We start from the raw sequence: 72,089 nt of genomic DNA, 5'->3' as shown, positions 1-72,089 counted from the left end.
CCATGGCGACTCATCGCATATCTCAACACTCATCAAAGACTCGTGTGGGAAGTTGTCATTTATGGAATCCCAACGCGCGTCCACGATGTCTCCATGCTCTAACCGAGATAGATGGTCAGCCGCTACATTCAATGCACCCTTTTTATCTTGTATCTCGATATCAAACTCCTGCAGCAACAAGATCCACCTGATCAGACGTGGCTTAGCGTCCTGCTTGCTGAAGAGATATCGGATGGCAGCGTGATCAGTATACACAATGGTTTTAGAAAGCACCAAGTACGATCTAAATTTGTCAAATGCGAAAACGACCGCCAAGAGCTCTTTTTCAGTCGTGGTATAATGCTCTTGAGCGTCGTGAAGAGTTTTGCTCGCATAATAGATCGGGTGAAAGTGCTTTTCTCTCTTTTGACCAAGAACGGCCCCTATAGCGTAATCACTCGCGTCGCACATAATCTCAAACGGTAAACTCCAGTCCGGTGCAACTAAAATAGGGGCCTCAATCAACTTTTGCTTGAGAAGGTCAAAGGCTCTCAAGCAATCATCTCCGAATATGAACGGAGCGTCTTTCTCCAACAGACGGGTCATGGGTCTGGCGATTTTTGAAAAATCTTTAATGAATCGCCGATAGAACCCGGCATGACCGAGAAAGCTCCGTATCGCTCTAACAGAGGTGGGAGGCGGAAGTCGTGAAATGATATCCACTTTGGCTGGATCGACCTCCATACCAGCATGCGAAATCTTGTGTCCCAGAACTATGCCCTCCTTCACCATGAAGTGGCATTTCTCCCAGTTCAGGACCAGATTCGTATCCTCGCACCTCTTCAACATTTTCCTCAAATTTTCCAAACAGTGATCGAAGGAATCCCCAAATACCGAAAAATCATCCATGAAAACCTCCATGGAATCCTCGATCATGTCATGGAAAATCGCAACCATGCATCTCTGGAAGGTCGCTGGTGCATTACACAACCCAAAAGGCATCCGCCGGTAGGCGAATGTGCCGAAGGGGCATGTAAAGGTAGTCTTCTCCTGGTCCTCAGGAGCGATAGGAATCTGAAAGTACCCAGAGAATCCGTCAAGGAAACAGTAATACAACTTCCCCGACAGACGTTCCAACATCTGGTCGATGAATGGAAGCGGGAAGTGATCCTTGCGAGTAGCATCATTGAGCTTGCGGTAGTCAATGCAAACTCGCCACCCAGTGACGGTACGGGTAGGAATTAGCTCATTCCTATCATTCGAAACTACAGTCATACCACCTTTCTTAGGTACAACCTGCACCGGACTCACCCACACAGAGTCAGAAATAGGATAAATCATGCCGGCATCCAACAATTTAATCACCTCCTTCTTCACCACGTCCTGCATATTTGGATTTAAACGCCTCTGATGCTGTGCACATGGTTTGTACTCGTCTTCCATCAGAATCTTGTGAGTACAAAAAGAAGGATTGATGCCCTTGATATCCATGATTTTCCATGCAATGGCTCTCTTATGAAGTCTCAGAACCTCGAGAAGCCGAATTTTCTCATCCTTTTCCAACGATGCCGAAATTATGACCGGTAGGCGACGCTCCTCGTCTAGAAATGCGTACTCGAGATGTGGCGGGAGTTCCTTTAACTCCAAAGGCGTCGGATCATCAACCGAAGGCTCTGTTTCCCCCTTTTTCACATGGTCAATTTCAAGAAATCTCTCCGGACTCTGGGAACCATCGTCACCAATCTGATAGACTGGCTGCTCGAAATCGTGGCCCTCCTGCGTAATGCCAATCAGGTCCCCACACGACAAACGTGTGTCCGAATCAATCTCGTCAATAGTACCTTGAAAATGAGAGCAAACACATGCATCGACAATGTCGACGTAATAAAGCTTGTCATCGTGACACTGCGGATGCTGCATCGATCTTTTGATATCGAATGTCACGTGCTCATCATTCACTCGGAGCGTGATTTGGCCAGCTGCCACATCAACAATCGTCCTCGCTGTATTGAGGAAAGGACGTCCAAGTATCAAAGGTACCCTTGAATCTTCATCCATGTCAAGGATAACAAAGTCCACGGGGAAAACAAATTTATCGATTTTTACAAGCATGTTTTCCACAAATCCGCGCGGATACTTTATTGAGCGATCTGCCAACCGAATGCTCATCCTAGTGGGTGATGGCTCACCCAGATCCAGTTTAGTAAAAACCTTATATGGCATAAGGTTAATACTCGCTCCCAAATCAGCCAATGCATGGCTAACAGACATGTTTCCAATCAAACACGGGAGCGTGAAACTACCAGGATCTCCCATTTTCGTGGGCAGACGGTTTTGCAGAACGGCGGAACAAGTTTCATTCATCACCACACACGATATATCCTCGAGCTTTTGTTTATTCGAGAGGATATCTTTAAGGAATTTCGCATACTTTGGCATCTGGGCCAAGGCTTCAACAAACGGTATATTGATGTGTAGTTGCTTAAACAACTCAAGGAACTTACCGTATTGTTCTTCATTCTTCTGCTTCTTCAGCCTGCCTGGATAAGGTACTGGAGGAGTGTAATCTTTGACCGGCTCCTGGACTTGTGCTGTACTTGCTGGGCGCAGCCTGGCTTGCACCTCGTCCGGTGTGTCAGTCGGGACCGCTTCAGTGATCGGTACTGAGTCCGATATGACGGGTCCGGTAGTTTTTCCACTCCTGGTCATCACAGCATTTACATCCCTCTGTCCGCCCGGGTTTGGTTCTGTATTACCCGGAAGACCGCCTGGGGGCCTTTTGGACATCATCTGTGCCAGCTGACCAACCTGATTCTCGATATTCTGAATCGAGGCCTTCTGACTCCTCATTTCTCCCTCGTTAGCCAGAAAACGATCCTCGCTTTGTTGGTATCGTTTTTCGGAGCTAGAGAGAAGCTGAGCCATCATATCCTCCAGCTTGGAATTGGACTGAGGGGCCTGTTGCTGGGAGCTACTCCCAGTGCCCTGATTCTGGTACGAATATGGACGCTGCTGGTAGGGTTGATTGTACTGCTGGTACTGCTGACCCTGCTGAGGCGCTGGAGCACGCTGAGTGAACCCCAATGGGTTCTGATTTCCTGCATTCGCTCGCCACCCAAAATTTGGGTGATTTCTCCATCCGGGATTATAGGTGTTGCTGTACGGGTTGTTCTGCGGCCTTACTTGATTACTCACAAAATCTACCTCTTCCTGGCCCTCATATACGACTCCCTGAAAACATGCCCCAGGCTCGTGTGACACTCCGCACTGGTCACATCCCGAGCCAGCATGCGCAATCATCTGGAACTTGTCGAATCTCGATGTAAGAGCCGAGAGTTGTGCAGTAATGGCCGTGTAATCGTCTACAGCATGAACTCCTGAGCGAGATGATGATGATGTTGCCCGACCTCTATCTCCATCCCGACGAGAACTGGATTTCAACGCAGCTTTCTCGATAATATCATACGCTTCAGTCGGCGTGTTAGTTCCAAGATCGCCGCCCGCGTTCACGTCTAATCGCTCCTGCGTGTTATAGTTGAGCCCCTGATAGAACGTCAAAACCAGCTGTCGCTTGGAGAAGCCGTGATGTGGCACATCAATCAATAAATCCTTGAATCTCTCCCAAGCTGCATGCAACGACTCGCCCTCGTCTTGGCGAAAGGAAACAATTCGGTTCCGTAGTTTGTTCGTTTTCTCAGGTGGAAAATATTTCTGCATAAACTGCTCCGCCAACTGATTCCAGGTCCTGATGGACCCGGCAGGAAGTGACATAAGCCAAGCTCTAGCTTTGTCACGTAACGAAAACGGAAACAATCTCAACCGAATTGCGTCCTCTGAAACACCAGTCATCCTAAATGTCGAACAAATAGCAAGAAAAGCAGCGATATGCCTCCCGGGATCCTCATGCTCACGTCCGTCGAACTGCACCGAATTCTGCAACATGTTAATAACACTAGATTTAATTTCAAAATTAGGTGCATCTATAGTGGGCTGAAGGATACTCGGCTCCAGGCCTGCCCTTCCGGGCTGATTTGTTTCATTCAATGGTCGGTCGTCGTCCGCCATGACGACTCTCTCCTCGTCCTCTAAGCTTTCGTCTTCAGAGATAATCACCGGCTCGTCAATTGCATTTGCAATGCGTTGTGCAACGACGAGTGACCTTTCGCGCAGCCTCCTACTTCTTCTAAGATTATGCGCTGGTTCGTCAGTCGGCTCAGCAATAGCGGGCGCGGGAGTTGAGGACATCAACCTGCAAACGAAAGACTGACACAATGAATATTTTATTAATAAAATAATGTTTTTTTTTTTTTTTGCTGAATAAAAGCAGAATATGTATAATTATAGGCTGTAAAATTTATAAAAATCCGAAAATGGGCCGAAATTTTTATAAAAATTAAAGCAATGGAAATAATCGAATCGGCTAGTTTAAAAACGATTTTTAAGAGCCGAAAACTCAAAGAATAAATGAATCAATAAATCCGGATTTGAACAAATAAATAGAATAAAAAATTTACAAATGTACAAAACAATCACAAAAATGAATAAATTCAATTAAAAACAAGAAATATTAACAGATAAATCAACGAATAAATAATCACGAAGGTATACACAAATATTAACAAGTATATACACCGATAACACAATGACTCGGGTCGTTCCTAAAACTCGCCACTTCCCCGGCAACGGCGCCAAAAACTTGGTACGTGCGCGACTATACATATTTTTACAATGAAATTACACACGAATTGGTTTTAAATTTATAAAAGTGATTATTACTTTTACATCAAAACACACACGAAAGGGCAAGTGTACCCCGTCATATATGTAGTAAAGTATCGGTAAGAACCAAGTATCGATCCACGGAAATGGGCGGAGAAATAATACTAGACCTTTGCCACTAAATTACCGGTAAAAACATAAATGGTATTGGTTTTAATTAAACTAAAGTAAGCATAAATAAATACTTATAAAACATAGTAAATTAGATATAAATAGCCTTGCTTAATACACAACCAAAACATGTCAACTAAGTCAGTTTTGGCACTAGAAGCATTCGGTCAATTTTCCATTTTAAGACAATTAGTATCCCTTTCGGGAATCCTAACATGACAATCATTCGGAAAGTTAAAACGATAGACACACTTTAACCACCTAAAATTGTTCTTTAACGTGCAATTGATAAATGTCTACAAAAATCTCCTAAAAATAAGTTAGTCATCCGTTAGGAGTTTTCTAACCTCACTTAATCAAGGAAAGCAACACCGATAAACACAATGCAACCACCGAGACAAGCATAAACTAGATTAAATCACAACCGAGTTCATTTTACAAATCTTGCACATAAATTCACCAAGATAGCAATTTTGGCCGAAACTACTAACTAAGCTAACAAATCATGGCAAGAATTCGTAACAACACCATCTAACCCGTTAGAGTCCTTCCGTGAAGGCAAGCTTTCTTGATTAACAATAATTACATTTTATTAAACCACTAACCCGTTAGAGTATCATGGTGCCCACATTTTAACCAAGTTAAACTAGTTAACCAAATTAAAAGTTTACTAATACATGATTAAATAAGCTTCATTTTTCAACTATCTTACCTAACCAAGCACCAATCATCCAACATAATTACTTATAATCAAGAAATCAATATCAATAACAAGGTTGCAAACTAATCATCAAAGATAATCATAGAAAACACTTCAAAATGTCATTACAAACATAGATTAACATACTAATGGTTATAATCAAGCAAGGGATTGTTGTGTTTTTGCCCAAAGGCTTACATTAATACATAATAATCAGTCTAAATGCTTGAAACATAACAAAATTATGGAAAGATTTGAGAAACCAAACCATAAACAAGCATAAGAATGAGAATCTGGATAGTAAATGAGCAAAACCGGGCAATGTGGCTTGAATCCGAGTGAAAGCAGAAGCCTTCGGAGCCTCAAAATCGCCTGCAGAGCTCCCAAAATGTCCAGAGTTACTAATAAAATGGTGCTGTTCTGTTTAAATGCTTTTTCGAAGTTGCACGGCCGTTCTTCCGATCGCACGACCGTGCACTTTAAGCATTATTGGTGGTGGGCCACCATACTGCATGACGTCACAGATCGTTGACTGGTCTTCGGACACGCACGGCCGTTCTTCAATTGGCACGGGCGTGCATATCCGGGATCGGGGCTGGTCATCGAATCCGCATGGGGGTGCAACCATTTGAAAGTGACGTATTATTTGCAGATTAGATTGGTCAATTAAAAATTTTAAATTTATGTTATTTGATTATTGAAACCTTTGTCTTGTTAATCGTTGAAGGTGTTGCAATCGGTGTTGTACACCGGTACGTGTGGTCGCGGTTGGTGCTATAATCAGCAACGACCATGTTGGTCAAGCCGGCAAAGATGAATGTGGTGGTTACAATCAAAGAAGATGATATTAGTGTACCAATATGATTTGAGATCGTTATATACATATGTGTACATGAACATATACATATATATACATTGCTTGATTTTAGTTGTTTTTTTGTAGAGCTCGTTATATACATATGTGTACAGGAACACGAATATGTGCATATGTACATTGATTAATTTTAGTTGTTTTTTTTTTGTAATGATATATGAATATACATATATGTACATACCAATTATGAACTCTGTTTGTTACAATACATATGTGTTTATAACTGTTTTGATTATATGATTATGTATATATATATATATATATATATATACATACTAGGTTAGTTACCCGTGTGATACACGGGGCTAAACTAATAAATTTTGTAAATGTTTTAAATACAACTAAATGGAATGTTGAATAAAATAAAAAAAATATATAGTTAGAATTAACACACAAATTGAACAAAATATTATGATTCATATCTTTAAAATAACTTAAATTATATAATTCATATCTTTAAAATACACAAAATTACATGTTACCAATGTCTGCAACATTTAGTTATTTCTTCAATGGGTTCAATACCTTCGACCCTACCACCAACATTTTCATTATTTATCAACATTTTTGTTGTTTTAGGAAGATGTTTTTGAAATACCAAGTGCCCCGCGAACAACCTCATAGATGCATTATGCAGTAAAGCCAGTTTTCAACATTGAATTAAATAAATACGCATTGCATTAATTGAATATCAATATCGAACAAAGAAAATCTAACCATGGCGAAAAGCTCTTTACCAATTATGACAACTATATAACTAATATCTTTGTACATATATGTTTTAATGAAATTACATAACATCACTATTCATCCAGTATAAACATCATAACAACAATTGGATTGCTCTATGAAAGTGTCTATATCTTTAGGAGATTTGAGATTGTTTTCTTTGTCAACTTGAATGTTTCTAAAATTTGCTAGCTTTTTCCAAATGCATCTTCCAGAATCGCCCGCTGCCCATTATGTTGCCCGAGGGGCTCCAAGTTAACCACCTCGCCTCCCCCATTCAATCATCGAAGTACTGTTGGACAATTACGAAAAAGAAGAATGATGGCTAGTAGCCCAACACATAATCATCCTAAATTGCATCCACCAATTCCCTTTTGATCATGAGAAAACATCAACAAAATAGATTATTAGTTGCAATTACATGATCTTTTTAAACATGTTTATAAAGCATTAACTATTTATACAATACAATAGCAAAGAAAATGTATGCCGGTCAACCTCGACTGACTTGTTTGACCTGTGGAAAAACATGTTTCAACCTAATCGTTTTGACCCGCTACCAACCCGCCCTAACTGTTACCTGCGTATCACCATATATCTTAATTGATTTTTTTCAAGAACATGAATTGCTGATTCAACTCTTTGATCTTTTATAGTAGTAGTTTTGATCCAAACCACTGCTTGAGGACCAACCCCAGTAATATTTGCATCTTCAACCGTGGACTTCTGACACAAGTAATTCACTTCTTAGTCAGATATATAGTTTATCGTTCAAATCGCTGTTTTAGGAGTGACCCAAGTAAAATACTCTTCTTCCACCCATGGATCACCTATTCAATCACAAATTCATTCATCAACCAACACATAACCTTTTAATAAAAACATGTTTAGATAAACAATAATCAATTAATAAATTCCATTTAGAATTGGTTACAAAATAACATGCCTAATAACTTCCAACATTGGCACTTGCTTTCGGATGAATGCCGAAATGAAAAATTCACTGCAAAAATATAACCACAGACGTCAATACATAAATCTTGTGTATGGTATATCATTAAAGCATACAACGATAATATGATGCTTTATACTTCAAAAAGCATATAAGTTTAACAATTCAGTTCAATTAATCGCAAATATTCTTAAAGCGTACGACCGAACCAGACCACATTTCCTGGTTAACTTTTTTTTATCGATTTGGTTTGGCATTCCTTAGCATGTATCACTCTTGTTTAGTTGAAAAGAAAGAAGTTAAAAAATAAATAAACAATATATGTCATATCACATACCATACCTGCAGGCTGCAACCATTATTTTTTTTCTTCTAGAAGAAGTTTAGGGTGTCATCTTCACATTTTCTTCTTTTGAACCACCCTAGCATTCTTAAATATTACTCTCTGTCTCCTATACCCATCTACTTAATGTAACACCTCGAAAATTCACGTCCTATAATGTATTGACACGTGTCATAAGTTTGAACGTGTGAAAGTATACTCTAGAGGGACTAAAGTTGACAAACATGGAAAGCATGGGAATATATAAGGGTTCAGAATGTCAACAAGGGATAAATATACTTTACAGTAACCCTACAGGATGCTCATACCTTCAAACGAATAAATCATGGATCATACGAAGCTAAATATGAAAGAAAGTGAGAGATTACAAACTGCAGGGGTTAAATGTGTCAACATGTTTAAAGTATACATCTGAATGACCTTTTAGCAAACCCGAAGCTTTGTAACGATTAACTATGCTCACTAGAATGCACGATAAAAATCTCATAAAGTTTCGTTATCGTATGAGAAAGTTATGATCAAATTCGTATACGAGGGGTTAAAGCGTCAACGTTGAAAATTATGACTTTTCGGGTAACATGAAGTGACCAAGAACTTAACAAAGTGGGTATAAGTCATGAACCCCTTATAAGTCAATAAGAGGGGCTCAAAATGCAAGAAACAAAGTGTGGTTGACCTTTCGAAGAACCAAGAGCCAAGGGTGCAAACTGAAAACCTTGTGTAACCTGACCACCACCCTCAAGCGGGCCGCGTAAGCCCAGGGAGACACTTACGCGGGCCGCCTGGCATGCCCAGATGCAGAAAATCATTTCAGTTGGCTGTTCAGCCCTGTAAGCGACATGTAATGCCCTTTAACACTTCCAAGAGTTGCCTAAACAAATTCTTAGGCCTTAGGGACACTTGTTAATCATCAGGGATCATGTATAGCATGATTTGTCATGATCTTAAGCATTCAAGAACACTATATAAAGCCCCAATGTTTGCAAACTTTGATCATTCCTTCTCAATCATCTTCTGGTCATTTCTGGACCTCAAGAGCTCTGCCCAGGGATCACTAATCATGCATAGGACCTTGGTAAGTATGCTTAGCCTTTCCAAATTGAGTTTTCTTAGTTTATAGCTTAGAAGTCAAACTGTCGTAATTAACGGTTGACTTAACGATTAATCATTTATGGTCCAGTGATTAGTCGAATCAAAGGTAGTTATAAGTTGGTAATCATGTGGGCTTTAAACCCTTAAAAGGGCACCCTCTGATTCCCACTCTAACTAGATCAAATGTCGGGTCAAAGTTGTTTAGAAAAAGTCAACAGAATGCTAATTTTTGAATTAACGCATAATTAGCAATGATGAAGGTGTGTAACCTATTTTACCACTCATATAACTTAGTAAGAAGTGTAAGAACATGTCTAAACATGTTCGACCCGGCAATTTTCTGTTTAGACCCGGTTCGGAACTGAAAGTCGCAAAACTTTGACTTTTGCTTTGACTTCAGTTCTGACCCGATTTAGTATGATTTAGATATGCCTTAGAGCTTCATTAGGACCAAGTTACATAATGGTTTAACCCTCTGTGATTGGTTCGTTGATTGTCCGATTAAATTATACGTTTCCGTTAAATGCTTAAATGTTGACCATAATGCCCTTTTGACCATAAAACGAGAATTTTGGAAATGTGATAGAGCAAAAATCTTTGTTACTAGTTTATAAACATGTCCCTAAAGTTTCATAACAGTTCGAGGTCCAGAATAGGAGTTATGCTAAATAGCGCAATTAAGAAGCTTTTGTTAATTAAACGGCGCACTTAGCATAAAGTCTATCTAAACCCAACTTTTGGCACCAACCCTTTTACCCACTGATGTAATATAATATTCTGAGATTTTTAAAGATTTTTAATTATTTTTAACCTGCTCATAACCTAAGGTTATGGCCTTGACTCGGTAAATACCGATTATACCCTTTTCAGGCATAAAATGAGTTCTGCATAGTATTTTGACACCAATCCAATTGCTACTGATTTTATATAATAAATAAAGTGTTTTGAAATTTATAACCTGATCAGAAAACTCAGATTTCTTGTATAACCTGGAAATCGCTTAAAATGGCTTTTAAGCGTATTAAACGCATAGTTTGGGTTTAAAACCATTTTGTCATAAAAGACTTATAACCAACTGATATAACCTATAAAATTAAGTTGTTTTACTGATTATTTCAGACCCGAGTCTCAGAATTAAAATTAATCTCTTTTATAATCTTATAAATGACCAAAATACCCCTACGGGGCTTAAATTGAGATTAAACTCGTTTTGGGCATAATGGAAGGTGTCTTACTGATATCACAACATATTTAAAGCATATTAACTTAGGAAATCTGTTCATGACTCATTCGGTTACCCGTTATGCGTTATTCGCGTTCGGTTCGGTTTATGTAACTGGTTTGCATAAATTAGCCGAAACGGGTCAAACCTTATCGTTTTTATCTCAAAATCCAGAAGGTGTTTAGTTCACCCATATTATACAAGTCTTTAAACTTGTCGGGACTAAAACACATTCTATTCCGGTCTTCGCTATCGTGCGTTTGAACCGTATCTTCCTTTTGAAAATTGACTGGTCTAAGTCAAGACTTAATTAAAAACCCGTTAGGATTCTAATAGGTTATTAAAAACCTTCATTCCAGATTAGGAGCCCAGTAAAAGCTATTTGTACTTGCTGAATTGATATACGGCTGGGATTGAATTTATATTTAGCTCAGGTAAATACTTTTAACTTATTTTCCCTTATACGGGCTTGGGGTACGGTATATAAAATACCGCTTGGTCGGGCATTTGACCTTAATCGATTAGTGGTTAAGTATTATCAAGATGACCCGTTTAAAAATTTGTTTTGTTTGTTTTACGCCTTTGGGAGTTTAATGACCATGTCCCGGATATCCTTGGCATCATTCATGAAATAGCCACGACCTAAGCACGGGGTGTAGGCGTACACCTGACAGCTACATATGTAAAAAAAACGGGTATCCCACTTAAAGGAATAACCTTGTGGGCATTATACCTGTGGTGTGTCTATTAGTCTTTAACCCGGCACGAACCGGGCAACTAAACGCATAACAAACATGTAATTCTTTACAAGTATTATATTCAAATAATTATCCCAAGTTATAAAATATTTTGTGCCGTTTGCACTCAAATCAATTTTATTAAACTTTTCAAAATGAGTCGGTTAATTGTATTTACCAGTGTAAACTGACGTATTTTCCAAAAAGGCTAAATGCAGGTACTATACGTAATAGGCTGGCTACTCCAGGCATCAATAATCAAGTCTCACAAGCTTTAGATGTTAAAATCTGTTGAACAGTGTTATCTTTCTATTTTATATCCGCCTGTGGATCCATGTTACATTCCATTGTAATATTTGATATTACTTTATATCGGGTTGTAATATATTTATCTTTTGCTTCCGCTGTGCATTTATACATTGTGTTGTTTGACTATGATGATATCAACTACGTCACGATACTCCCCACCGGGCCCACCGGTAATACGTGGAAATATCGGGGTGTGACACTTAAACACAAAATTGTTAAATGGGCTAAATGAATCAAAAGTCAAGTAAGTGTTCCTAAGTCGCACTATGCTAAAATACAGTCCATTAAATGGGCTAAACGAATAATAACACGAAAAAAATACATGAGTGGATTCACGAATAATAGTAAAAACTTGAAGTTCTTTCGGATGCAACAAATATTGTGATCTACATTCAAGAACAAATTTAAAAAACGCATGCCATGAGTTTTATAGTTTAAATCATTTGTTGAATTGACATCAAAATTAACCAACATCATAACAGATCAACAGAACAATCATTAGTTATAACTAATTACCAATTTAAAGCATGATTCATTGAGATTTGAGAATATTTGCAGTGCCATTATATAAAGTTTCAAAAACCTATAAGGATTATTTGAATTGCATATACTAAAACCATTTGATCTATTTTCCAGTACCCCCTTACCTCGATCTCTACCAGAAACACCATCACAATCCATCTCCCACCCACACTGCGAACACATTTTAAAATTATCAATCGGAAATCCAGCAGATGCAATTCCAATCGAAAACCCTTGTTCATAATCAGTCCTATAAACTTCAAGAATATTAAGCCAAAAGAAAAACACCTTCGTCAGTCTCCAAAAATCCGCTTGTTATACCTTATTTTCATTTGTGACGTAAGTTTAAAATAGTAAATTCCCATATATTGAAATTTACTTAACTGTTTTGGTGAGAAATTCAAATTAAAAAAAAAAGAACCCTATAGATCACAAAGATCGATTATCGTATTTAATCAAGTCCCATTTAACTATTTGACCAATTTGACATGGAACTGCAGAATAATCGATATAAGAGAACACTACACTGTAGTTATGGGAAATTGATTAGACTGTAAACAACAACTCAAATTAACACGGACACAAAGTATTAAGAAAAACTCACAATCGATTATGAACAAACCCTATACAGTGTCAATATTGATGAACAAACACTCTCAAGCGACTGATGCCAGAGGTTTTGACCATCAGATATGAGAGGAATGGAATTAATGTGAAGAGGAAGATTTTTAAATCTGGTACCTGGTTGAGTGAAGATCCATGATACTTCAAGAAAGTGGCAGATGTAGGCATCCTCCATAGCGAATCAAGAAATAGGGTTTCCATCTCATCAGGGGCAACATAATTAAGGAGGAGGGTGGGGAGGGATGCGTAACTGGTAACCTAATTAGAACGGCAGAATAAAATCATCGATGGGAACAAAATACGCCACGTGTAAAAAACACCACATGGCAGCGAAAGAGAGATCCAAATAGAGCCTAAAATAATAGAAGAGGGCTGAAAACCAGCCAAGTGTATTCTTATTTTGATTTATAAGTATAGAGATATGTATTTTACGAATCTACACATATTGAGGCTCCTTATAAAAATAATTAATTGATGATTTAATTGGAGAGAGAAAAGAGGAGAGAGGAAATACTAAATTATTTAATTTGAAAGAAAATAATTTAATAGATTACAATTATGCCCTTTTTCTTTATTAATAAATTTATAAGAACATAAAGTGATCAATAGTTGAGAGTTGTTCATTTTAGTTCACAAAACAATCATTGTTCACTCTTGAACCCCATATATATATATATATATATATATATATATATATATATATATATATATATAGGGTAATGCTCCATAAAAAACCCTTTAAATTGAGAAAACTTTGGAAACCCATCACAAGGCCTACAATTTGCCACGTGTCCCAGCCATCTCCTTCTTATCTTTTGCTTTTGAGGGCACATTTGTAAATTCAACATTATCATACCCAATTCAAAAAGATATTTGACCTTTTTTCTACTATAATCTAACAACATTTATTGCACACTTATAATCCCAATGTATCTTTCCTCTCTCAATTTCTCTATCCTTTTTATTTATAATAAAGACCTCCATTAAAGACCTGCATCTCTTCCTTTACCATATACTCCTTCATTTCTTCCTTTCTCCATTAATGTCCATGGAGACAAATCCACCAACGAACGAGTTGATGTCGCCGGGTCATCTGCTCCCCAACAGGTTCATTATCAGTGACTTCCCTACTGACGAGGAATTAAATGCTCATTGTCTTGCCGACGAGGCTCCGCCGGAGACTCACGGAAACGAAGGCGTCTCCGTCAAGTGTTGAAGAAATTGAAGCTAAGCTTCGTGATGCAGATCTTCGTCGACAGGTTGTTGTTGTTGTTGTCATATATGATTAATTCGTTTGATTATCAGGATTTTGGTTATTGTTTTGTATGTGATTTGTTTGAAATAATTTGTTGAAATTGTAAGGTGTTAAGAGTTGTTAAATCTGTGAGTTTTTTTTTTTGTTAATGTTGTGTATGATTAATTTTACTAAACATGTGATTAATTTTACTAATTTGCTGATTAGGTGTTGCTGAATTAATTGCTGAAATTGTAAGGTGTTATTGATTATATGGTAAAGAGTTTTTAGTTCTATGTACTTTGTTAGTTGTTGTTTCAGTTGTGTAAGATTAATTTTATTAAACAGGTGTTATTGATTAATTTTATTAAACATGTGATTAGTTTTACTGATTAATTTTACACCGTCATACCCTAATACATGTTACACTTTATCCTATTAGACATAGCCATACAGTTTAAATTATTATAGTTATGACGTGTTTAACACATGCCCGATTTTTTATTTTTAGACGTCTAATAATCGGCACATCTGTTTTTAGAAACGAAAAGCCAAGTTTGTCTTACAGCACAACCAACGTAACACGTGTTATAGTCTGAACTCCTGTTTCACAGCTAAGCCAAGTTTGTCTTACAGCACAACCAACGTAACACGTGTTATAGTTTGAACTCCTGTTTCACAGCTAAACCATAGTAACATGTTATAGAGACATGTATTAGGGTATGACGATGTATTAGAGACGTGTATTAGGGTATGACGAATTAATTGCAGGTTTTTAGTTCTGTGTACTTTGTTAGATGTTGTTTCAGTTGTGTAAGATTAATTTGCAGGTTTTTATTTTTGTGTTAATAGTTATCTCTGGTTAATGACTTAACGGTTATCTTATCTTTTTGTTATTAGGATGGTGATGGATACAAGGGAAACAAGATCCAATTCTCGGGACCGTTGGTTTCGTCAAACGTGGATCAGATGCTTAAGGATCATGACCATGTTTATGTTACAGCACAACACAACTAACACGTGTTATAGTCGCTGAAAAGCTAAGGCAGCAAAGGTAGCCGCTGAAAAGCTAAGGCAGACTGTAAAAGGAAGCTCCACCGTTTTCTTAGTGCTATGTATTTTCGTTTACTAGTAATATGTAATGTGAGACTCTTATTTTGTATTGTCTAGTACATGATGGTAAAACGGTATGGACTTAACACATTCTGGAAGTCTTAACACACGTTATAATAGAGGCTTAACACACGTTATACATGTCTGGCGCGTAACACACGTTACAGTATGTATATACAAATCATGGTGTTTTGGAAACCACTAGCTTATACATGACACCGTGTTGGGTTAAACCAAGATTATAACAGAGGCTTAACACATGTTATCCCAAGTATACGGTGTTACAACATTAACTTGTATGTTCCATATTAACTTGTACACGTGTTACGATCAGTATATGCACATCATGGTGTTTTGCAAACCACTTTCATATACATGAATACAAGTCGGGTTATAATGGATGCTTACATGTTATCATATGTATACAAGTGGGGTTACAACAAGATTACGATATTAACTAAGCTCACCATTAAACTCATCGCCTCCGTCGACTGTTTTCACCCTTTGTCACATGTTAAGCAATTACATGTTCCGAACAGACAAATTGTAACACATGTTAGATCAGTATATACACATCATGGTGTTTTGTAAACCACTAGCTTATACATGAATACATGTCAGGTTACAAAAAGATTATAACAGTGGCTTAACACATGTTATACATTCCAAAATGTGCAAAACAAATGACCCGTTTCATATTATATATTCCAACATTACCGGTATATGTGTTACCATAAATGGCTCGTTTCATATTACACGTTACATACTAACTTGTACATTTATTACTTGTACGAGTTTTACGCTCAGTATCCACATTATCGGATATTTTAAACATCAACCAAAATAAAATAGATATTACGTGTTTTTTTTAATTAACAAAAGGTTAACACACGTTATATATCATTCTAACAGGGGCTTAACACATGTTATACATGAATACATGTCAGGTTACATCATGGTGTTCTGTTACAGCATGAACCACCAACACATGTTATAAATGAACGAAGACTTCTTTCCCAAAGGATGTGACTTATTCAATGTCCCCGCATTAACGTCGCCTACATCCATCCAGCTTGTCAATTGAATATCTTTTATGGATCTGTTTCTGTAAATCAACACATGTTATATATCATTCTAACAGGTGTTTAACACACGTTATAAATCAAGCAACCCAACAAAAAAATAATTATTGTTAAGATCAAAAGCCCAAAAAAGCAACCAACCAACTAAAAAACCCGTTCAAGATCTCATCCTAAAGTTTTATTTAAAATACATGAACATTAACCATTACTAGAACACGCATTAACTTTGCCTACGCATTAACTTCGCCTACACGATGTTAAAACGGTCTAGACTTAACACATTTTCTGTTGGAGGCGCCCGTATTTGTACCTCTACTGTTACAGTTACTATTGAAGTTTATGCATCCATTCTGGAAGTCTTAACACATGTTATAATAGAGGCTTAACACACGTTATATCAGGTTTAATCTGTTGTTATTAAGTTACTATTGAAGTTTATTCATCCATTATGGAAGTCTTTACACACGTTATAATAGATGCTTAACACACGTTAGACATTTCAGTCACTAAACACATGTTACAGTATGTATATACACATCATGGTGTTTTGGAAACCAATAGCTTATACATGACACCATGTTAGGTTAAACCAAGATTATAACAGAGGGTTAACACATTTTATCCCAGGTATACGGTGTTACGATATTAACTTGTATGTTCCATATTAACTTGTACACGTGTTACGATCAGTATATGCACATCATAGTGTTTTGCAAACCACTTTCATATACATGAATACATGTCGGGTTACAACAAGATTATAATGGTGGAGGCGCCCGTAGTACCTCTAGTGTTTTGTACATTTATTACTTGTACAAGTTTTACGCTCAGTATCCACATTATATAACATTCTAACAGGGGGGCTTAACACATGTTATGGGCCTGAGTCTGTGAATCAAGCAACCAAACAAAAAAACACTTACTGTTCAGATCAAAAACCCAAACCAACAAAAAACAGCTACTGTTAAGATCAAAAGCCCATAACAAGCAACCAAACCAACAAAAAAACTCGTTCAAAATCTCATCCTAAAGTTTTTGATTTATTTAAAACACATGAACATTAACCATGGATACCCCATTAACCATTACTAAAACACTTTCAGCACACAAAAACATATTAACAACCATTTCAACAAAAAATCAAGTGTGAAATGATATTTCAAGAACACTTACCGGATCTATACCCTTCCGATGAACACGAAGAAGATCTTCAAACCTTCTTCTCACACACACACTCGTGCGTGTGTCTTTGTGATAAAGATTGTTGTTTCTCTATCTAAAACATCAACTTTCTCTCTCTAAAAACATTCATCTTGTCATCGCTCTTCTCACACACACACTCGTGCGTGTGTCTTTGTGATTTTTTCAGACCACATGATCCTGAAATTATCTTCAAATGAAGATCACCATTGAAGGATCACCATTGAAGACCATGAATCTTTTCTCCTTTCACATGATGAAGAAAGAGGACAGAGATAATAGTTTATTAAAAGATTTGACTAGAAGAAAGAGGAGAGAGATGATGACACAAGTGGGTTTTGTCATTTCGAATGCCAAAAAGTGGGTTTTGTTCTACCGAAAATGCCCTTCCAGACTTTCAAATGTGTATTATACTATTTCTTTTAAATATAATTCTTACCAAAATTATGAGAGCCATTGATCAAGTTGAATGAAAGATAATCAATGGATGACAATGGGTTTGCATAGTTTTCTTAAAAAGATAGAGTTTCCTACATAGCCAAGCCCTATGTATATATATATATATATATATGTATGTATATAGGGTTAGGTTCATTTGTGAACCTTACCCCTATTTGTGAACAAAGCGAACACATCTTGGCCCTTGATCTAGTTTAATAATTATAAGGGTAAGATTGTCATTAGACATTTAAACATTATTTATTATTTAAATTTAATAAAGATCAGTTACCAGATATACATAACTACCCCTAGATACTTGCGATCTAAACATCAGATTGTAAATTTGGATTCATCTTTCACCAAAAAAACCCCACGTCCATTCCGTTTCCATCAAGGAACTACAACATCATCTTCCATATTGATGATTTCATAATCTTTTTATTTAGTCCATTCTATTTCCATAGTTGTTTCTTGAATTTTTTCCGGCATAAATTAATATATGTCAGACACAAACGATCATCCTAGTGTTTCTTCAATTACTCCAGGGATGACGATTCATCAACTGACGAAGAAAAGATGTAGATGGTGAAGCCGAAACTGAAGAATCTGGATCCGAGGATTTTGCAAGTGATAATAGTTTATGCAAAGAATAAAATTTTAATTTCATTTTTATGTTTTTTTCTAACTAGCATTCGTGTTTGTTTTTTTTAGATTGGGTAATGTATATGTGTTTGATATAACTATCACCTAAATAATAGTAGTTCAACATCTGTTAGAGTTAATTATCCTGGTTGTTTCTGGGCTCTAGACATACATGTGTCTGCAACTGGTACCTCAGTATAATATAACCATTCCATTCACTAGTAGTTTAGTAGCTTTCAATGTTAATATTACAAATGTGTAAGGAAAATGCATTATACATACGCGTATGTATTGCACGTAATACGATCTCAAATCACCTTAAATAGGCCATCCAAATACGTCTTAAAATATAGTCATACAATGCTAATATTACACATGCGTAAGGAAAATTCATTATACATACATAATATGTGCTCTTTAATGCACATTAACATGTTATAATCATACAGCTTAACGATGTATATTTTTTACAAACACCCGGTATGTACAAAAGGTCTTGATAGACAACAAATGAATATGCGCAGCAACTGAAATTAACATCGTCTAAGTTAAACATTAACTCAAAAAGAAAAAAAACATTTAACATAACTCCACCAACACAAAGCATAATAAACCATACATAGTATGGTCACCAAAACTAGCAAAATAAACCACAACTACTGTTAGTGCATTATGTCTATTGACTTCGTCTTGTATCATGTAATAGGATAGGTTAGGATAATCAGTGCACGAGGTTCGAGAAACGAATATTAGTGGATATCGTGCTGATTCCGCTCGAAATGGTCAAATGCCATTTGGAGCGAAATCAGAAGGTTCTGATTTCGCCCCAAATGACACTTGATCACTAGGAGCGAAATCACCACTAGTATATATAGTGCATTGTTTGTTTCATTTGGCACGGAATCAGAAATTGTAACGAAGTGCTGCCAGATTGTTCTCAGGTTGTAATCAGTGTTAAATCTATACAAGAGGCATTATACTTACTTTGAGCGTCCGTTTCATTGATTCCGCCTTTGAATCGGATTAACAACTCTTCTGATCGACTCATTCGGGTCCAACAACGATCCTACAAGTGGTATCAGAGCTCAGGAAGAAGAGTTTAGCTCATTTGCATCAGTTTTCTGTCTTCTACACCTTCTTTCTTCAACAGAACAAAATTTAACGGTCAAAACTGGTTCAATGTGTTCACAGACTGTGTAAAAGTGGATATTAACAAAGCCTTGAAAGTTACAGGACAAAATTCGGCCTAAAAATGACCAAAATTGACCTCGGAGCTGATTTCTCTCGAATGAACTTTGGGGTTTCGCTCGAAAACGTATTCTGATTTCGCTCAAGATCTTAATTTCACTCCAAATGGTTTTGCTGATTTCGTTCCAAAGTTAAGCAGACAGTTGATTTCGCTCCAAGTGTTGTTCTGATTTCGCTCCTAATAGCAAATAGTGCTATTTCGCTCCAAACTGTGAACTGATTTCGCTCGAAAAGACTTAAAGTCTAATTTCGCTCGAGAGTGTCTTGTGCGCTATTTTGCTCAAAATTGTATTTGGGTTGATTTCGCTTGTAGTGTTATTTCTTGTTTTCGCTCGAAAGTGAATTTGTTGCGTCAAGATCATTTCACGACAACCGAGTGTCATTGTATTTCAGATTATTTGATACAGTTTAAACTGATTGTGTTTGTTTGTGTTCTCAGGTGATTGAAGATGTCAAGCAACGGTGAAGAATTTTACAACACTTTCTACAATGCGTTCACTTCCGAATCGACAGATAGAAGATCTGAGATGAGAGAATATTCAAGAGAGATTTCGGAGAATTTGAAGTTTGAGAACATGTATGGAAGTCAACAGAAACCACCGAAGCTAATGAAAGTTGAAGATTATAACTGGTGGAAAAACCGATTTAAAGGTTGGGTAAAAGCTTTCGCTCCTGAAAGCTGGCTAAAACTGAAAAATGGATATACAGAACCAGTAAAAGAGGGAGGAGAGTTAATAGATGCGAAAGATTTCTCAGACATAGACATAAAAAATGTTGTGGCTGAATATAAAATGATCACATTAATCAAACAGTCAGTAAGAGAAGATATTATTTCGTTACTTGAACAAGAGAAAACTTCGAAGAGTTTGTGGGAAGCGTTAGAGAGAAAATGTGTAGGAAGTAATGAGATTGTAAAAAACAAAAAGAAATTGTTGCGTAAAGAGTTTGATTTATTCAGTTGCATGAAAAATGAATCTATTTGTAAAATGATCGAAAGATTTGGGCATCTGAAAATGGAGCTGGCCAGACACAAAATCACATATACTGAGGAGGAGCTGGTGGATAAATTGTTTGATTCATTGCCAAATGATCAAGATCGGCAATACTTCGCTCTAATGTTGAAAAATACAATCAAGCCTGAAGATTTAAAAGTGGATTTGCTGATTGAAAGGCTTGAAAGCCATGAGTTGGAGATAAAGAGATCTAAAGTCAACAATCCAGCTTATCAGCAGAATGTAGAACTTTGCTACAGAGGAAATGTACCACAGGCTGGGTCTCCAAGAACAGCGTTTTCTGCAGAAAGTTCAAACTCAGTAAACAATGAAAGTCTTCACAGTGGTTTTCACAGTGGATCTTTTTCAAATACTTCAAGTCAATCTGCTTCCAAGAATTTATTTCAGTGTAATATCGCAGTGGATTTGAAAAATGGGCAGAATTTTAGCGAAGAGTCAGCAAAACAACAGATGGTTTTCTTGGTGTCTGTACTTGAATCGTATGAAAGCCTCGTTGCAGGGAAGATTGGCAACACCAACTTGACAAAAGAAGATTGCGATCAAATAGACCCCGAGGAGATGGAACTGACTGATATAAGATGGTGCATGGCCAGTGCGGTTCGTAGGGCACAGCGGTTCATGGAGATCACGGGGAGGAAGTCAATTGGTGGACCATCTACCAAACTGGGATTTGATAAATCAAAGGTGACATGTTTCAAATGCAAACAGAAAGGTCACTTTAAGCGCGAGTGCAGAAATGATTATGCTAATGATTCTGAAAACCCGTTCAAAGAAGATTATTACAAGAAAGCGATTTATCATCAGAACAAGTCTGAGCCTCCAAGATTGAAGCAGCCTGAAGAAAAATCAAGGGCTCTTGCAGTTATTCATGATGATGAAGGTTACGATTGGAGTCAAGTTTGCCCTGAAGAAGATGTTGTTGGATATGCATTTGTAGCTGATGCTGATCCTAATAGATGGTGGAAAGCAGATTATGCAAGATGGGAAATCGGAAAATTAAACGAACCATTCAAAGAAGCCCAGAGAGCAAAAAGATGGAATGATGATTTGGAATGTTACATGGATCCACGGGGTAATCCAGTTGTTGACCCATCAAAAGTGGATTTCGAAGCTGTAACAAATTTACTTCCAAGACAGGCTACTTTCAACACAAGAAGGTTATCTGATAAAGAATATTTGCCAGATCTTGAGAACAAGATAAGAGAAGTTTGTGAAACAAGTCTACCAAAGGTGGTAGAAATGAAGAAGAGAAAGGAAGAAGAGTTGAAAAAGCTGGTTGAAGAAGTAAAGATTACTGCAAAGCTTGCTGCTGAAGAGGAAGAGAAAGCTGAAGAAGAACAGTAGAAGAAAGAAGAACCGGTGCTGAAAGAGACTGAAGAAAAGATTGAGAATTTGAAGTCTGTCAGTGATGATTGTGCTGGTGACAGGAAGAAACAAGAGCTGAAACAGAAAGAGACAGCTGAAAACACCGAGGTGCCAATCACTGAGGTAAATTCTGATTCTAAAATCTTAAAATCAACTGAACAATGCAAGAAATGCATGGAAACATGTAGAGCTTGTACTGAAAAAGATAAATTGATAAAAATAAAAGAAGTTGAAACAAACAAACTTGAAAATGTTTTCAAAATAAAATGTAAAGCAATGGTTGAAACAGAAGAAATTTTGAAACTAAAGATTGAAAAGCTAACACAGAAATGTCATAATCTTGAAGAAGAAAATAAGATTTTGAAAGAAAAGTGTACTGCTAAATGTGTTGATTGTGTTGAAAAAGAATCTAAATTTCAAGATTTACAAAAACAGTATGATTCTTTAAAGTGGTCGAATCAGAGAGTACAAGAAGCTTATGATACTTTGAAGAGCCAAGTCAAAAGTTTTGATCAGAGATTATCTGAAACTTTAGTCACTAAAGAAATGTATGAAAGAAAGTTTAAAGAAAAGCAACTTGAATTGAACAAAGGTGTTGATGAAATTGCTAATCTTAAACAAGTCTTGGCTGAAAAAGAAAAGGTTGTAACTAAACTTCAAAGTTATCATAACTCTTCGTACATTCTCGAATCCATTTTCAACATCACACAAGATGACAAAGATACTGACAAAAACAAAAAGGGTATTGGTTCAGAATTTCATCAGGTACCACCACCATTGAGAAACAATTATACTTTTTATGATGAGAAAAAGGTGGCGAAGGGTTTGAACATAGTTGACCAGTTACCTGAAAGTATCGATGTGACTTACTCCAAATCTGATGATGCTAATGATTCAGAGGTGGTAAGTAAGGTTGTTGAAAGCGTTTTGAAAGATGAGTCTACAAAAGGTAAGTCTGAATCACAGGATGAAGATGAAGGAAATCTTTATGATGGATATCTGAAAAACACAAAATCCGAGAAAAATTTGAATGATGATTCAAAGGGATTGGTTTATACCATGATTGGATCAGACAAATTATTCTTAGATGTTGTATTCCCGATTCAGAATGTGATTTCAGAAAAGGTTGATAAAGTTTTCAAAATGGTTGAGATTGAGAAGTCTGAGATTCCAAAGTTTGCTCGTAAAGGTCATATATCTTTTTATAACAAACCTGGTTTTAAGAAGAAAAACATGAAGGCTGGTTTGGGTTATAAAAAGAAACAGAATTGGAAGAAAAATGAAACACAAAATGTTCAGGCAAAAACAAGTTTTGTTCAAGGAAAAAGTTTAGCAGAAGAGGAAAAACTCAAAATCGGACAACAATCTAATGAGGAGTTTGATGCTAAGAAAAGGAAACAACAACAGGCCAAGGATGTTTCAAAGAAAGTGTGTTTTAAATGTGATCAAATTGGACATGTTGCACGAAAGTGTCCTAATCCAAAGCCTGTTGATGTTGAAAAACAGAAATCTGCGGATGTGAAACAAAGGTCAACCAGATTTGATTCGAAACAAACTTGGAAGTACAATACAAACAAGTTTGCTTCAAATCAAAATTGAAAATTAAACCTGAACAGGTTCGATTCAAGACAGACCTGGAATTCTCACACACCCAGATTTAGAACAACACAGAGTTGGAAAACATCAGCTGATATGACAAAACCTCAACAGTTTTGGAAACCAAATGTTGTTCAGAAACAAAGTGTTCAAAAAGAATCACATTTTTACAAACGAGGAACACCGACAGGTCAAATATGGTCTGTTAAGAAACATGTCAATTCGGTAAAAGAAGAAAAATTGATATTAAAATTGATAATGTTTTTGAGAAAAAATGAAAGAAACTATCCAGTTTTACCTGGAAAGATTCATGTTCAACTACCTGAGTCTAAACAGGCTTGGGTTGCGTTGTTCAAGTGATCAAATTGTTGCATGTGCAGGTGCTCAAGAACAACAAAGACTGTGAGAATGAAAATAGGAGCAGCCTGGCACTTGGAGAGGAGGAAGAGGTTGCTGGACCCTGGTTTGGTTTAACAGGGAGTTTATTTGTTGTTCTATACATAAAAAAAAGGTTGCTTGAATACGCCGAAACCCTCACGGCTAAACAAACATGATTACTTTCATCAGATTGAAAAACGGTTTTCAAACTGTAAAAATAAATGTGTTGTAAATCATGGGGGTAATTACTGCTTTTAGTGTAATCCAGTTCACAAGATGCAGAATATGGATGGCGAGACAAAGCTATCAGTATCGTGTTGTCAAATTTTTAATGATTTTGCATTTTAGGGGGAGAAAAATTTGTCAGAAAATCCAAAAACATTAGAAAATTTGAAAAATACAAAAACATGATAAAATTCAAAAATTGAGTTTTGCGTAAAAAGAGGAAATGATAGTACATCAGTAGACAGTACAGTATGCTAAAGAATTGTAATGATTAAATAGCGTTAGACAGTCTCACTGATGATGTGTCGATAGGTTTTCGTACATTTAGTAAATTTTTTCGGGATATAAACCTAAAATCAAACTTGCTTATTTCGTGGGGAACACTACTGATATATAGGTAACCCCTGAAATCTCGTTTGAAAGGTCCCTTATTCTGAGATACTAGGTCTTTATACACAGTGATATCTGGGGTATTATTCCGGGACTTCTGCTGAATGCGAGTTCTGACCTAGTCCCCGAATAATACTTTCCGCATTGCTTGAAACATAGCACCACCCTCAGCATAAAAACGATGAACCATTGCAAAATGATAATCGTGTGTTGTTGAAACAAAAAGATCCTCTAAAGGGGACACACCGAAAAGTCGAAGCCGTCATCTCTTTGCGTATACGGAAGTATCGACCTGAGCTCTCACGGCCCTCGCATTTAACCCCTTACAGATATCATTTGTGGTATACTCACCTGTAAGACTGAATAATTGGGATTCTGGATACGGGAGTATATTCAAGAGGTGGGGCACATGAATGAGTTTAAGCTCTTAAGACACCTAATACGTATCCTGAATCAGTTGAAATTTGTATGAAAATTTAAGTGGACCAATATATCGACAATCTAAGTGAATTGTTTAATTCTTAACGTGAAATTAAGCTCAACGGTACTTGTGATTTGTCAAAAACTGATATGATCCTCTGACGCATACTTAAACAAAAATATTGTTTGTAAATATGTTTGTACATATTTCTTTACTGTTTTATGTTTTCAGAAAATACAAAAAGATTTTATTTCTGCTTTATTTTCGACAACTGATGTTTGAGGTGCTGAGTTTCAAAATCTAAGTAAGCTGATTGTGTTTCTGAAAATAAAACAAGTTCATTAATTTGAAACTTGAATTAAAAAAAATTCAAAAATAGTTTGTGTTATCTCCAAGGTCATTAAGTTGGACTTGGATGATTAACTGTGGGGGATTTGGATGCTTATATTGTTAAAGAGTCAGTTTATGATCCTGTTTGTTGAAATTGCAAATTATCTGTAATTTGATGACAGGGGAAGTGATTAAATTGTTTGAATTGTCAGATTGCAATTTCTGGAAAATGGTTTTTTAAAAAATGTTATTACTTATAAATGTATGAGTGATTGCAGGTAGTCCAGATTACGATCCCTAGAGCAGAGTCTAAGGGGGAGTCTGAAGACAAGCTGGAAGTTAGGAGGAGCTTGTAGCTGGAAAGCTAGGTGTCGATCCCTAAAAGCATGGAAGCTTGACGAAAGGGGGAGCCTTATGGTGAAGCTGTTGATGATAGAGCCAGTGATGAGATTCTGGCTTAATAGTCAAAGAGAGAAGCTGATCAAAGAGAAAGATTGAAGGATGCTTTAATGTTACAATCTGAGTGAGAATGCAGAATGATCAAGACTGAAGAGATGTCATGATAAAGATTAGCCACTGAAGACTTCGTTAATATCCGATGGGGAGTCTGTTAGTGCATTACGTCTATTGACTTCGTCTTGTATCATGTAATAGGATAGGTTAGGATAATCAGTGCACGAGGTTCGAGAAACGAATATTAGTGGATATCGTGCTGATTCCGCTCGAAATGGTCAAATGCCATTTGGAGCGAAATCAGAAGGTTCTGATTTCGCCCCAAATGACACTTGATCATTAGGAGGGAAATCACCACTAGTATATATAGTGCATTGTTTGTTTCATTTGGCACGGAATCAGAAATTGTAACGAAGTGCTGCCAGATTGTTCTCAGGTTGTAATCAGTGTTAAATCAATACAAGAGGCATTATAATTACTTTGAGCGTCCGTTTTATTGATTCCGCCTTTGAATCGGATTAACAACTCTTCTGATCGACTCATTCGGGTCCAACAACGATCCTACAAGTGGTATCAGAGCTCAGGAAGAAGAGTTTAGCTCATTTGCAGGGTCGTCCCCGAGATTAATAAAAAAAATTTGGGCCTCGTGCAAGACAAAAAAATTGGGCCCTCTTTGTATAATATAAACTTATGAATTATATATATCCAAAAACCACAATACGACAATAATTGATTAATTGTTATAAAAATATACAAAACAATAGTAGTGTAGCAAAATAATCAAACTAACTTACTTAAGCAAATCGTTAGGCTCTCCTAGCATTTTTGGAAGCAAAGCTCTCGATCAAGTCTTTATAGTCCATACTTTCTAATATTTCGTTTTCAATAGATATCATCGCCAAGCCATTAAGTCTTTCTTGGGACATTGTCGATCGCATATAAGACTTCAACAACTTCAATTTTGAAAATTTAGATAACTTTCAACTATGTTCATTTAGAACCAGTTCATTATTTTACTTCTTTAAATCGTTAGTATATAAAAAACACCTAATAAATTGCCTAATATCCAAAAACATATTTAATGGCATTGATAGTGATCAGAAACAGGTATTATAGAATGCAATCTACGATATATGGAAGATGGGATTAATAGATTTACCTCAAAGGAATATATCAAAAACTGATCAGAAACAATAAAATCCCTTATAAAGACACAACACTTCACTGGGGCATTTCGTCGAACAGTTTGTAAGCAGTCAACTATGAATTGTTAAACTATGGATTAAAGGATTTACCTCAAAAACAAGATCAAACAGTACGTCACCCAGATCAAGAGCATGTGATCATGGTTATATCAATCTGCAGAACTCATCAAGTTTGGGGATTTATGTTTTAGGATTGAATTTCAATTTCAATGGTTAACGCGAGCGATTGACTGATGATGTCGGCCAAATATCGCAATTCCTAATCGCTCAGGGAATCATGCGCTGCAAGCTTGGAGCCTTGGAGATGAATCGTGAAAATGACAATTGTTCTGCGTTTTTCTTTTTGCACCCCCACAGCCAACAAGATTATGTAAGTGGATTTAGGGATTGAGGCCCAAATTTGAGTTGGGTTTTTGTTTTGGACTTTAAACTATCAGATCTAATAAATAAACAATACATAGAAACTTAAAACAAATATTTGGGCCCCTTGGCAATTTGGGCCTTGTGCAGTGGCCCGACCTGCACAGGCCCAAAACCGCCCCTGCTCATTTGCATCAGTTTTCTGTCTTCTACACCTTCTTTCTTCAACAGAACAAAATTTAACGGTCAAAACCGGTTCAATGTTTCACAGACTGTGTAAAAGTGGATATTAAAAAGCCTTGAAAGTTACAGGACAAAATTCGGCCTAAAAAAATTCAAAAATAGTTTGTGTTATCTCCAAGGTCATTAAGTTGGACTTGGATGATTAACTGTGGGGGATTTGGATGCTTATATTGTTAAAGAGTCAGTTTATGATCCTGTTTGTTGAAATTGCAAATTATCTGTAATTTGATGATAGGGGAAGTGATTAAATTGTTTGAATTGTCAGATTGCAATTTCTGGAAAATGGTTTTTTAAAAAATGTTATTACTTATAAATGTATGAGTGATTGCAGGTAGTCCAGATTACGATCCCTAGAGCAGAGTCTAAGGGGGAGTCTGAAGACAAGCTGGAAGTTAGGAGGAGCTTGTAGCTGGAAAGCTAGGTGTAGATCCCTAAAAGCATGGAAGCTTGACGAAAGGGGGAGCCTTATGATGAAGCTGTTGATGATAGAGCCAGTGATGAGATTCTGGCTTAATAGTCAAAGAGAGAAGCTGATCAAAGAGAAAGATTGTAGGATGCTTTCAATGTTACAATCTGAGTGAGAATGCAGAATGATCAAGACTGAAGAGATGTCATGATAAAGATTAGCCACTGAAGACTTCGTCAATATCCGAGGGGGAGTCTGTTAGTGCATTACGTCTATTGACTTCGTCTTGTATCATGTAATAGGATAGGTTAGGATAATCAGTGCACGAGGTTCGAGAAACGAATATTAGTGGATATCGTGCGGATTCCGCTCGAAATGGTCAAATGCCATTTGGAGCGAAATCAGAAAGTTCTGATTTCGCCCCAAATGACACTTGATCATTAGGAGGGAAATCACCACTAGTATATATAGTGCATTGTTTGTTTCATTTGGCACGGAATCAGAAATTGTAACGAAGTGCTGCCAGATTGTTCTCAGGTTGTAATCAGTGTTAAATCAATACAAGAGGCATTATAATTACTTTGAGCGTCCATTTCATTGATTCCGCCTTTGAATCAGATTAACAACTCTTCTGATCGACTCATTCGGGTCCAACAACGATCCTACAACTACTGTTTAAACACCAGAACAAACACTAGGCAAAATAAAACACTAGTGACTTGAGAGTTGAGATCTTTTTTTTTATTCTGGCATATTGATTAGCTTCATTCAGAATTCGTTTGTGATGAATGTTTGCATCCGATGTTATCAGCTTCACAACAAACTTCTTCCTAAGATGTGCTGTTTTTTTTCTTCGCTATCGCCATTTTAGTTAGGAATCCAGTGTCCCGACGCCCTTCAATTATTCCCATCCACGTTTCCATGTGGCGCATCGCATATACACCACAGTCTTCATAGTTTCTTACAGTCTCCCAACTAATTTCCAAATGAATAGGCTGAATAGCTTCAATCTCGTAGCAACGGGATGACCAACACGCTTTAGTTACTTTACGACAACATCTTTCTACGCACAAAATAATATGGTGAATTAAATTTGAAGTACACTGGTGGACATGACATACATATAATTACCTTTACGTATTGTACAACAATAAACACTTACCACTTTCATCAGAGTTGACTTTAAGAAAAAATCGTTATTGTTCACAACTTTCACCGGACTTTCAGATGAATGCATATTATCTATGATCGTGATTGCCATATTCTTTAAAACAAAGCAAACTAAATAAAAGTGCGACGCTCAAGAATTGGAAATACAAGGTTCCTATATTATTTCAGACCCATTAACTCTTGCTTTCCTTCCAATACATCCGACAAAGCGCTACTAAAAATCTCCAAACGCTTGTTATCCTCATAATTTGATTTGGTCAGCATTTCTGCAGTCTATTTTTTATCAACAAAGAAACGATTTAGAATAGATATGTGTAATGTGACCTTACAAAAGGGCAATGTGACAAAACAGTCTGGGCATTATAAACTTATATAACAATACACATGTGTATAAGGGTGGTATACACGCTTATGTAATAATACACATGTGCATAAGGGTGGTATATACAGACCTGTACACATTTAACTACCCCTAGATAACTGACATACACATATATATGAATTACATATACCATACCAAACACCTAAAAAATATAATAACAACATCAACACAGGAAGCATTAGTGTATAATATGTAGATATATGTGTACAAGTCTATATATACCACCCTTATACACATGTGTATTATTAAATTTTGTATCCACTATGCATTATTTCACCACACATGTACCTACTGAACTAAAACCTTACATCATTTCACCTTATCATTCCGAACTAAACAGTATAAACAACCATGTCCATTATACACCCGTCTATTATTACAAATTCTTAAGCTAAAAAACAACTTTTAAACAACATGATTGTTTCTCCATTTTTTAACAGAAACGAGGTTTTGCTTCACAAATAACCTAGTCCTCATTTGCCAACTCTGTTGAACCACAAATTACATCACAAAATTGTTAAATTTGGAACAAATACACAACAAATCAGAATAATCAAATGTGAAATAAGAAGTTTAAACCAACATATGTGAACAATTACAGTTTTTTATACACTACAAACTAAACCCTAGATTTAAAATACAAGAATTTGAGGATCTAAGGAAGAACTATAATCGTACGATCAAAATTACACTACGCATTGTTACCTTGCTTAAAATTTGTTTGATGAGTCCCCAATCGATTCGCCAGGAAGAGAGAGAACGACGAAGATTGAAGGTCTGCGTTTTGTTTTTGTTGAAGAGAGAGAAGGTGTAATTTGTATATGTAGGGAGGTAGTTTATGATCACTATAATTGATTTCTTGGGTCTCGATGATATAAAAATTATACAAATTACATAATCGCCCTCGTAGAAGTTATTTAAATCAGGTGTTATGGATTAAGAATTACAAAAATGCCACTAATATCTAATCTCATGATCTAGTAAATCAAATGGCTAGGATTTGTTTATTTTGTTCACAATATTATCATTGTTCACGAACCCCACCCTATATATATATATATATATATAAACCACCATTTATTGCGAGAACCGCGAGAACCAGTGTGAACACAACCAAAAATACCTAAAAAAATCTAAAAAAACACAATTTTTTAAATATTTTTTTATAAAAATCACTACTTTTCATTAATAAAAAAATATTAATTTTTTTGCATACTAAAAGTAGCGATTTTTATAAAAAAAATTAAAATTTTTTTGTCTATTTTTTAGATTTTTTAAGAATTTTTTAGGTTTTTGGGCGTTTAGCTTTATGGTTTAGTTTTTAGCATTTAGCTTGGGGGTGTCTGTGTGTGTGTGTGGGGGGGGTAGTTTTTAGCATTTAGCTTGGGGGTGGGGGTTTAGGTTTTTTTTTTTTTGGGGGGGGGGGTTTAGGTTTTTGGTGGTGTAGTGGGTTTAATTTGTTGTGTTCACATTGGTTCTCGCGGTTCCCGCAATAAAGGTGGTTCTCGCATGTGAACGTATGTGGTGACTGCGGGTTGTACAGAATTACGGATCATTATTTTGAGGTGCAAGCGGTTGAAGATTGAGTCACATCATAGATTGTACGGAAATGTCTGATGATATAAATTGTAAACATAAGTTTTGTTTTTATTTTCCTAAATGAAAAAGAAGAATGTAGTTAATGTAAAAGAGATATTTTAAGATGAACCTTCAAGTATGTGAAGATTTTTAATAAGAAAAAAAATTTAAGGCCCGTATTTCCGCTACGGTTTATATGGTAAAAAACATGTTAGGGTCTAACAATATTGCATTATATCGTATCACGTCATGTTATATCATATATTATATTTTTTATTTAGTTTTGTATATAACGAGTTTACGCTATCCGCGCGTTGCGGCGGAAGTTGATTATCAAAGTTTTTAGTATAAAATGTGGATATTCTTTTGTATAAGCAAAATATTGATTATTATCTCAACGCCATGAACGACGCATTTTTGACCACCGAGGATATTCTTTTTTTGACATGTCGGTTGGTTTTAGGCTTCTTAAAGGTATTAGATACTACGATCTTACAATTGTTCTGTGACGGTGTGGTTTTTTGACATGACGGTTGGTTTTACACTTCTTAGAGGTATTAGCTACTACAATTTAAACAAAAAAAACAACCTTTTGGTGGAAGGCTAAACCAAGATCTGAAAAACTCGTCGAAATTCAAACTATATTATGAAATAAACCTTTAAAATTGAAACTATATATTTCCATGGTATAGCAATAAGTAATATTTAAAATTCATGTCTTAAGACCGTATATGATCGATTCATATAAGAAAAAAAACATATATAAACACACCGGTACTTGGCACAACCTTGGTGAAATTGTTGTACGCTAAGCTCAAGCAAAAAAAGCGCCCAATTACAAAAGTTCACCTGATCTCAATGCATTTGACTGCGCCCTTAACCACGCTAAGGGCGATTGGTTACATTCGTTTGGTTTCTTAAATGTCTCTGGTCAATTGCTGCAAAAATAATAGGATCTTCATGGTAAATCTAAGATAGTGTTATTCATACTTTTCTAATGTCAAGGTACATTTACCATTAAGCATTCTCCAGCTAGTTCAAAGAGTAATGTAGCGTATGATTCTTCTTCATCACTTGTTCAAAGAGAGATGCAGAGTATGATTATTATGATTATTCTTCATCACTGTTGCCCTGAATTACATTATAAGTAACTAAAGTAAACAATTAATAGTGCCTAAAGTATTCAGTATAGAGAATTTCTTAGTTGAGAAGCATTTGGTTTTCAAACCAAACCGGCCAATTAGCATAAAAGTTCCATTTCCAACAATTTTCTACGCTTCGAATACCAAAATTAAATTATCAAATCACTATTAGTATTTATATGTAAGATACTTTAAAAAATATTTACTTAAATAGGCATATTTTATCCCCTTTATTTACTTTTCTTTTATTTTTTTTTCAATAAAAAACAATAGTAGAACACACAAAATCACCAAAAATATAGTTTAATCAAATAACATAAAAACTCAAAAATGATGCAAAAATTTCTACATAAAATCTTCAAAAAAATTTACAAAAATCTGCAAAAGATCTACAAATATTCTGCAAAAGAAATATGCAAAAATTCTAAAACAATCAACAAAATTCTGAAAACAATAATATGCGAAAATTGATTATGAAATAGATAATAACTTTCCAATAAGCCATACCAAAAAATGAATTAGAATTGTTGTATTTTCTACCAATCAAATACAAATTACAATTAAGATGTCAAAACAACTCAAAATAAATATAAAGACTAACCATGAGAATTCAAAATAAATCCAAATAAATATATCAAACATGATAAATATGATAATTTAATTAAGGATTAATATCGAAAAATCAAACATGATAACTATCTATTTCAAAACTTTTTCATGATAAAAACATGCTATCTGGTTCTTTAATGCGCACCGTGTCTGGCCGAAGTCGGAGATGAACCAAACATATTTTATTTTTCTTGTCTTGTAAAACCCAAGACAATGTATAGTTGTAACAAAAACTAAGAAATTTTTTTTCTAAGAATGTTGTCTAGTTCGTCGTTTAAAATAGAAATCGTAGATGAAAGAAACCTGTAAGGGAGGAAAGATGGTCGTGGGAGGAACGCCATCGCCGCCTGGTTGCTTGATTATTGGATGGAATTAATCGCCTATAAAACGATGGTGTAAATGATCTTTCGATTCCTTCACACTACAAAGTCTGTAATCAATTTAGATACTCGCCAATCTATCAATACCACCGTCCGACCACAGAATCGCAGATGGGTTATGATGCAAACATGGCGGAAAGCGTGAAGGGAGGCATATCGAATCCCTTTCAAACTCCTTTTTGATGATTAGGGTTTGGTTTTTGTAACAATTAGTTTGTGATATAGGATGTGGATGTTGGAATTGTTAAGGCGACTAATCAAGTTGAGAGGCATATTGGAAGAAGTGAATGATTGATGAAATCTTGTTTTCTGGGCGTTTGATCAAAATGGTAAAGGAGTGATTTAGGATGTGGTTTTTTTGGTGGGTGTAAAAATTTGGCGGGAATATAAGAATGGGGCAGAAAGCTGATGTGGCATTTATTACAAAAAAAATAAGGAAAAAATACGAACAGGTTCGATGTCAACATGGATCGAACCGTTGTAGTTGTTTGTTAAACAGACACCACAACCGCTGCAATGGATGGAATATTTTTTGATTGGCTTTTGTGTAAGACATATAATATATATATATATATATATATATATATATGAAGGGTTGTGACTTTTTGTAAGGGTATGATACATATAAAAGTAGTTTGAAGGGTTGTGACTTTTTGAAGATGTGTGATCCAAACCATCATACCTTAAGTTGTAGTTTGAAGAGTTGTGACTTTTTGAAAAGGTGTGATTCAAACCATCATACCTTAAGTTACTTTTTGTAGGGTTATATAATATCATATTATGTTTTTGTTATATCATGTGATGTAATGTAATATCTATACATATAATAAAAGAAACCAATTAACGGACATGTGTCAATACGAGAGACATCTATTTTTTAGTTTTCTTGCCATATATTTATGTTTATTTTTATCTTAAAAATTACAAGTAAATAAAATAATTTATCAAGTTATCTTTCACACCCCCAAAATACCACCTAGGGAACGTCCCTGCTAGGTGTGTGACGATCTAACAACGAGCCACTAATTACATTGAACCCATTCAAGTTTATAAATGAGATCCTCAAATATTAATGAAAACACCATCATCAAGCTTAAATAAAAACCAACATGTTCAGCGGAAGCAAATAATCAACCAAGTTAAACTATTTCAAAACTAATGTTTAATGTCAAGAATTCAATAACGAGAACCTCTCCAGTCGACCCATGACCACTCCAGCTACTCCAGACAGCAAGTTCCCAAAACCAAGATACCTAACGACCTGCGAGCATGCAACAAGTGTATCAGACAACGCTGGTGAGTTCATAGTTTTACGAAAACGTTGGTTACCAAGTGTTTAGTTAATCCATTGAATTTAAATCCGAAAGTAATGTTGATAATATCTCGATACTGAACAAGACGGCTCCTGATGTATGTTTTGCCCTTTCCCTAGTGCTCCTATCAAAGCACTGGGCCCGACTGGGTAATTAGTTCACAACCATCCTCCCCGGTACGGCGTGAGGGTGCCAAACCTAAGTAGCGCTACCAACTAATACTCCGTTACCTCCCCGGTAACAAAAGATGGGACTTAAGAATGATAGGGTGAGAATATTATCAAACATCCCAGTTTTACCCAAAAGACCTATCCCTCCCCGGGATACCCACTGACTGTCCCAACCACCGGGACGCATGCTCAAGAGAGATGAACTCACCTTTGATTGCTCGGTTTGTTATGTTACCCGTTCCAAGTTGGTCAACCAAACCCTACCGTGGTTACCAGAAATAATCAGTTTTGTATGCACATAAATCACATGTTTCACATTCACAGTGTACAAGCAGCGTACTAGTAAGACACATATTGCCATCCAAGACGTAACAAGGGATCGTGTAACTCCACAATCCATAACCCTGATCACATTGCAATTACACGCACTTTATACAAGTCAACTCTACAAAATTCATGTTTCAATAGGCACTAAAAAGTTCAAATCTTTAATCCTAGGTGTGTACGATCTACATAACATCGGCCCACTTAAACCCGTGCGACCCAACAAGGTGTATAATCAGACTAGAGGGTGTGCAGCCCATTCCGGCACTTCTTGATACTGTGCGGCCCAGACCAGCAACAAGTGTGATTTAGTTTGCTAGGCTAACCTAGTTACATATAAGGCCCGATCCATATGCACATCACTAGTTAGCAAATCCATTAATCGGGTGTCTAATTCATTCGTGAGTGTGGCCCATTCCCTCCCAAACGGCTCAAGTGATAGTGGGTGATTACATGCTGTTACCCGGCCCAAGCTATATCCCACCAAGTTTCATATATCACAACAGTTCCAATGACAACTTCATGAGGCATCTATTTATTCAAATAAATACCTAACATGCTTGTATGACCTAAGTGAATGATATTTAACAATATACAATTATTAATTAGCAACATCGAAAGACACAACACATCAGAGGACATCATCTTCTTCGATGACAATGCACAAAGTCAACATCACGGTTTTTGAAGAAACATAATCACCATCACATGCTAACCTATTAAACCATCACTGCTACTGTTACATCAATTTAATTTATGAATCGAACTATCACAAAAACACATGCCCGAATATAATATGATTCATGTATTCACCCTAGGATCATGCTTTCTCTTAAAGTCAAACAACACTCATCACTACACATTCATCCTATGCTACTCGACAAAACCAAAGCTCTTGTCATACTTTTTGTGGGTTTCCCGAATTCCTATAACTATCATAGCCCTTATTTTATTAAACCACATAGGAGCAAATCAAAAGAATAGACAGCCACATGCTATTGTGGTGCGGCCCAATAGGACATTATTCAACTTGGTGGTTCTCGATAATATTCAAATTGATGAAGTGTTGTTGGTCCAATTAAACTAAAGTGGCGGCCCATATATTGTTTTGTGGTAATTTGTGTCTGATGAAATTAGAAAAGGGTTGACGGCCCATGTGCATGAACCGAACTTTTAGGCAAAATTGTAGAGGCCCAAGGTTGTTCATGTGAAACATTGAGCACATTCAAGGAGTGTCAGTTCATGTTTTGAATTTAGATTCAAATGTTAGGAATCATAATTCACAATCAATTGTTACCAAGTAAAATCCACCATCTACTCATGCAAATGAATAACCCACTTCCTCCCACAACTTCAGTTACGGCAACAACATCAAGAACAATTAATTTATTAACATGAAAGTCAAGCCTAATCATAACCCTAAATTACCGAATCATCGTTACGTAAGTTTCCCCATTCATGCATTTGTTTGATATGCTCAGCACTTTGGGTTAATCATTATTCATAATATCATTACGATTCTATAATAAGTTTGCACATAAATAACTAATCAACTATGATCAACCAGAATTACAACAAGAGTTAACACACTAACCAGAAAATTGTAGAGGATGAAGGGAAGTGTTTCGGAGAGAGGGCCGGTCGGAAATTAAGAGGCCACCATCGCCGATTATGTGAGGTTAAAAAGAACTTTAGGGTTTGCCAGGGAAGTTTGGGAGGTATACGTGCATATACATACTCGCATACAATGGGTAAGAAGTTGGGCTCGGTTTGGGCTAAAAGATTTGGGCCGAGATAAAGCATGAGGAACAAGGGGTTGCGGTCTATTAATATGTAACATTTATCTAAATATATAATCCTAGTATGCGACTGAATATATATACATGTAATCCAACACTTATCATTTAATAGTTAGCCAACACACAACCATTTATTCTTAATAATTAAGTGTAATTAAACAAGTTTAATAGGTTCACGGAACGTAGACATAATGACGACGTATAGTAGAACATGGATAATAGTGATACCAGTCAAGTGTCACGAGATTAAACAAAGCTAACCTTGAAAGTCCGGGTTGTCACATCATCCCCAGCTTGAAAGAAATTTCGTCCCGAAATTCGATAAGCAAACCTAAGACAAGTAATCCAAAGCAGCAAGGTGTTAGATCAGGATGACTGTGGATTTTCCACGGGTACCACATCATCCCCAACTTGAAAGGGAATTTCGTCCCGAAATTCGCCAATGACAGCAATAGTTGATTCAACCGTCCGAAAAATTAAGGATACTAAAGCCTTATCAAATCTTTGCGTTCCCACGTGAACTCCGGTCCACGTCTTGAGTGCCACGAACTCTCGCGATTGGAATTCGACTATGTTAACGGATCTTAACATCCTAGTCTATGATTTTAGTAGATCCCTCAACAACTATAACCTGTCATTAATCTCAGACTCTAATAAGAGTATCACAAGCGTTTCATCGGGCAAACACTGCCTTAGATTCGAGACATAAATGATATCATACACGTTATTCAATTCGTCGGGTAACTCGAGTTTGTAGGCGGCGTGACCAATTCTTTCGAGAATTCCGAATAACTCATCGTAACGTAAATTAAGCTTGCCACGCTCCCCAAGCGTACCACACCCTCCCAGGGTGAGATTTTTAACATGATACGACCATCTACAACGGACTCCCAGTATTTGCTAAGCTTATCATCTTTCCTGACGGTCACTTGATGCCGCCAAACAATTTCCGGTCCAAGCAATCTTCCCAAGAGGTTCGAGTACAAGTCCTGGGCCCGTGCCTAGGTGGTCATCCACCTCAACCCACGAAGAGGTTGGAATTATCATCCATGTGATGTCCCACACCGAGCTGTCTGAATACTAGAAAGGTGACAGCTACGGTAGAATTCAGCCAAAAGTATACGTCCTTCCAATTTACACTAAGTTAATCCCACACATGCTCGCAACATGTCTTCGAGTGTCAGGGGGAGTTCGTTTACTCAAATCACTTGTCCTACTATGATAGGTAATGCTTATGTCTCGACGTGAGTCGTGGGTGTTGTGTTTTATCCTCCATCAATCAGGTATAGCTCAAAATCAGAGGTAACAAGAGTTGGCACCTCGTGCTTAGAATTTGCCTTTCCCAGAGAAATATTAACAAGCTGTGACGACTTTTCAGTGTCCTTGGTTGCAATAAAGTGCACTGGTTACGTAAAACGGTCAACGTTCACCCAGGTGATATTGTTTCCGTTTCGATGTTTCTTACTGCTAATACTCCACCTTGGCTTTCTCCCAACTTAATCATCGTTCACGTACATTGCTAGGTGGGCCTTCATGCCCGATCACCAGTACAAGATCTTAAAGACCCTAATGTCTCTCATCAAAACCCAGGCGACTAGAATATCGAGGCCGGTGTGCTTTGCTCCTCACAAGTTTCCTATAGTTTCCGTATAATGAGACCCACATTCATTCCATGAGGTAGCGAATATCGTCCGACCTGCCAACGGCTGCTTCCCCATGCCCCGCATGGGTTTGACTTGAAAATCTTCTCCCTTCAGTTCTCCAGTTTGAACAGAGCGAGTCTGATCAGGTAAGTTAAAATCGATAGTGAGTTACAAAGCTCGCGCACGTTCAGGTTTCACAATCTTAATCATTCAAAAGTTCCATCCAGCGATGTCATCACTCGTTTTAGCTCTCTTAAAACAAGGTACACAGGAGGCCCTTGTGATCAGTCTAAACGGTGCAATTGGTACCGTCCAAGTAATGCCTCTATCCTAATTCTGAGGTCCATGGGTTCTACAGCCGGTTATGACTCGTGCAATTCTTCCCGTTAATCCACCACGTAAGCCCTCGCCCTCTCATGTTGCATTGGTGTGTAACTGAGACTCTGATTCGGACCGTCATGGTATACCACTAAGGCACCCGCATCCTCGGGTAAAGACGATGCTCAGTGCATTTTAGAGTTGATCTCCAAAAGCTAAAAGGAAGTTCTCTTGTTTTGTCTTCCACGAACACAGCACCCTGCTGTGCTAAAGAGGTTTAAACTGTGCGATCTTCGAAAATCTAGTGATGAATCTACGATAGTATCCAGCGAAACCAAGAAATCGCTGCATCCCCGAAGGAAGCCTTGGTTTCGATCAGTTTCTAGCAAAATGGATCCTAGCAAGATCCACGCGTATTCTCACTTCGTTGGTTTCAAATGCATCGCTTGAATCTAGATGGTACACTAAACAAGACTTCGCACCTAATGGCTCCTCCCTCAGGAGCCCTAAAATAAGATACAGATGTCGCCCATGATGTTTCTTTCCCCTGGAAGTGATTCAACACGTTGAAGCGTAGTCGATTCATGTGATCCATATAGCTGCTGGTGTGATGATTAGCTCAAAAGTCTTGGAATACAACGTCGAAATGGCCGCACTGCGCTTAGTATGCCGTTGCAGGCACATTCTCCCCTTAGACTACCTTCTGACAATAGCTCGTTTGTTATTCAATCCTCGAATGGAAACTCGACCCCCGCAACTGGTCGTCTGGTTGTCAACATATGGTCGTGGCAAACGGTTCTCTACTGTCACCTTATTGAGTTCTTGAAAATCAGTACACATACCAAAAGGCTTATCTTCACGGATATAACCGAGGCTCCCCAAATCGAAAAGCTAGGTCCGACAAAACTCTTGTCCAACAGTTCCTGCAGTTGATTAGACAGCTCTTGCAACCCTCCTGGTGCAAGACGGTAAGAGTGCGTGTAGTCAGGGCTGCCTCTGGCGCGAGATCAGACTGAGATTTCGCCTAACTGTTATGGAAGTAAGCCAGAAAGTTCCTTGGATAGCACACCGAAAGGAATCACGAATGGTTTGTGGATCCTCGATCCTCTGTCTCCTTAGCCCTAACATCAGTAACGGTTGCTAGTATAGCGGAGTAATCCCTCTGTAGACACTTCTGGCCTTCATAGCTGAAATGGCGCTAACCTTTACACCACTCTGACGCTTTAGAACAAATAACGATTCTCCACACAAGATTTTCTCCTCACTGGTGTGTCTGCGCGATCTCTAGGTAACCGGTCCACACTAACTACTATATTGCAACAATCAAGGGTAGTGGAAGGAAGGTCGATGTCGAACACCTGTCCTCCAAGGTCGAGTTTGCATCCCAGCGAACATATAAGGCTTTAATTGACTTGCATCAGCCGTCTCCACAATAGGTCCGGTTTCAAGAAACATCAGGGTTGAACAGAACAGAAACGAAGTGAATAGCTACCCATCCAAGCTATCGTGTTGCTATTACGCCTGGTATAGCCTATGCCAATACTAAATGTCCTCCCATGAGCTTCATTTCCAGTGTTGTTTTCGTCACGAGAATTTCCAATAGTGCCATTGTTCCCTTGGTTGGGGTCACCTTGACTTAACACAATCAATCCTTGTCGAGGTCACCTTCGTTTCCATACTGTAAGCTACAATCACGAGTACCTTGATGTTGCCGCGACTGTTGCCTCTAATATTGTTGCCTGTAACGGTGTCCTGCGTCCTTTCACCAACAAGGTCCATCTTTTCACATTCCGTGCCACGTCCTAAGGCACTACTCATGGTGTGGGCGGTTACACAGTCCGCTTTACAGTCAGTCGTCGTCGATTTTGTCCCGATTGGTTCGTAAGAGTCGACTCCCATGAGTCGTTGGCTGGGGTTAAGGATTCGATTGGGGTCAAATCGCTGTTGTTCGTTGCCGGTAACTAGGGTCGTTCAAATGCTGAAGTCGGTAAGGTACTACGTTTACCCTCTTGTCCATCGTTCTTGCAAGTTGACTGAATAATACACGGTATGTCGCGAGAGTGTTGCAGAAGTGATCGCACTTCGGGATCTAAGGCGTCAACACGCTAAGTTCCAGCAAACAAAGATAAGTGAGGAAAGTATAGTCCAATCATTTAACGCTGAGCCATCCAACTCAGGGACGTTCGTACTAGCACCTAACATTCTACACAGTTCGCTAGGCGTTCAGATGTGTGATCAGGTGATACTCGATAGCATCGAGATTCGTAAGGATTCAGAAAGAGGTGAAAAGGTCATGTTCGAGTAGGAGACAATCACTGCTATGACTCATATAGACTGCTGAGTTCTAACATAACATCAATTAACAGAGCGAAACCCCTCTCACACTCGTTAAGCCTCACTGGGACTCACATGCACCCCACATTATTATTATGTGTGCACCCACAATAATATTGTGATTTGCATGCTCATCTCAGCTCCTCCTAACTCATGTTAAATGGTTCCTCAAACTCTAGTAGTAAGCAAAGAACATCACAAAGCGCGAGTCATGAATGTCTAAGGAAACACCACATTACCACTCACCTAACACGTGCAAGTAACGAATTCATACTGTTGTGCTAAGCGTGCAATAACATGCAATATCATATATAAGTGTTCACTAGTTATGCGGTACAATGAGTAAACGAGAGACGAACCTTGCAGTCTGGAGCTGAGTGTCATGGTCATATTCACGTATTCGGAACTGTTCGGTTATAGTCTGGTTTTATAAAAATGTTTTAAAACCAAGTTCACTATAACCAGTGGCTCTGATACCAAACTGTCACACCCCCAAAATACCACCTAGGGAACGTCCCTGCTAGGCGTGTGACGATCTAACAACGAGCCACTAATTACATTGAACCCATTCAAGTTTATAAATGAGATCCTCAAATATTAATGAAAACACCATCATCAAGCTTAAATAAAAACCAACATGTTCAGCAGAAGCAAATAATCAACCAAGTTAAACTATTTCAAAACTAATGTTTAATGTCAAGAATTCAATAACGAGAACCTCTCCAGTCGACCCATGACCACTCCAGCTACTCCAGACAGCAAGTTCCCAAAACCAAGATACCTAACGACCTGGGAGCATGCAACAAGTGTATCAGACAACGCTTGTGAGTTCATAGTTTTACGAAAACGTTGGTTACCAAGTGTTTAGTTAATCCATTGAATTTAAATCCGAAAGTAATGTTGATAATATCTCGATACTGAACAAGACGGCTCCTGATGTATGTTTTGCCCTTTCCCCAGTGCTCCTATCAAAGCACTGGGCCCGACTGGGTAATTAGTTCACAACCGTCCTCCCCGGTACGGCGTGAGGGTGCCAAACCTAAGTAGCGCTACCAACTAATACCCCGTTACCTCCCCGGTAACAAAAGATGGGACTTAAGAATGATAGGGTGAGAATATTATCCAACATCCCAGTTTTACCCAAAAGACCTATCCCTCCCCGGGATACCCACTGACTGTCCCAACCACCGGGACGCATGCTCAAGAGAGATGAACTCACCTTTGATTGCTCGGTTTGTTATGTTACCCATTCCAAGTTGGTCAACCAAACCCTACCGTGGTTACCAGAAATAATCAGTTTTATATGCACATAAGTCACATGTTTCACATTCACAGTGTACAAGCAGCGTACTAGTAAGACACATATTGCCATCCAAGACGTAACAAGGGATCGTGTAACTCCACAATCCATAACCCTGATCACATTGCAATTACACGCACTTTATACAAGTCTACTCTACAAAATTCATGTTTCAATAGGCACTAAATAGTTCAAATCTTTAATCCTAGGTGTGTACGATCTACATAACATTGGCCCACTTAAACCCGTGCGACCCAACAAGGTGTATAATCAGTCTAGAGGGTGTGCAGCCCATTCCGGCACTTCCTGATACTGTGCGGCCCAGACCAGCAACAAGTGTGATTTAGTTTGCTAGGCTAACCTAGTTACATATAAGGCCCCATCCATATGCACATCACCAGTTAGCAAATCCATTAATCGGGTGTCTAATTCATTCGTGAGTGTGGCCCATTCCCTCCCAAACGGCCCAAGTGATAGTGGGTGATTACATGCTGTTACCCGGCCCAAGCTATATCCCACCGAGTTTCATATATCACAACAATTTCAATGACAACTTCATGAGGCATCTATTTATTCAAATAAATACCTAACATGCTTGTATGACCTAAGTGAATGATATTTAACAATAGGTAGAGGATCCTGTAAAAAAGACTAAAAGTGTGAGAAGGATAAGAAAGAATACACACCATTAGATCTTTGATCTAATGGTTTAGATTAATAGGGACCAAAATGTAAAATTTATTTTATTTTTTGGACTGAATTGAAAATTATAGGGGTAATAAAGTCTTTTAAATCCATTCAAAAGAGGTAACTGTAATTAAAATCCCTACAATCTCTCTCTCTCTCTCCAATCGCACTACTACCAGAGAGCTCTCTCTCTCTCCAATCGCAGAAATCGTTGGTAACATGAAACGAAAATCAGATTTCAGCAGTTGTTCTTGTGAATCGGCTTTATGTAGGTCATCGATTGGAGTTTTTTTTGTGGTTTTTGATCCGATTGATGAAGATCGCATGTTTATTGTGGTGGTTCGAGCGGCGGCGGTGGTGGTGGTGTTGGATCGGCAGTGGTGGTGCCGGAAGTGGCAGTGGTGGTGGTGCCGGAAGTGAAGAAGATGATACAGAGGTGTTTATTTTCTGAATGGTGTTTTTTTTCTGAATGGTGTTTTTTTATTTTCATTAATGGTGTTTTTTTGTATTGAATGGTGTTATTTTTGTACTGAATGGTGTTATTTTTGTACTGAATGGTGTTATATTCTTTGTACTGAATGGTGTTATATTCTTTGTACTGAATGGTGTTTTTTTTTACTGCTGAATGGTGTTATTTTGTATACTGAATGGTGTTATTTTGTTTGCTGAATGGTGTTATTTTGTACCGAATGGTGTTATTTTGTTTGCTGAATGGTGTTATTTTTTTCTGAATTGTGTTATATTTAAAACACCATGTATGAACATGCTATCAATGGTGTTATATTTATGGACGGTTATAAGTCCTAAAATCCAGGTTTTTCTCTCTCCAAATCCTTAAATCAAGGATTACCATATTTGAATTTACAATCTTACCCTTTTCAATTAATTTAGATCTAATGGTTGAGATTCTTTCTTACCTTTCTCACACTTTAGGCCTTTTTTACAATAACTCCACTCTTTAACAATATACAATTATTAATTAGCAACATCGAAAGACACAACACATAAGAGGACATTATCTTCTTCGATGACAATGCACAAAGTCAACATCACGGTTTTTGAAGAAACATAATCACCATCACATGCTAACCTATTAAACCGTCACTGCTACTGTTACATCAATTTAATTTATGAATCGAACTATCACAAAAACACATGCCCGAATATAATATGATTCATGTATTCACCCTAGGATCATGCTTTCTCTTAAAGTCAAACAACACTCATCACTACACATTCATCCTATGCTACTCGACAAAACCAAAGCTCTTGTCATACTTTTTGTGGGTTTCCCGAATTCCTATAACTATCATAGCCCTTATTTTATTAAACCACATAGGAGCAAATCAAAGAATAGACAGCCACATGCTATTGTGGTGCGGCCCAATAGGACATTATTCAACTTGGTGGTTCTCGATAATATTCAAATTGATGAAGTGTTGTTGGTTCAATTAAACTAAAGTGGCGGCCCATATATTGTTTTGTGGTAATTTGTGTCTGATGAAATTAGAAAAGGGTTGACGGCCCATGTGCATGAACCGAACTTTTAGGCAAAATTGTAGAGGCCCAAGGTTGTTCATGTGAAACATTGAGCACATTCAAGGAGTGTCAGTTCATGTTTTGAATTTAGATTCAAATGTCAGGAATCATAATTCACAATCAATTGTTACCAAGTAAAATCCACCATCTACTCATGCAAATAAATAACCCACTTCCTCCCACAACTTCAGTTATGGCAACAACATCAAGAACAATTAATTTATTAACATGAAAGTCAAGCCTAATCATAACCCTAAATTACCGAATCATCGTTACGTAAGTTTCCCCATTCATGCATTTGTTTGATATGCTCAGCACTTTCGGTTAATCATTATTCATAATATCATTACGATTCTATAATAAGTTTGCACATAAATAACTAATATAAATAACTAATCAACTATGATCAACCAGAATCACAACAAGAGTTAACACACTAACCAGAAAATTGTAGAGGATGAAGGGAAGTGTTTCGGAGAGAGGGCCGGTTGGAAATTAAGAGGCCACCATTGCCGATTATGTGAGGTTAAAAAGAAATTTAGGGTTTACCAGGGAAGTTTGGGAGGTATACGTGCATATACATACTCGCATACAATGGGTAAGAAGTTGGGCTCGGTTTGGGCTAAAAGATTTGGGCCGAGATAAAGCATGAGGAACAAGGGGTTGCGGTCTATTAATATGTAACATTTATCTAAACATATAACCTAAATATATAATCATAGTATGGGACTGAATATATATACTTGTAATCCCAACACTTATCAATTTTTTTTTGAACGACAAATTTGGATCACTGACGGACCACTAGAGTATCATCGTGCCACCAGCAGAACCATCCGATCATATCCATCTCCACTAGGCAATAATGCCTTTACACCAATTCAGGAGGAAACCCAATAAATTTGGGAAAAACCCCCTTTGTGGGAATCGAACCCATGACCTAATGATCATAAGTCTTATCCCACCTCCAAGATACCACTAGGCTATAATGCCATGGGTAACACTTATCATTTAATAGGTAGCCAACACACAACCATTTATTCTTAATAATTAAGTGTAATTAAACAAGTTTAATAGGTTCACGGAACGTAGACATAATGACGACGTATAGTAGAACATGGATAATAGCGATACCAGTCAAGTGTCACGAGATTAAACAAAGCTAACCTTGAAAGTCCGGGTTGTCACATTATCCCATATTTTAAATCGACGCTTATCTATAACGATATATCTATATTTATATTTATTTCTAATATAATCTTTATACTTATCTTTAGTTTATTATTTTGCCAGTAAATTGCACAAGACGTCCTTTATGTTTCCTCAAACTTGCAGGTTTCAGCCTTAATGTTTAAAACTTGCTAAAAACATCCTTTAAGTTTATTTTTGTTGTTGGTTTAATCCTTTATGACAAACCAAGTTAATTATCTCAGTTTATTTCCCTCACATGCCTAACATGTGAGGATCCCACTATCGTTTGATGACCGACATCAACTGACTCGCAAAATGGAATGGGGATGTGGTGCAAACGCAACTGCCTGAAACCCAAGCAAAATTGCCTCTGTTTTCCCTGGAGATGTAGTCCAAACACAATTGGATCTCTTAAATTTATGGGGCCATTCACATGGAGCAAGCCCCTTTTCATTCCGAGCTATCAACATCCACTCGGAGGAGAGATCCAGCCCGCGTTTCGCTGACTAAATGCCAAACAAGCCATATTTGCAGGTTGATAGCCTCATGTTAGTTCTGAATGTGAATTCAAATTGAAAAATGCATATCATTTTTTGTAATTGTTTTCCTCTTTAGTTTTGATTACCTGATTGAGATTACATGTATTAAGTAGGGAAGAATAAAAACTAATATTTAGGTACAAAGCAATGGGTCATGAATTGGGAAAGAAGAAATAAGTGGATTTAATGGACTTTTGTAGTGCACAAGTTTATAACCTAATAATAGAAAAATAAAAAAGGCAAAGTAAAATGTTCTAATATGTAAATAGTATATCAAAGTTCTTTTTACCAAAAAACGTATTTTGACGACTGTGTGTGTTAACTGATTACATTATATTTATTCAAGCCGTGTAGTACACGTGCTTATTATATAAAGATATTTTTAATCAACCCGTGTAATACACGGGGTTCTAACCTAGTATTATAATATAACATAACATGACATCACTTGATATAACATAATATAATATTACCTAAAGTAAACGAAGAATATAATATATAGTATAATATGACATGATATAATGTAATATAAGATTAACTAAACCATAAAAAAACAATACTAACTAAACTAAACATATATAATATTAATTAAATTAAACAAAGAAACGTAATTCGAATATAATAAAAGATAAACAAAATATGCTTGTATATTATATTTGAAATAATATGCATGGGTTTTATAATTTATCATATTTCTTTTTGAAATTAGTTATATAAAAAATAACAAAAAGCTAAACATTGTCCCTGCTAAAGTGTTTTCCCTTATAATAGACGTCTGGTAGTTGCATGTATATTAATTTCAAGAATATAATTATTAAATATTTTTATGTAGCATGTTTTATAATACTGTTTTCTATAAATATAACGAGTTTTTATATATTTTAGAGTTAATTACATAGATAGTTCTTGTGATTCATTGAAGATAACACCTTTGAGTACTAAAAGAAAAATTTTATAAGAGTATTTAGCTATTTTACACTGATCTAACAAAAAAATTAACAACAATTAACCTTAATGCTCAAAGATGCTATAAAATCAAAACATAGTACCTTTAAAAAAAGTTAGTACTTAAAAAGTATTACTTTCACTAAACCAAAAAAAACTATATTTGTAATTAACTCTTATACTAAATTTTTCAAAACTAAAAAGCGTGATTTATTGTTTCAAAGTGTGACTTTTTCTTTTTGTGGCAAACGAAATATCTATATAGGGTAAGGCTAGATAGAAAACCCTATATATATAAAAAACCCGAGAAAACCCAAGCTCCCGACATTTTTTTTTTTTTGAAAAAAATAACACATGTAATATACATGTTTTTAAGACTTTTGGGCCAAAAAAATCAAAAAAGCGCCGAAGGGATATTTAAAAAAAAAAAAACAAGTTTCAGCAATTTTCAGCGAAATTATGTCTTTTTTGCTTAACACGTGTTAGGAGCTGAAATTTGTTTATTTTTTTTAAAAAAATCCCTTCGGCGCTTTTTTGTTTTTTTTGGCCCAAAACACTCTAAAACATGTATATTACATGTGTAATTTTTTTCAAAAAAAAAAAATGTCGGGAGGTTGGGTAAAAAATGGCTTCCCATTTAGGTTTCCAGAGTTTTCTAAGAATTTTAGGGTTTTTTATCTAGCATTATCCTAATCCTATCTATATAATATAAATAAACTTAGAAACAAAAGTGATATGAATATGTGATTAATCGTATTGTTTACAAAATATCTAAATCCAAATAAAATAACGAAAAAGAAAACAAAAAGTGGTTTAACGGTTATCCAGTTAGTTTCACTATCCAACGGCGGTGTCAGCTCATCCAAAATATCCAATCGGCACTCACTTGATTCCTTTTCGATGAAAAGAATGTGCCCCCACTCCCCCCTCTCCGCCACCGTTCACCACCACCACAAACCACCACAATCACAACCACTAGTTTAACACCACTGTCATCCACCTGAAACAATTCTCCTTCTCTCTCTCACACACACACACTACTCTCTAGTCTCTCTCTCTACGCGCTATGTCGATTCTCTCGTCTTCTTCTCCTACTCTCTTCTTCTCCACCGCAAACCCTAGGGTTTCTGTTTCTCTTTCACCTCCTTCTACAGTTTCTACATCTTCATCCGTGCGCAGTCGCTCGATTTTCCGGCATTTTCCGTACCTAGCGTTTTCTAGGGCAGCGAATGCCGCCGCGGAGACGTTTGAAGGCAAGAAGTGGTCGTCGTCCTCTGCTACACAACCGATCTCCGGATCCGAGCTCGGTTACTCGCATACATTCATCGATGCTCTGTCTGAACAAGGTATGCGGTTTCGTGAATGTTTGTGCAGTGAGTTTACTGATTGAATGTTTGTGTTGTGAATTGTGATACACTGATGCTGTATGCAGGCATGCGCAATTGATTATTGTTCTGTTTTAATTGATAACAAAGTGACTGTAGATGAATTTTAAGAGATTGATTGATAATTTGATGTGATGTTTATTGTTAGCATTTTGTGATTTGAGTTCTGTAGGTTTTTATCCTTTGTTTTCGGTTATAACGAAATGCGTTTGAATTGAGTGTTGGAGAGGTCGCCGATTTCTCAAATTTGTTATGAGGTTTGACATATATGTAGTTGTATAGTGAACATATGCTCTGATCTGAGACAGATAAGAAGCAAATTTCTAATAGCTAGAGAAGAAATAAGGTTTTATTAGTTTTTCTCGTGGTAGGTATAGAGCGGCATACATCCGTATGCATCATTTGTTAGGAATTCAGAGGCACACACACAACCACAAACTGTAGAAATGTAGTTTACACAAGATTTAACGTGGTTCGGTCTAATTTGACCTACGTCCACAGCTGCAACTAGGGTTTTCTTATTTTTTAGGTGCTCAAGAGAATTACAATGGTCTATCATCTTTATATAACATTTAGATTAGAGTAAACAACTTTGAGAACAAGAAATCTGACATATGGTGATCTACCATAAATTCAGCCAAGAGACACAATTAGGGCCGGCTACCCAAATGCCTTGCGAAGACTCCACAATCCCAACATCATTGTCTTACATCCGTATTCGTGTCTATGTGCTGTGTGTAATCCGTTGGTTGTCTAAAGTTTCCTAAACTGATTTTTCAATGGGATAAATGGTTTTGACAGCTTCCTTGATGTTTTGGATATGTTCCCGAGTGAATGACGTGTATCTTATCTTTACATATTTTGTTTTGTTCGAGTATGTTTGCGCCATTGACGCTAAGTAAAACTAATGTTTGTTGAATATATTTGCTGCATTGTCTTGTTTTACGGGTGATTCGAGGTTGAACCGTCACTTTTATTCATCGTGTTGTTGGATCTTCAATTGTTCTTAGTGTTATCATCCAACACTTTAATTGCGGTGCTCTAGTTATTCATGGCCTTACTGGTTTTAGATATTGCCGTAGTTGTTTGTCAATCATTATTTGGCCATATGAATGTATGATGATTTAGGGTTCCTTAAATATAAGGTGCATGTTGATGAGAGAGTGATATCTTTATATGCAATCCGAGTTAATGCATTTATAGGACTAGAACATTCGGATACATAATAAATTGACAGTTTTGGTAATCTGTAATGGATGGCGCCCTTGCTTTTATTTTTGTATTCGATCCAATCATCCTCAATAATATATCATAATGCTCTAGAATATCCATAACTTATGCAATAATAATTCTTTATCCCTTCTATGAAACATTTTACAAATGTGCAACTCATTTAAAGAATATAAATGTATTATACTATTCAATATCCAATTTTTCCTACCAATTACTTTCGGAAAAGCCGAGACCTATACACTTTTAAGTAGACTGTTCGCTTGTTCTGTTCATAGTTGTTAATGGCGAATAGCGACAAATAGCGATAAGTTACCTATATGCCACATAGCAATGGCGATACACTAGATTTTTTTTTTAATTTATATGTATATTATATCAAAATACCCTGGTATATACGCTATTTTACATGTATATTTAACAAAAACCTAAAATCCAGCTATTTTAATTGCTATTTATATTAAAAAAAATTAAAGGTCGCTGCCATCACTATCTATCGCTACAGAGGCTATAGCGAGACTAGACCCATATGCTACGCTATTCGCTATAGCGAGCGTAGCGATCGCTATTGACAACTATGGTTCTGTTATCCAACATTTTAGGGATAACAACAGTTGCAAATTTTGTTTGAATCATATAAGTTATGTCTTCCTATAAAGTTGTCAATTTTGGAAGTAATTAATAGGTTCTCTCACTTTTTATTTACTCATCAAGTATTACATTATAAGGAAACTCAGTGACCGTGTGACGCAATAATTTATTACGTAAATATTTGGAGCTGATATTTATGAGTTTACTATATTTGCGCCATACGACGTTTATTTAATAGATTTCCCATGATTTGAGTGAAACCCCGCTTCCTTTTATTTAAATCTATTTAATGGGTTTTAGTTTTACTATTTATTGCAGATCTTCTTTCTGTAATTCAAAGAGAGGCAGAAGCTGGAACACTACCAAAACATATCGCTCACTCAATGGAGGAACTCTATCAGAACTACAAAAATGCGGTGATTATATTCTTGGGCTCATCCTGATTTTTTAAAGTGTGTGAAACACTGAATAGCATTTGCCATCTGAATAAGAGGCTCACTTAAACAAAAGTGCTTATTTCTTAACTTTCAACGTTCTTTCCCTATTCAGGTTTTCCAAAGTGGTAATCCCCGTGCAGAAGATATTGTATTGTCAAACATGCGTGTAGCATTTGATCGAATGTTCTTGGATGTGAAGGTTTGCTTAGATGATACGTATTGGTAATAACTAATCTGAATTATACTTCTTGCTAAACATGTTAATTAATTTTCAGGAGCCTTTCGAATTTTCACCGTATCATGAAGCTATTCGAGAGCCTTTTAATTACTATATGTTTGGTCAAAATTATATTCGTCCTCTGATCAATTTCAGGTTAGTTAACAGTCTTTGTTTTGATTCTCATCGTTGTATTTAGTGGACTTCCTCATTTAGCTTTCCCATATTCGAAGCAGTTAATGCGGTAAAACATCGGATATCGGTCAAGGACCGATATTTGAGATATAGGTTATCGCGGTGGGATATTGGTAACGTTAATATCATGTAGAACTGATATATATAGCAATTTAACACTAACAATTCAGTATACTCTCCTACCATTAACAAATTAACCTTTTGCAACTTGCAAAACACAACAATTGTAGCAAGTGGGAACTCATTAAGACTTGAAACAAACGCTAACAATTAACAATTAAGACTTAAAACACTAATAGCAGCAATAAGAAGAAAGACGAATGGTAGAACTAAGAAGAAAGGTACTGATATCGGGAAAATCGGTGATATACGGTTAAAATCGTCGATAATATCGGTACCGATATTTGACTCCGATATTTTACATGGGGACCGATAACCGACATATCGGAGATATATCACCGATATTAAATGCATAGCCCATATTACACAATAACTATAAAGGAACATGTGAGTATCGTTGTCATTCCTACGACGTAATCGTATTTGATTATCAGGGAATCATATGTTGGCAACGTCTCTCTTTTCAGTGAAATGGAAGAACAGCTGAAGCAGGTTCCTGGTTTCTTCTTCTTCTTCTTATTTTTTTGTGTGTGTGAAATCTTGATCTTTCTTAAGATCCTAATATTTACTTATTATCATTAAAACCATCAGGGTGAAAATGTAATTTTGATCTCAAACCACCAATCCGAAGCAGATCCAGCTGTCATTGCCTTGTTGCTTGAAACAACAAATCCTTATATTTCCGAGAACATAGTAAGTTTTCTTTAAATTAATGCCACATACGATGAAAATGTTCATTGAGTTAAATATTTGATTACTGTAATGCAGATCTATGTGGCAGGGGACAGAGTTATAACGGATCCTCTTTGTAAGCCTTTCAGCATGGGAAGGTTCTATTTACTTTTTAATTCCACATAACAATCATGCCTTCATATAGTTGTCCTGATATGAACTTATATCATAGGAACTTGCTGTGCGTATATTCAAAAAAACATATGAACGATGTTCCTGAGCTTGCTGATATGAAAAGGAGAGCAAATACAAGAAGTTTAAAAGAGATGGCTTTGCTTTTGAGGTATCTACTATTCTTTTTGAAAATTATAATATTTAAGTTGGAACTTCTGTGTGGTTATAAAGTCGCAGTTGCTATTATTTGCTCTATCTCATTCTGTAAGTAATATTCTACACAGATTAAATGTGCTTCCATCAAATCAAATATGTATGTATCTTTATGATTAATAATGTGTGCTGCCCTTCAAGTTTGGGCTTTTTTGTAATTGGGCAACTTATGTTTTTTAGGACTTTTTACCTCTTTTGATAATCTGTTATTCAAACAACTTCAATGTTGTTTAATCTTATTAAATTGTTGGGGCAACTTGCAAAATATCATATATACCCAAGCAAAATTATAAATATCATATATACCCAATTCATTTAAAACAATTTAATAAATGACGACTTTACCCTTATTTTTCTAAAACTTTGAAATCTCATATATGACCTCCAACTTCAAATATTATATTTACTCATTTCTAGCTTAAGTTATTTAGCTTCAATATTATATATGGAGAATACTATTGTTTATGGGAGAAAATAAAAAAAATATAAAAATAGAAGGGGTAAAAAATAAATTTAAAATGTGTTATATAAATATATGAAGTTAAAAGATGAGCAAATATGACAACTTAGAAGTTAAAAAAATAAGGGTGGAATGATTATTTATTAGATTGTGTTTAATAAATTGGGTATATATGATATTTTAACTATTTTGTAAGGGTGTATATAATATTTTTAGTTTTGGTTGGGTACGTATGAAAATTTTCAAGTTTGTAAGGGTATGTATGAAATTAATCCTAAATGGTTTAATAGTTTTAGCTTTTGAACTCTAGGGGTGGATCAAAAATAATCTGGATTGCACCAAGTGGTGGAAGGGACAGGCCTGATCCCGTCACAAATCAATGGTTTCCAGTAAGACATCTTTCCTTGTATGACATGGATACTACGTGTTATTTTCACGTTATTAACTTTTTAAAATTAGGCACCTACACGTTTATAAATTATAACTACATATGTTATGTTTAGGCACCATTCGATGCCAGTTCTCTGGACAACATGAGAAGGCTTGTGGACCATGCTGGTGTGGTGGGTCATATATATCCTTTAGCCATACTATGCCATGACATCATGCCCCCTCCTCCTCAGGTGTGTTCCCTTTTGCTTCTGGTATTCATAATTTTATTATTATTTTTTTATAATTATATTATAAATGTATAGGTTGAGAAAGAAATTGGAGAGAAAAGGTTGATATCTTTTCATGGCACTGGAATATCAGTTGCACCTGAAGTTGATTTCCAAAAGGCCACTGCTTCTTGTGGATCCCCTGAGGAGGTTGGTGTTACATAATTTTACATGTTTTTCCGTCCTTAAAAATTTTATTTATATAAATATATTGCTTGCAGGCCAAGGCAGTTTATTCACAGGCACTTTATGATTCAGTGTGCGAGCAATACAACGTGCTACAATCCGCCATAAATGGAGCAAAAGGCTTAGAAGCATCAACATCAAGTGTCTCATTGTCGCAACCTGTTGACTAGTATATGTATGCCCCAAGTTAGTCTTCAGGCATGCATCCTTTTTTAAAATTTGTACAGAATAGGAGGAATCGGATTGCTAAATAACTTGTTTGTTTTTTCAATGCAGCAGCAGGTGAGAATATTATTTTTACATGAGCCTAGGTGTATAGATACCAAAGCATAGAAGATCTGCAAGCAAATTCCATCAGCAAGAGAAATTTGTTGTTTTTAAGTTTTTTTTTTTTAAAGAAGAATATATACACATATAACGTGTAATGAAATGGTTTAGGGATGGGCAATGTAGAGTTTGTATGGTTATGTTAGCTTGTAAAGGACCATCAAGCTGTAGACAGGTCTTCAACACAAACATCATGTTGGACCTTTTTTACTATATCATAACTTCCATTCCTGCCCTGCTTTCTTATGTTATTGTCAGTTGCATATAGTCGGGTTGATGACTGGTGATGGTTGATTGTTGGGTGTGGGTGGGTGGGGGTGGGGGGGACTTCTGACCCAAATGCGTATACATGGGTCATTTTTTAATTACTATGGGTCACTTTGGGCTTCCATGTAATAATTAACGGGTCAATTTAAAACAAGGGAAATATGTTCCACGGGTCAAGTAGGGTTAAGAAGTAAAAAGAAATGGGTGGAACGGGTTAGTGGGGTAGAAGAAAAAAAGAAGCGGGTTAGAAGCATTATCTTGTTCTAGCTTCTAGGGTTTTTTTTTTTTTTTTTTTCTCTCAGAGAGGGCTTTTCTTCGATCTTGATAGAGAATCTACAAATCATCTTCAATCGTGAATTTTAATGATAGGAATATGAGATCTCTGATATATGTGAAACGTCATCCTAAAATCATCTTTAACTTCATCGACGATTGAGAATCTGGTGAGTTTTTATCTTTAAAAAAAAGCCTTCGTTGGGGTTGTCGTGGCTGAATTCTTAGAACCCATGGCTGTTATGGGTAATTCTTAGAATCAGGTGATTGAATCTGACACTCAACCGATGAACTATGTGTATTTATTAGAAGAGAGTGGGGGGGAAGCAAAGTTGAAGATTTGATAGGTTACTAGTTAGTGTTTCATGATTCGCATAAAAATTTTTAGAGAGAGTATTATAAAGAGTAGTTTTGACTTTGTAAACAAAAGTTGAGTTTGACTGTATTTCTATTATGTTAATGTTGGAATTGAAAACATCGAATCTGTATGATCATTATAAGCGTATGTTGTAAGGGTAAAGGGAAATTGATGTACTTACTGGTCTCGAATATTGACCAAAATATTGCAAGTCTACATAAATATACTCATTTTGGTTGGTTTAATTCTCATAATTTGTTGGACATTCATTACATATTCTACAGATTTGAGAATTGCTGGTAGAATTATTAATCAAATCTGTGCCTTTATTGATCACCAATTTATGCTTAAGCATGGATTGATTGGTGTCACAAAGTATTGACCCGTACTCGACCCGAACCCGTTTCAACCCGATAGATTGGCCCCTCGCTATACAATCTCTTTTTTTTCTAAAAAAAAACATTTTAACTGACCTGACCCGACCCGATCCGAAACCGATACTGACCCAGACCCGTTTCAACCCGAACCTGTTTCGACCCGAACCAAAAGAACCATTTTTTAATTGACCCGAACCCGTTTTGACCCATAACACGACCGAACCAATCAACCTGTAAATCAAATAATCAATTTTTGAAAAACCATTATTACTTTGGTGCCTAAATCCTCTTTTCTTTTAAAGCTGGCCCATCAAGAGAACTAGGACAAAATCAATTAGCCCACCAAGCAAAAATCCAACCCATTCTCTGAACCTTTTTTAAGCTACAATCCAGGGTTGATAATGAGCCCTTTGCTTCGGCCTAGACGAGATTTTGGACCTGAACAATTATCATTCGAGTCCTTCTCAAATTGACCCAAATATAATTTACACCAGATCTAAATGTTCCTTCGAAATTTGTGAAAATGATATTTTCACAAATAAAGGGAATAAATTTTATCCTAATTTTTGACTAGAAATATATATAAGACTATCCACATCAAGAATATTTATAGGTGATTCTTGGCCTATGTGGAGGGTATTTGTGAAAGGGATGGATTAGTGGGTGTTGTAGAGGATGACATGGAGGGTGTTCATTCTTAAGGATTCTTGGTGAAGAATGGGGGAATGGTGGGTCCTTTCTTTTTTTTTATTTAGTTTAAATTTAATAAAATAATTATAATAAGGTTGTTTGTGGGAAGGATATATATGTTATTGTTGTGGGTAAAAAGTGTTTGTGGGAAGAATAAGTGAAAAGCTAATGTGGCATGCTGATTAGGCTGTTTGTAGAAAGGATAGCCTTTCACTGATGCGGATAGTCTAAGAAAACTGAGGTGAATATATATATTTCTTTGTGGGTTTGTGTTCTATGTTGGAAAAGAGAGCCAAATCGTGTCCAAAACGGAGCTAAGATGAATGAGATATCGATGCTCAAAGTTTGGTGTCTAAAACACATAATGCTTTAATATTGAAGTGGAATGGGAAAGTGACACCTTGTCCCACATATAGGATGACACTCCTTCCTTATTCTTCTATGGAAGCACACTCTAGTGTACTCGCAAAGGGTGCGGACCCTAACTCGCATACGTGTAGGCATAATGCGGCACTTTGATGGTACATTTTCCACTTCGCACGCTCGCAACGCCTACAACTGCCTTTGTATTTCTGACCAAGTGGCAGATGGTCAGCCTCTCTGGTGACATGGCATGCACATGGGGCGCGGGTACATGGCGCATGATGACCAGGGCACTGCGCTCGCAATTTTTTCAGAGCGCCTAGGTGGCGCGCGAGTGGCGTACAAAAGTCAGCCAATACGGCACAACTGTGTGGCGTGTTCTTATAGGTTCCTTGGCGACGTAGCGTGTGCACACTGGCATGCCAGTTCTTATGCGCGCATGACTCGCAGAAGCTTCCCAAGCTTCAGTAATAGAGCATGTGCGAATCTGAAGTTGAAACAGACGAGTCAAGGGGCCTTGACAAAATTAAATGACGAATTAAAGTGTATTGAAGATGTTTAATACAGTTTAATTCTCTCATTTAATTCGATTTTTATTATTTAATCTCATATATGCAGTATAAAGATAGGAACATATCTGTAGAAGTGATACCCCCAAAAACACCAACAGCATATGAAAAATTTCCTCTGCAAATTTGTGATCACTTTGCTTCTCTTTTCAAAGTACTCTTGAGGTCCTCGAGCCAACTCCGACAGTATTGTTGCTCCGGTTGTTGTACCCCAGAAGACAAAACGAGTTCTTAATGGAGACTCGGAATTTGTTTTAAGGGGCCTGTGTCAAACACAACCCTCAGCCATGTTGGGGAATTTTAGTTTGCCGGATGATCAGAGAGGCATGTAATCACTCTCAGATCAAATTATTTCGGTGGTTCACCCGAATAATTCAATCGGATACAACTCAGATTTTATGAGACATTGAACCAGGGTATGTGCGTATGTGTGAATTTTCGAACTAGGAAGATCATCAAAAAACTGTGTGTACGAATTTTGGGGATGTTTTCAGATAACTGCCTCTGGCAGTTATATTTCAATTTAATTAAATTGCATTAAAAACATGCCTTAATTTTTGTATGAAAAATTAGGATGAATTTTCACAAATTTTATTTTCTAAGGCATTTTCCATAAAGCAATTTAATTAAAATAATATTTGCACAAAACGACCCCAGCTAGGGGTTCTGCCCCTTGGACCCCGCCAGGGGCTACCGCCCCTTGGACCCTGTTCCCAGGGGCACTACCCCCGGACCCCCGCCAAGGGGTGCTGCCCCCTTGGAACCACCGTAGAGTACGGGCTTCGCTCGTACACTTCGAATTATAATAACTCAAACAAGCGTGCACTCTCACACCTCCTAACTTGCTTGATGTATATTATTATTCGCTTTGATCACCAAGTCAATCCCGATTACACTAAAATGTCTAACAAGCCACCTGTTCTTTCTGTTTCATCTCAATTTCTTTTATTTTCTGTTACTTCACTTGTAATATCATCATCATCATCATCATACTCAGTAAATCCCACCAATAGCAAAGTTAAGGTAGGGTCTGAGGAGGGTAAGATATAGACAGCCTTACCTCTACCCCGTAGGAACAGAGAGGCTGCTTCGAGTGAGACCCCCAGCTCGATAGTAGTTTTGCATCAAGCCTTGGACATAAGACACATAACACTTAGCAATCGGACAAAGGCCGATTAGTGCATGTAACCCCTTGTCTTTCGGCTATCAACGCCACCACAAGATGCATGATTAACCGTCCACCACTTTTAACATTATTTTCATGAAAATAGTAAAATAAAGTTAAAATTAGTGCAATTTCACTTTTGCCCCCCGAGGGCCCACACATATATACATTATATGCTCGCACCTCAACCGGGGCGTACTTCACTTGTAATAATTTTGTACTTTACCGCTTCCTTCTATTTCTGTTTTTGTAATTCAGTAATAAAAACCGTTTCATTTATATTTTGCGCGAAGGGTTCCTACACCTAAGACCGTGGACCCGTTATTTGACTTGAGCTCGGACTCGCTAGCGCAATATACCGAGCACACAGTGGCGGATAAACGGTAAACCTAATCATTTCGATGATATTGGCACGATCGGTCCAAAGATAATTTGGAGGTTTCTAAAATAATCGGTCAGTCTACAAACCGTATCCTCCATGATTCGATGTGATCTTAAGTCCAGCTTTCCCATGATTCGTTTAAGGGCTCCTCTCGTTGTATCTTGGGTGGTGATGGTTTTAGCTCTGCTTAGTGCATTTTATCCCATTTGCCGTTAAAAAATATTATTTTTTAAGTTTGTTTGCTCAAATTTTATACGTATAATTTGTAATAAATTTTACATGTTTGATTCCCGGCCAACACATTTTACGGTTCTGCCCGATTTGTGTATGTTAAGGTGGGCCCATGTGTGTCTACTAATCACAATTTACCTTCATTTTCTTTTTTTTAACTAATGGTATTGTGTGTTAGTTAACCCACAACACAATGTTCACGAATATTTAGTTTATGGTCAAGTTGTGACGTGGCGGTGATGTGGCAATGAGTTAACAGATATTTAGTTAACCCATAACACATAGTCTCAGATTAGCTCCTCCGACGGTCCTGTATGTATGGTTGTATGGGCTTGGTCGCAAAACCATGTCGCTTGTCAAAGGCAGGAGATAAGATTGGTGGCTTTGCACCGGGTTTCTCGATGGTCCATTTCACTCAAAACCAGTTTTCAGTTTAACAAATCATTTGGTTTTCAAAGATAATGGATTTTACGTAAACTAGTAATAAGACCCGCTTGCGATGCATCGTGGGCCCATTGCAAACATCGAATGGATTAGTCCAGACGTAATCTGATGCGTTAACATGTGAAAACGCATGTTTCGACGTGTTCGATCTAACTCAATGTAACCTATAAAAGCATTGCAATTAGACAAAAAAAAAATAAAGTAAATCGAATTTATATCGTACAAAAAGAAACGGAATCGAACATGGTTGGTTCGCTTAGCGGCGACAAAATGTTTAGTAACTCGAATTTATACTGTCGAATGAGAACATATTATACATGTCTAAAATATTTATTAACTAAAATTTGTATGGTATCTATTTTATACTTAAGATTATATAAAAAAAACATTTCAATTAATTTATTGTTTTAACATATTATATAAACCTTTGACCATTCTACGTATATAATAAAAGAACATTTTCTTATAACCCTTTATGTAAAAACATTCCGTAAAGAAAAAAAAACATATAAACAATGTAGAGGGACTAACACAAATCAAAAAGGAAATAAGTAGCGTCAACATCTAAAAGACATAGAAAAATGTAAATACCAAAACATTTTATAAAGAATGCATAGACACCAAGGCAAATCAATAAGAAATCAGAAGGGTCAACATGTAAAAAGTATACAAGGACCAAAAATGTAAATATCACCAACATCATCTTTCAAAATTATATAGAAAGAATATAATTCCCTATTTTTTTAGAAAAAAACTAGCAAACACATTATGTTGGAAAAGCTAGGAGTAAATTGCACAAAACGTCTTTTATGTTTGCTTAAATTTGTAGGGTTCAGCCTTTATGTTTAAAACTTGTTGAAAACAACCTTTACGTTTATTTTTGTTGTAGGTTCAATCCTTTATGACTAACCAGGTTAATTTTATCAGTTTAATCATCTCACATGCCTAACATATGAGGGCATAATTGTCATTTTCTTCCCCCTTCTTGTAAAACCAATGTTGTAGAAGGCGATAGGCGCTAGTCGGGCGGTGAGGTACCGCCTAGGGATTAATCGGATTGGACTTTTTAAGTATAATTTTACAAATTTTTTTATATATATAGATAACTTTATACTTTTTATTAATAAATTTACAAGTTTAGGAGATAACTTTATACTTTTTATTAATAAATTTAAAAGTTTAGGAACCATATGTAAACTAGTGAAAGATAGAGGGGGTTAAATGTTAAAATACCTAAAATTAAATGTTAAAATAGGTTTATAAGTAATATTTGGGCTGTAAAACAATGGGCCAGATTCAAAAATGGGTCAAATTTTGTGTTTAATGGGCTGTAAAACATGGACCGATTAGTCCGATTTTGACCGCCTGGGACCGATTTTGACCGCCTAAGACCGATTTTGACCATATCCGCCTAATTGGACCGACTAGCTAAATATTAGTCAGTAACTCACCGCCAAGCGCCTAGGCGCCGATCAATCGGCCGCCTAGGCCGATTTCTGCAACATTGTGTAAAACCCATAGTACTATTAATCCACAATTCATCATCACCTCCAAATTTTATCTGCAACTGCCTATCGATATAAAACAAAAAACACATCCGCTACTTGCGGATCCAAAACCCTAACCGCTTCACCACCATAATTTGCACATAACAATGACGCCGTCATCCAATGCTGCACATGATGCTGCTACATTAGTGAAGAAGCACTGGATAAACGACCGGAATCAAATTATCCAGGGGGTTAGGTTCTGCATAAAAGGGTGGTTCTCTCTCGTTTGATTCGAAGGGACAGGTCTTCTTCTCCGGTGAATACTGCAAAACAGAACACCGTTAGCCTCGTCACGGGGAGAAGGGAGATTCTCTCAATGACCCGACTCCGGCGTGAGAATAAGTATGTGTTTATGAAGAAGAAGAAGTATTGATGAAGTGAGTATGACTTGAAGTTCATACCTGATTTATTCTCATATTTATAGCCAGGAATTTGGGCGGGAAAACTCGTTGTTGAAATAGTAACGGAAGATGCTAACTCCGTAAGCGGTTATTTTCCCTCCGTTAATTCTCTTGATCGGATTGTGCGTGCACACGGATCGCGATCTTGATCAACGGCTGGGGTGTTGCCACGTGGAAAGTGGGCAAGTGGAGGTTTCTCTCCAATTCCATGCCATCATCATGATTTCAGGATGACATGGGGTGATGACGCGTGTCCCAGGCGTTATAACCGTCTGGTGGTGCACGATTGAGTCTTCTAGAAGATTATTGCCATAATCTAGTGTGACTCCTTATTGTGTGGTATTAGCTTAGTAAATAATATCCAAGTCTGGTTATTATTTAAGCGGAAATGTTAACCTGGAATTTTTATCCCTGTTTGTTATGGAGAAAAGGCGCAAGGACTCATTAACTTCCTTTTGGCGCGCGGGTGTTATCTGCTGTCTTCCTTAAACTCTCTTTGTTGGACCAGTGCGCGGCCGCGCAAGGTCTAAAGAGGGTTAAAAGGTGAGGTTGTGGTATGGTCCCAAGTACTTAATACGAGGTTTTTGGGACCTTACCCCTTCAAGTCCTCCCAGTCTAGTGTTGCTCTTATGCCAATAAGTGGAGCACTGGACTATGAGAGAGGGGTGCTTTTTTCTGTAGGGTTTTTCTTTTTTCTTCTTTTTTTTGCAGTGGTATGGATAATCTTTTGAAAGAAGATTTCCTTACTCCTCATAACCTTTGTTTAAAAGTGTTAAGGAAATTTGTGAATTTCCCTCTATTGGTCTGACCTTCTTTAATCATGATCCGATGTTTTATTACATCACTTGTAATAAAAATTGAATATACGCATTACATTTTCATTTTCTTGCTTTGGTATGTGTATCGACGCTGTCAGACTTCATTTATTGAGATATGACATTTTTTCCTGTGGCGCCGTTTAGGGGAGATGATTTGATAGTTGATCATGATTGTAACCTTTCTCCTTTATCGATGTCAACACTTCTATTATATATACATTTGATAGTTTTGAACTTTTTTACCTGATTTGGGAATATGAAGACTAGGCAATCCTTTCATTCCCGAAGATTATTGGAGATCTTGAGGGTCTATGAGGCCGCCAAAGGTCTCCTTCCTCTTGCTGATTCACCACCACTGGTGGTTACCGGAAACGAAAAGCCTTCTAATCCCGTCTTTCCCACAGCTATGGGTTTTGGTTATGAATCTCGCCGGCCAAGAGATGTTGGTGATGAAAGGGTTGCTTTACTATCTACCGATGATTTGATGGAACGCTTTCCGACTATCCGGAAAGGTGAATTCTTGGTAGTGTATCATCGCCGGAACAAACGTCGTTCTGATCCAGTTGCTGTTGACGTCGATCTTGCTGCTGATCTTCGTCATTAGGTTAGGTTTTGGGAATGGTATATACCTCTTTTGATGTTGTAGGTATGTTTATTTTGCGACTGATATTTTGGAAGAAACACTGTTGTGTTCTTGTAAATGGTTTGTTAAAGTGCTTTTGTTGCACTAATGATATTTTTGATGCACTGTTGTGCATATCTGCCTTGGTAATTCACAAGTTTGTGTTTGGATTACAATATGTTTGTGACACCTGTGTCACTTCAACCATCAAACAAATACCAAACCAATGAAATATTGTATTTCATACTTGGGATTTGTAAAAATGTATGTATCATTTGCACATATCAACTCTTGTTCGATTTCGGGCTCTAAATCGCTTTCTGGAAGGTTATACGCGCACTGATGCGTAAATATAACCAGTTTAATGCAACAAACACTCCGGAATAGTGACATAAGCTTAACATACCTTAAATAACCTTTACATAAATTGGAAATAAGTTTCGGAAGGTTTGGTATGCCGAAATCAAGTTTATTTGCTTACAGGGACTAAATTCGACAAACTACGAAAGTATGTCAATTTGTACTGTAACGGACATTCCGGAACTTGACCATAATTTAAACATACCCTAAATATCCTTTACATAGCTTAGAAATAGGCTTTGAGGTGTTCGGTGTGCTAATATAAACTTTCTAGTCATTCAGGGACTAAAAACGTCAAAAAGTGCATAAGTTTGCATTTTCGCGCATATCTTACGTTCTGAATATATCCGGACATCCAAAAATTTATGTAAGCATTAAGATATTTTATTTTAGTGTTTGGCATAATAAAAATCCATTCGTCGCTTAATTTGGATCGTTTTTGCGTCCGTTACGACTTCCGTCGTAATTAACCGAACAACGCAACCGTACGACCAAACGAGCCGACATCCGGGATATTTTTGAGCACATTTTAAGTTCTCTATACTTTAAATTCATTTTAGAGCTTTGAAATGGGGTTAACGGGGCTTAAACATGTCAAAAATGCATCGAAAACCAAGTTTGGGGCTTCAGGGACTAAAACTGCCAATTTTGAAAGTTGCTGACCTGCAAGGTCCTTACGATCCGTATGGACCTTTGCTTACGGTCCGTAAGCAGTCCCCAGATCAGCAGAAACTTGTTTCCAGCTTGTTCCAGCTGTTACACACAATTGCACATGGTTTCCTTGATTCTATGGGCCAATTTTGATGGTTTTCAAGTGTCCCTTGTATTTGTAAACCATGTGCCCACATGGATGGTTGAGATTGAAGCTCGGTTTTCGATAAACGATCTTAACGGTTCAAGGAAATCTATAAATACCCACCTCCTATCACTTGCAAAACCCACATTGATCTGATTTTGGCTCTCTAAGTTGAAGTTTATACTTCATACCTGAGAGTAAATCGGATCAAATCTTGCGGGGACCCTTTGTAAGTATTCCTTCGTTCTTTTTATTCGTTTTTAGCGTTAAAGTCAAACCGCGTTTGACTTTCTGCATTGACCAGTTTATGGTCAAAGCGAAGTTCGTTTGAACTTCATAACGTGAGCGTAATCACGATGGTTATAGTCCCTAATAACTATACCTACTGATTACCACGTTATCTAGGCTCAGTGACGAGTCGTAGTTTCGGCCAAAATGCGTATTCTTGCGCATTTTGTAACCAAACTACTTTTAGGTATCAAAACCGTTTGTTTTGATACCAAACCTGTTTTCTAAATTCGTTAAACATGTTCTTACATGTTTAACTCGTCACTTGTAGAATTGTGCTTGTATAGGGTCGTAAGGTAAGCGATCTAAACAATCGCTTATACTCTCGAACCCGACCCGTTTGGTTGATCTTTAGGATCCGACCAAACACATTAGGTGACCATAGTTGTATAGGGAATAACCTTCCGAGGTTATACCTTATGGTCACGTCGTTTAAGTAGTTGTATGATAGGTAGTTTATATGCCTTAGGAAAATTACCAAAATACCCTTTTTATGCATAAATTCATTTTAAGCATATGTAACTTAATTTTTGACATCTAAACTGATTTAGCAACAATATTAGACATGTTAAGGTATATAATACTTGTCATAGGACTAGTTAAGCGGTCCGAACGCATTTTACGCGACCGACGCGTTAAAGTAGCATAAGCTACCTAAACGGGTCGTAATGGGTCGTAAGGACTTAGGTTAGGTTTCATTTTAGTATGTGGGCTTTGTTAAACCATATCATATGAGTTCCAATACTCATTTGGTTTACGAAACCTCGTACTATCCAATCCCCCGATTTAGGTCCGGTTATTTATGTAGTTATCTATATAGGGTGCCGTTTGATTCTGTGATCCCTCTAGCTTTGCTTGGTTGTTATTCAAGACTTCTAAGCACCCTCAAGTGAGTACATAGACCCCTCTTTTACTGTTTTTCAAACGTTTTGGGGTGAAACACATGTGCCTACTTGTTACTTTCGTGCTTTTCATGTTTTCATATCATATACTTGCTATGTTCATTAGTACACTATTAGTACATGATTTCATTGTGTTTTTGCTATGTATGTTTACTTAACATGCTAGCACATTGTTTTACATGACATTTTATGCTATGTATGTTCATTTAGCGCATACTTAGTACATTGTTTTACATTACCTTTTCATGCTATGTATGTTCATCATACTTAGTACATTTTACATCACATGCTATGTATGTCTATTTGTTGCATACTTAGTACATTTTCATTTCATCACATGCTTACATTTTGGGTATGACATTTGGTTTGTTTAAGTGGGACCATATACATTCATTAACTTTGATCACGCCGCTCGTTAGTAGGTAATGGTACCATAGGAATTGACAACTCCCGTTCCTGACATCCTAGGTATGTTTGGATGGAAGGAATGACCGAATTCGATAAAACATAACACAGATAGACCTTTAAATTCATTTAGGGGTTTTATCGCCACAGTCACAAGGCTTGAACGTATGCATTTTTACAATACCGCATAGATGTTTGTATTTAGTATAGCATGCATTTCCACAAAACATAACGTTGATTTAAACCACGTTTTACTTCAATACATTGTTTTGTGCATTTTTACCTATGGTTTAGTTAATACATATTTCACTTGCCATACATGACATTTTGTTTACACATTACATGATTGACATTTGACATAGACATTTTGATATTGATATACACATTTCATGGACTACATTTTGACATAAACATTTTGACATGGTTTTCACAAAGACATTTGACAAGTGGTTTAGACATGGGCAATTTACATTGGTGGTTTGTTTGGGTAAGTGATTTAAGTAACGAGGCGTGTGTAACGTGGTACAATAATGGTGGATACGCCGCTGGTACTTCCTATATATAAGTGCTTGTATTATATTACATGTCGTAGCGTTATTTAAATCATTCAATTTGGACTTATACATTTTATACAAATAACATATTTTTCACAAGACATTGTTTTACAAACAACTTATCTTATACAAACTCATTTTATTTGGTTATTCATTTAACCTTACATTATTCTTTTAAATATACATATCTATCATCGCTTTTCAAATGATTTATTAAACAAAACATTTTACAAGGATCATGACTGACTTTTGTTAAACAACTTTTTCTAAACTTATAAGTCATGAATCCTAAATCAATAAAACCTATGTACTCGCCGGAATTTTTATGCTGACGTACCTATTTTCACATGTGTTACAGGAGATGATGCATAGGTTTGATCAAGATACACATTGGCGGATTTGGGCCTTAGTGACAATAAAAGATGCAAGACTAGTTAATTATGTTATACTTCTTTGTTTGTTTAGACATTGTAACTCAGTTAATCAATAAAACAAAATTTCAAATTTCCATGTGTTATGAAACAATGATTCTGTTACAACACTCCCCGACGATTCCGCCACGCTTTGTTGTTTTACGTGGTCGGGGTGTGACAATGTTGCATATGTTTAATTACTTTGTTTGGGTAGAGCAAATGCACGTGAGGTTGTGCTTACTTAGACTGTTCATGAGGCGTACAATGTTTACCATATTGTTTTCGCGTAAACCAAAAGAATTATATGCAATTTGTAACAAACAATAACATGTGTAAGATAACTGTTGCATTAAAGCCGATAATACAAAGTAAAATAGAAAAATACATGGCCTGTATAAATGTGATTTGATGAATAGCTTGGCTATATATAACACCTGCGCAACTGCTGCGCATTCCAGGTGCGGGGAACAGATGTTCCGTCGACTCTTTTTAGGGTGTATGCCCCTTTGCCTAGGACCTCACTGATGATGTATGGCCCTTCCCATTTTGGCGCTAGCTTGCCCGGCTTATCCGTATTGGAAGCTTCGTTGTCGCGTAAGATGAAGTCCCCTGGAACGAAAGTACACACGCGTACGCGCGCATTGTAGTACTTTTCAAGCTTGGATTTGTATCTCGCTTCTGCGATGGCGGCGTTTTCGCGCCTTTCTTCGAGAAGGTCTAAATCCATTCTTCGTTCCTTTTCATTGTTTTGTTTTTCCATGGCAAGCATGTGTGGCGACGGAAGGCCAATTTCGGCTGGGATCACCGCTTCTGATCCGTACACAAGGCTGAATGGGGTTTCTCCCGTACTAGTTTTGGCATGGTACGATGAGCCCATAGTATGCTAGGGAGCTCATCGACCCATCCTCTGCGCGCTGTTCCGAGTCTTGCCTTTATGCCGTCAACTATTTGTTTGTTGACACTTTCAACTTGCCCATTTGCTTGTGGATGTGCCACAGAGGCAAAGTTGTGTTCAATCTTCATTTCCTTGAACCATTTCTGAAGATCTTCCGAGGCAAATTTGGTACCGTTGTCGGAAATGATGCGCAATGGTAATTCGAATCTGCAAATAATATATTCCCATATACATTTTCGGATCACCATTGATGTGGTTGAAGCTAACGCCTTGGCCTCAACCCACTTTGTGAAATAATCTACTGCCACAATAATGAACTTCACCGCGCCAGGTACGTCAGGGAATGGACCAACAAGATCGATGCCGCATTGCTGAAAGGGCCAGGCGGATGTGACTGGTACGAGTGGATTTTTTGGACGGAGGGTTTTTGGAGCGTGACGCTGACAAGTTGCGCATTTTCGTAGTAATTCTACCGCGTCCACATGCATTCCTGGCCAATAGTAGCCTGCGCTCATGATCTTTGCTACTACCATGCGCGGGCCAGCGTGTATCCCACATAAGCCTTCATGGAGTTCCCTGACTAAGTATTGCGCATCTGTTTTGTCAACACAACACAGGAGCGGTCCCATGAATGATTTTCGGTATAGAATTCCGTCCGCCATCTCGTAGTTTATTGCCTTGTTCTGGATTTTCCTAACTTCTGCCTTTCCTTCCGGAAGTTTGCCATGCTGTAGGTACATGATGATCGGGGACATCTAGGATGGGTTGCCGATCTCTATGATGTTTACTTGTTTGAGAGGAACAAAAGGATTGGACAGTACCTCGATGCGCACCTCTTTTGCTAGGTGTCTGAAGCTCGTGGCATCCAATTTGCTTAGTGCATCCGCATGCTTGTTTTCGCTTCTGTTTATGTGATTTAGTTTGAACGTTTGGAATTGGCTGATTAACATCTGCGCTTGTTCCAGATATAGCGCCATAGCTTCACCTTTCGCATCGTAGTGCCCATTAACTTGCTCAGCCACCAGTTTTGAATCAACGTTAGCTTCAAGGTTTTTCGCTCCCATTTTAAGCGCTAAACGAAGGCCTGGTAGAAACGCTTCGTATTCTGCTTCGTTGTTCGTGCTCCGGAAATCCAGGCGTATCGCATATGTAAGTTCGTGATCGTCTGGGCTGACCAATCGGAGACCCGTGCCTGCTCCATCGTCATTAGAAGCCCCGTCTGTGTGTAGAGTCCAGACCCTATCGTCGAAAACTGGAACAGGGTTTTGGATTGCTTCACATTCCTGCACTTTGTCCATGGGGACTTCTGTGGCGAAGTCCGCTAAAACTTGCCCTTTGATTGCTGGCCGCGGTCTATATAGGATATTGTATCCTCCCAGCTCTATGGCCCACTTAGCCAGTCTCCCCGCGACATCGGGTTTGGATAAAATTTGCCCCAAGTGATAGTTAGTGAGAACTGTAATAACATGACCTGAGAAGTACCGGCGAAGTCGTCGAGATGCATGTACTAGTGCGAGGACCAGTTTCTCTATCATTGAGTAGCGTGTTTCTGGGCCGGTGAGCATCTTGCTAATATAATATATTGGGGTCTGAATATTCTCCCGTTCCACCATTAACACTGCACCAAACGCTACTTCTACAGCAGATAAATACAAGATCAGCGGTTCCTTTTCTCGTGGTGTTGTTAGCGTTGGCAGCTGAATTAAACACTCCTTCATTTGCTTGAAGGCTGTTTCTGCATCTGGTGTCCACTGGAAGTGGCTTTTCTTGGCACAATTGTGTAGTGTGCTAATGAACGGGTAAGACTTTGCAGCATGATTTGCCAAGAATCTGTTCAAGGCTGCTAATCGTCCCGCGAGTCTTTGCATTTCTTTTACTGTTGCAGGTGACGGCATCAGCTGGATGGCTTGCACCTTCTCTGGGTTAACTTTAAAACCGTCTCTTGTTACTATAAAACCCAAAAATTTTCCTTCTTCCATCCCAAAGGAGCACTTTGTTGGGTTAAGTTTCAGGTTAACACTGCGCAAAGAATCGAACGTACGCTGAACGTTTGCTAGCATGGTTTCCTCTTCGTGGCTCATGATGACGAGGTCATCCATATATACTTCGACTGTTTTACCAATGTCTTCCCCGAAGACTGTATCCATTAAGCGCTGGTAAGTTGCTCCCGCGTTACGGAGACCGAAGGGCATTTTTGTATAGTAGAAGATTCCCTTGTCTGTGCGGAAGGCAGTCTTGTCTTCATCCTCCTCTTTCATTTGGACCAGATGATAGCCCTTATAACAGTCAAGAAAGCACTTCCAGCGAAAAAATGCTAGAGAGTCAACTTTTTTGTCTTTCTCTGGCAGCGCATAGCAATCCTTTGGGCAGGCCTTATTGAGGACTTTGAAGTCAACGCACATTCGCCATCCGCCATTGTGTTTTTGGACCATTACTGGGTTAGCGACCCAGGTATGGTATTGTACTTCGCGCAAGATTCCGGCATTAAGTAACTCTATTACCTGCTCGTTCATTGCTTCTGCGCTGAGGCTGCGTCGTCCTTGCGTGACAGGCTCTGCTGAGGAACGAATGTTCAAGCAATGTTGCGCTATATCCCGTGGAACTCCAGTCATGTCTGCTGGGCACCAGGCGAATATGTCTTTATTATTTGAAAGTAACTCTTTCAATTGTATCTGTACTGCTGGTGAAACAGCGTGTCCCAGTAAGATTGTTTGCTCTGGATATTCTTCATTAAGAACCCACTTTTCTGGTTCGTTGACGTTGATGGTTTAGCAACCTTTGCTGGTGGTTCAACATCTACGTACATAACTTCCTTGCTGGAATACAGGATTGCTACTCCAGTTTCTGTTGGAAACTCACAGGCAGCATGTGGAATAGAAGTAATCATGCTGAATTCTCTTTGTGACCTTCTTCCTAGCAAGGCATCGTGACACGATATTGCTGGCATGACCATGAAATTCACTGTGACTGTGCGCGAATGCTCGCCATCTGATAGAGTCACAGAAATGCAATTTGTCCTAATGGAAACTGTAGGATCGATGCATGACCCAAACAAGTCAATTGGAAGAGCTCTCATCTGTTTCAGAGGCGGAAACAAAGAAACAGACTTGTAAAACAGCTGAATTCACTTTAAATTGCCTTGTTTATTGATTTAACACAGTTTACAATCAAACGGCACGTCGGCAGCACTTCGGTACTGGAATCACAGAATGTTACAAAAGATTTTGTTTGGAAGCTATTTATAGGCCTCATAATTGCGCATGAAACAGTCTTCAAACGGAATTAGATTCCAAGCGGAATCTAATTCCGCGCGGTATTACCTCAGCAACACTTACAAGTGGAATTAAGCCATTACAAGCGGAATTACATGCTTCCAAGCGAAATTACCTTTTTCAACTATTTCTCGAACTACGTGCCCTGATCTAACATACTTAGTACAAGACTTGATACAAGACGAAGTCGACAGGCGTATGCACCAACAGACTCCCCCTCGGATGTTGACGAGTCTTCAGTGTCGAGTCTTCAACGTCTTCAGTCTTTATCAGTCATCGGGCCTCCAGAATCTCTATCTGGCTCTTATCACACTCTAACTCTTTCTTCAGCTAATCTCCCCCTCGGATAATGCTCTATTAATCTCTGGCATCTTCAAGATCAAATTCCTAGCTCTTGCATCTTCAAACTCTCTTTCTCTAACAGACTCCCCCTCAACTTGTACTGGGATCGTAGTCTGGCTTTCACAGGATCAGGATCGCAACCTGGCTCTCTATTCAAAATCAAAATCCAGGCTGTCCTGCACATCCTCAACCTCAAAATAAGATTTTTAACAATTTGACAAAATTAAACTTTTGCAAGAATCAATTGGAAAGATTTAGCATTTAATATATCTGATGACCACTTGTAAATATAACTTTCAAACAAACTCTTTTTCCCAAACCTGTTCGTCATGTTTAGCACTCGGCATTTTGAAAATCAGCTTTTCATTATCAGTTGTCGAAAATCTTTTTGAATTTTCAAAAATTTATGCTAAAACACACTGAAACTCTTTTTGGATTTTGAATATTGAACAGAAAGCTCGTAAAGAAATATTTACAGACAATATTTTTTGTGAGTTTGTGTAAGAGGGTCATATCAGTTTATGAGACATATCACTAACACCGTTAAGCTTTAAACATTTTAAGCTCTAAACAATTCACTTAGATTGTCAATATATTGGTCCACTTAAATTTTCACACAAAGTTCAACTGTTTCGAGATACGAATTAATGTTTTAAGCACTTAAACTTATTCGCGTGTCCCACCACTTGAATGTACTCCCGTATCCAGATCCCAATATTCAGTCTTACAGGTGAGTATACCTAGATGATATCTGTAAAAGGGTTAAATGCGAAACCGTGAGAGCTCAGGTCAGAACTTCCGTTCA

At 37.3% G+C, this 72,089-nt stretch overlaps 1 protein-coding gene across 6 annotated transcripts; it reads left to right on the top strand.

The window, feature by feature from the left end:
- The first annotated feature begins 48,516 nt into the window (after positions 1-48,516).
- On the top strand, positions 48,517-54,791 carry LOC110930224 (glycerol-3-phosphate acyltransferase, chloroplastic). Of its 6 annotated transcripts, none has more exons than XM_022173479.2 (13): positions 48,517-49,027; positions 51,206-51,303; positions 51,437-51,523; positions 51,600-51,697; positions 52,291-52,348; positions 52,448-52,549; positions 52,625-52,686; positions 52,761-52,871; positions 53,686-53,764; positions 53,879-53,998; positions 54,071-54,184; positions 54,256-54,395; positions 54,500-54,791. In XM_022173479.2, the coding sequence occupies exons 1-12, from the start codon at positions 48,748-48,750 to the stop codon at positions 54,388-54,390; spliced, it is 1,344 nt and encodes a 447-aa protein (XP_022029171.1). In that variant the 5' UTR covers positions 48,517-48,747; the 3' UTR covers positions 54,391-54,395; positions 54,500-54,791. The 6 variants fall into 6 exon arrangements, with proteins under 6 accessions (XP_022029171.1, XP_022029169.1, XP_022029170.1 ...); XM_022173477.2 differs by having other exon boundaries at positions 54,497-54,791; XM_022173478.2 differs by having other exon boundaries at positions 54,256-54,406.
- Positions 54,792-72,089: the final 17,298 nt, after the last annotated feature.

The sequence above is a fragment of the Helianthus annuus genome, chromosome 3 (genome assembly GCF_002127325.2).
Source record: "Helianthus annuus cultivar XRQ/B chromosome 3, HanXRQr2.0-SUNRISE, whole genome shotgun sequence".
Taxonomy (NCBI): Eukaryota; Viridiplantae; Streptophyta; class Magnoliopsida; order Asterales; family Asteraceae; genus Helianthus; species Helianthus annuus.
The sequence above is the reverse complement of the archived record's forward strand: the minus strand, read 5'-3'. Positions and strand labels throughout refer to the sequence as shown.

Coding starts and splice junctions, on each gene's coding strand:
- LOC110930224 (XM_022173479.2), top strand. CDS start 48,748: ATGTCGATTCTCTCGTCTTCTTCTCCTACTCTCTTCTTCTCCACCGCA. Junction 51,698..52,290: donor CGTCCTCTGATCAATTTCAG/GTTAGTTAACAG, acceptor TTTGATTATCAG/GGAATCATATGTTGGCAACG. Junction 52,550..52,624: donor CTTATATTTCCGAGAACATA/GTAAGTTTTCTT, acceptor ACTGTAATGCAG/ATCTATGTGGCAGGGGACAG.